General features: G+C 37.6%; 2 protein-coding genes across 2 annotated transcripts; both read left to right on the top strand.

Moving 5' to 3' along the window:
• Positions 1 to 10723: 10723 nt before the first annotated feature.
• On the top strand, positions 10724 to 14137 carry rbm7 (RNA binding motif protein 7). Its single transcript, XM_060878301.1, has 5 exons — positions 10724 to 10898; positions 11846 to 12008; positions 12093 to 12177; positions 12265 to 12367; positions 13143 to 14137. Exons 1-5 carry the CDS (start codon positions 10806 to 10808, stop codon positions 13455 to 13457), a joined length of 759 nt encoding a protein of 252 aa, XP_060734284.1. The 5' UTR covers positions 10724 to 10805; the 3' UTR covers positions 13458 to 14137.
• A 5907-nt stretch (positions 14138 to 20044) lies between these two features.
• Positions 20045 to 38272, top strand: barx2 (BARX homeobox 2). The gene is made up of 4 exons (XM_060878303.1): positions 20045 to 20471; positions 29468 to 29780; positions 35910 to 35994; positions 37283 to 38272. Exons 1-4 carry the CDS (start codon positions 20285 to 20287, stop codon positions 37556 to 37558), a joined length of 861 nt encoding a protein of 286 aa, XP_060734286.1. The 5' UTR covers positions 20045 to 20284; the 3' UTR covers positions 37559 to 38272.
• The last annotated feature ends 33817 nt before the right edge of the window (positions 38273 to 72089 follow it).

Raw genomic sequence — 72089 nt, 5'->3', positions numbered from 1 at the left:
CAGAACTGCTGGAGATTTAAGATTAGATGACACTTATCTGTCTAAATCTCGAATGAATTAATCCTGAATGCCTGAAGGTAAACCTGACGTCCTCGATCGAGAGAGCAAATCACGATGCATAGAGCGTTCGTGAAAGACACGAAAGAGACAGAGAAAGCTGAAGAGTTTTTTTTTTTTTTGTTGACTTTCTTTGCAGAGGTTTTGCTTGATGAAATTCTGCTCCTGTGTGAAATGTTATAGGCTGTGTATCTGATTCATGATAAGTCAACCGTCCTACTGTGATTAGAATGATTTAATTTCAGTGCAGTCATTAATCCCCTGCTGAGATCGACTGCAGACTGCAGTATGAGTGTGTGAGAGTGTGTGTGGGAGGTTATTCGGAGGAAGTGATGCGATGCTGAGATGCTAATGGTCACCATGTCGCCCCGTGTGTGTCTGTGTGTGTGTGTGTGTGTGTGTGTGTGTGTGTGTGTTCTCACAGTATATACTGCAATATATTTCAAGCATGATGCAAGTTACTGTTAGCGTCACTCTTAACTCTTCACCAGGGTTATAACTGGACTTCTGGTCAGAATGGGATTTCATCATACGGTTCAGCTAACAAGGCTATGAATCAACATGGCAAAAATGTATCTTTCCTAACACCCAGTTCATCCCACACCCAGATTTAGTATATTGTATATAGATGAGATTTCAGAAACAGTCTCCTGCTTCCAGAGTTGTAAGACTTCACATAAGTCACTTTATTTAATGATGCACAAAAGTCACAATTCATTTGTTGCATTGAATTTGCATGTATATTTAATTTATTCATACTTACATCAAACGTCATGAGAGGTTCCTGTTTTCATTAACATTATAGCAGCTAGATGCAATCTTTCTCTCTTTCTTTGTTTTGGACCAACCACCAAACCATCCTGAACATTTTCTTGTTCATGTTAATCGAGACTAAATAAACGTCTCCTAAAAGAAAACTTCACCTCACAAATATTTTATCCATTCAGGTGGCGCGTAGGGGATACACATCATTACCGTATATATGGCATCATTATAAAAACGTCAAGCATTCAACAATATCATTGTGGAAAAGTAATTATCAATACAGCAAATTCATTCATTCATTCATTCATCTTATATCGCTTACCCGAACTACCTCGGGTCACGGGGAGCCTGTGCCTATCTCAGGCGTCATCGGGCATCAAGGCAGGATACACCCTGGACAGAGTGCCAACCCATCGCAGGGAACACACACACACTCTCATTCACTCACGCAATCACACACTAGGGACAATTTTTTTCCAGAGATGCCAATCAACCTACCATGCATGTCTTTGGACCGGGGGAGGAAACCGGAGTACCCGGAGGAAACCGCCGAGGCACGGGGAGAACATGCAAACTCCACACACACAAGGTGGAGGCGGGACTCGAACCCCGACCCTGGAGGTGTGAGGCGAACGTGCTAACCACTAAGCCACCGTGCAGCAAATTTATAGCATTAAATCATAAGAATATATTCAAAGTAAATGGGATGGAGTCTCATGCACAGTAAATTCTAACATTGATATCTGTAAATAGATGGGTGTTTTTTTATGTTAAAATGCTGATCTAGTAAAAGAGAATGTATATCTAGTTTGAGCATTTGTCCTAGATTCCTACCCTTTGACCATTCTGTCCGTGGAATGGAATTCGACTTATAGGAAAACTCTTAATCTCACGTTTATGGGTTTATGGGTTTAAGCCCCATGTTGGAGGCAGTGGTGGCTCAAGTGGTTAAGGCTCGGGATTGTTGATTGGAGGATTGGGGTTCAAGATGCCACTGATGGGCCATTGAGACCCAAGACCCTCACTGCTCCAGGGGCACTATATCATGGCTGACCCTGCACTCCACTCCAACTTCCAACATTGGGATATGCAAAGAAATAATTTCACTGTTCTGTAATGTATATGTGACATATAAAGGAATCTTCTTCTTCTTCATATAAGCTTCATATTAACCACCGCTGTGAAGTGGGACATGCCAAAGACTTTGAATGTTGAACATGGAAACCCCAAATCAATTGCAAATTCCAATTTAAAAAAAAGTTAAACACATAGTGCTTCGTCCATTAAGGATTTAATGATATCAAGGTCGCAACCTGTTACATGGATATGTAGCTATTACTGTATAGTACACTTCCATACCTTAAAATAGAATGTACATGTATACAATTGGTCATGCATGCTTTGAGTTCTGATACATAAATTATTAAATGTATTATCTGATGGATAAAATTGATAGCTGGTTTCATAACATATACACAACTATAAGCTATAAATGAATAAAAAGCATCCTGCCCCTGCCATGTGTCTGTGTGTGAAGTTTGCATGAGATGATGAGATGTACCTTAATCCTTTATTAATCCTTCTTAGGAGCAATTCAAGTACATTGTCTTGGTCAAGATGTTCTTCGTCTAGCATATTCTTCTTCTTCTTTTTCTTCTGTTTCTTCTTCTTCTTCTTCTTCTTCTTCTTCTTATTATTATTATTATTATTATTATTATTATTATTATTATGAAATCCTACTCACACAATAAATACAACTACACGTTACTGTCTATTATAGCAGTACTAAGTAATTACATACAGGTAAAGGAAAGAAGTAAAAAATACAAAATTTTGTATCCACAGTGTCCCCTGTCTTGTTCCATGAGTCTTCTGATGTAGACTCCAAGTTCCCTATGATCCTGTGTAGAAAAAGCAGTGGATGGAACGTGAAAGACGAGAGTATTTACTGTAAAGGAGCAGAGAGAGGAGCCAATAAAAGAACATGCCTGTATTTTGAATGAAACATGTTTGATACCCATGATCTTTTCTCATAGTTTTATGGAGAAATATTTAACCGTGATATTGTACTCGTAGATCTTCTTCTACTTTCAGATTTTCCCGTTAGCCACAGCGAATCATCTGTATCCACCCAACTCTATCCTCAGCATCCTCTACTCTTCCTCTTTCCTTTTGACCTCTTAACTGAGCTCCAACTCCAACATACTACTACCAATATAACCACTACCGGCATGTTTAGGTTTGGCACGTTAGGTTTTACACCGGATGTCCTTCCTGACGCAACCCTCTCTATTTATCCCGGCTTGGGACCATAACAGGAATCACTCATTTGCGACTCCTGTGGCTAGATTCTTTTTGCAACTGTAGAAAAATACCATAAAGATGTGTGTTTTCCAAAGATTTTTTTTAATCTAAAAAAACAGATATTGTAGATTTGTACTTAAAACCGGCTGCTGCTGTCCAGAACGCTTATTCACAGTATGCTCACTACAGGCAGAGAGAGTATTTATGTATAATTTCACTATCTGATGTGACTCAGAAGATTACAGGCTCCATGTTGAGTCTAGTTCCTCTGTTTCTGTCATCGCAGGGAGTTTTTCCTCAATATTGCTCCAAATTTACATCGACCTTGCTGTAAATGTCATACAGTATGTTCATCCCCATTTATGTAAATAGAGACAATAAAACACTTCATCATGCTTGTTGAGTTTCCTGATGGCAGGTGAGAGTATAAATAAGAGGTAGAGGAAATGTCACAGTCGCTAAACTAATAATTTATGTTTCACAAGTATAAAAAATTCAAGAAATTAGCACCTCTGTGTCACAGATCCAGGATCCCCGGTTCAATCCTGAGATCACATGATAATTACGCTTCCTGTTTCATGAAGGTTTTTCTCCTACTTCCTAAAAGCATGATAGTAGCTATGTTTGATGGACTGGCATCTCATGCAAGGCTCCAGCTCTGAAGTTCATAGAAATTCATATTGGGGAAAAATGTATTGTTTAAGAAAATAACATAACGGTTAAAAATATGTTTCTCACAAAAACTGAGCGCAAAGCTTTGACCTGGACTTTATAGTGATACTGTAACATATAACTGTAGCTTCATACAGGATGTGAGCTAAGGGTCTCACTTCATTATTCTTGAATGTGTATTTAGTTATTCATGTTATGTTCATCCATGATTATAGACATGAACAAGTGTTCATGAACACTTATTCATTCCCACCTATTTCGCCAGAGGCTGTGGGCTGAACATCGTCTCAAATCCACTTATCATCTTCCTCTCCTCAATTAATAAAATACCGTCTTGCCCGAGAAGCTCTTTCAAGCAGGAGACAAGTCTTACATGTTAATCATTCTAAGTGTAATGTTTGGGTCCTAATGTATGTGTACACACTTCAAGCTACAGCTCAATATGCTTAAGTGTATTGTTAACAATTACACTCCGTCTGGATCGGATATTCTTAGACAATCTTGACATCCATTCAGAGTTGGCTCAGCCAGGCAGGAATTTCTGTACTAGAGAAGACATTTGCTAATTGAAAGCTTAACTGAGTTCCTAGAAGTCTACAATACACTGAAAATCATGTGATAAAAAAAAAATCTTTTGTTTTCCTGTAACAGCTTGACATGACAGGTTTTATTTCTCTTATATCTCTTATACAAATTTGCCAACAGAAGCTTTTTATTAATTTATAGTTTATAGTTGTAGATATAGGGGGGCACGGTGGCTTAGTGGTTAGCACGTTCGCCTCACACCTCCAGGGTTGTGGGTTCGATTCCCGCCTCCACCTTTTGTGTGTGTGGAGTTTGCATGTTCTCCCCGTGCCTCGGGGGTTTCCTCCGGGTACTCCGGTTTCCTCCCCCGGTCCAAAGACATGCATGGTAGGTTGATTGGCATCTCTGGAAAATTGTCCGTAGTGTGTGAATGAGAGTGTGTGTGTGTGCCCTGCGATGGGTTGGCACTCCGTCCAGGGTGTATCCTGCCTTGATTCTCGATGACGCCTGAGATAGGCACAGGCTCCCCGTGACTTGAGGTAGTTCGGATAAGTGGTAGAAGATGAGTGAGTGAGTGAGTGAGTTGTAGATATGTTACAGAGGACCTGGAGGAAATCCCCAAAGCACTTTGAGAACATGCACAACAACTATCAAGTCACCATCTCTGTAATGTAAAACCATTTATAATATTCTAGATTCAAGATTTTGAAAACTTTTGTTTAAAAAAAAATCAAAAATTAAAAACATTTCTGAACCCCTCTGTATATAAATGTTTTCCTCCTTTACTTTTATGTAACACTGTGTAACACTGTTAGAACTGCACATACACTTGTTAAACACAATAAAACACATAATAAACACCTGATAAACACAATAAAAAATACAATACTATAAAAATAATAAACACAGTACCATTTTTTTTTCATGGCAAGCCAACACACACAAAACACACACAAAACACACACACATACACACACAGTCACACACACAATCACACACACAACCACCTATCTAGCAACACACAAAACACACAACAAAATTCCCCATTTTTGGGGGGAAGTCGTGGCCTAATGGTTAGAGAGTTTGACTCCTAACCCTAAGGTTGTGGGTTCGAGTCTCAGGCCAGTAATAATACCACGACTGAGGTGCCCTTGAGAAAGGCAAGGCTGTCGATTTACATTCTTTGTTTTTGTAATACTATTCTTTGTCTATTTCATTTTCTACCGCTTATCCGAACTACCTCGGGTCACGGGGAGCCTGTGCCTGTCTCAGGCGTCATCGGGCATCAAGGCAGGATACACCCTGGACGGAGTGCCAACCCATCGCAGGGCACACACACTCTCATTCACTCACACAATCACACACTACGGACAATTTTCCAGAGATGCCAATCAACCTACCATGCATGTCTTTGGACCGGGGGAGGAAACCGGAGTACCCGGAGGAAACCCCCGAGGCACGGGGAGAACATGCAAACTCCACACACTGTCATGATTCAGCCCGGACTTTTGGCCATGTGCTGTTGTTGTTGTCACGTGTCTGCCCCGCCTTCGTCTGCTCCTCCCTGTTTCTTCACCTGTTCCTAATGTTGTCATTGTCTTAATTGTATTTAAGTTAGCCGCGTTGCTGAATGCAGCGCGGATCACTAGTTGCGTGTAGCCCTCGTCATGTCTAGTCCCTGTTAAATGTCGTCAGTTGTATTGTTTCTTTTATCGTCATTTTTGTATATGTCTTCTTTATTTATTAAACCCCCTTCATTTGAAGCTATCCTGCGTACGGGTCTGTCTCCTTCCATCCCGGTTGTGACACACACACAAGGCGGAGGCGGGAATCGAACCCCCAACCCTGGAGGTGTGAGGCGAATGTGCTAACCACTAAGCCACCGTGCCCCCCTTTGTCTATTTATTTTCTATTTTTCTTCTATCTTTTAGGAAATGCGGCATCGCCCCGCCCTTTTTCCGGTGAAGGACGCCGCTCCAGTTCCGGTTCCGTCCGAGGAGGGCGTCGCTTCACTTCTTCCGCGGGGGGTGCTGCAGGCCCAGGGCGATGGACCTTCCCACCCTCCCACACTTGGTATTCTGGACATCAGGACATGAGTCTGGCTGCGGTGTGTCGGGGTTGTGTTCGGCCCTTCAGCTCGGCTGTGACGTCATTCGGCCCTTCAGCTCGGCTGGGGATATCGCTCGGCCCTTCAGCTGGGCCATGGAAGTCGCGTGGCCCTTCTGCTCGGCTGAGGACGTCGCTCGGCCCCTTTGCTCGGCTGAGGACGTCGCTTGGCCCTCGCTGCTGTGCCACTGTGAGCCTTGCTCCCCCACCGGCCTCGCCGTGTGCCTTGCTCCCCCCACCGGCCTCGCCGTGTGCCTTACTCCCCCCATCTGCCTTCGCCGTGTTCCTCGTTCCCCCATCTGCCTTCGCCGGGTTCCTCATTCCCCCATTTCAAGTTAAAAAAAAATTATTTTAATTCATGTTGTATGTGGTTGTGCATGTGTCAAATAAAATCTGAATAAAAATTCTATTTTGAATAAGTAAAATTTGAATAAAATGAGGGGGGCACGGTGGCTTAGTGGTTAGCACGTTCGCCTCACACCTCCAGGGTTGGGGGTTCGATTCCCGCCTCCACCTTGTGTGTGTGGAGTTTGCATGTTCTCCCCGTGCCTCGGGGGTTTCCTCCAGGTACTCCGGTTTCTTCCTCCGGTCAAGACATGCATGGAAGGTTGATTGGCATCTCTGGAAAATTGTCCATAGTGTGTGATTGCGTGAGTGAATGGAGTGTGTGTGTGCCCTGTGATGGGTTGGCACTCCGTCCAGGGTGTATCCTGCCTTGATGCCCGATGACGCCTGAGATAGGCACAGGCTCCCTGTGACCCGAGGTAGTTCGGATAAGCGGTAGAAGATGAATGAATGAATGAATGAAATGAAAATTCTATCCATTGGTAAAATACATCAGTGACCAAAGACAGCCAAAAAGCAGTCAAGTGAAGGACAGCTTTCTGCTCGTCTTTTTTTCTCTGTCTACATCTGACCTTTGTAGAATAAACACAGTGCAGAAGTTCAGAATAACATGGACTCGAAGTTATTATAAATTCTTTCCTGAGTTGAAATCTCATAAGGATCAACACTGCCATCTTCTGCTTAGTATTTACAACTACAATCAACAATTCGGTAGAAAGACTAAGGACTATAAAAAGACTGAACCATTATGTGTTGGATCTTTCTTTCTTTCTTTCTTTCTTTCTTTTTTCTATTTTTTTGTATATTTCACACATTAGCACCTCCTCCTCTGCCTCAATTTCCCATCAAATTAATCTTGTTAAGAGAATAATCTTCTCTTCTTTATATTGACTTTATTTATATTCACCTATATTACTGCCCCTTAGGATTAATTAATCCTTAGGAATTATGAAATTATACCAATTTTGATGAAAGTGTCTGCTATTTGCTATAACAAACGCATTTTTTATTTTTACTTTTTCACAAAATTAACTAGGAATATGTATAAAACAAATATGAACCACTTAACACTACACACATCTTTACAAGGCAGTTTTACTGTAAAGCACATTCATGCCAGAGATCTTATAATTACTCTTCAGATAAAAAAAAAAACCCAACCAGAATATTTTCTTTTTCTGGCAGACCAAACTCAAGCCAGGTTTCAGCCAAACAGATAGAATTTGCATCTCATTCATTCATTCATTCACTCACTCATTTTCTACTGCTTATCCGAACTACCTCAGGTCACGGGGAGCCTGTGCCTATCTCAGGCGTCATCGGGCATCAAGGCAGGATACACCCTGGATGGAGTGCCAACCCATCACAGGGCACACACACACACTCTCATTCACTCACGCAATCACACACTACAGACAATTTTCCAGAGATTTGCATCTCATATCATGTAATTAAAAAATAACAGGGACAAATTAAAACAAATTTGTATTTATACACAAATATGTCCGTCTCCATAACATCTGTTTATAATAAAAGAGCAATTAAACTTCCCATATAAACACTTCAGTTTGTATGACTTTTATCAACTGCACAAACACTTTCACGCTCTTCATCAGAATCAGAATCAGGTTTATGGGCCAAGTGCGTTGACACACACAAGGAATTTGGTTCCAGCTGTTTGTGACTCTTAAAAGTACAGACATAAATAACACAATACTATACAAGACAAGACAATACAGACTATACAAGACAATACAGATGTGATACAACAGACAGTATGAGTATTAAATATGAATACAGAATATATGACTGATCAGTTATGTACATAAAGTGTGAGAGTACATGGTAGTGCAAATAACAGTATTGTGCAATATTATGCTTTTTTTTTTTTACAATATACAGCAGCAGTAGTGTGTAAAATATACCAGATGTTGTGATGACTGAGTTCTGACAATGCAGTACTGTCAGTCATCACATCACTCGTATATGTTTATAGCACATTTCCTGCTTTTCTGGTTATTTTATTACACCCTGGAGATTCACTACACACCTACAAATGTACATAAATATCTATTTTACACAGGATATAACTCATAAAAAGACTTGTATAACTGTAGACGTAATAATTAGTCAAACATGAAAAACAAGTCAGAGAATTTAGGATGGAATATAAACAATGTAGACGGAAATGCAAGAAGCATTGTATCCATACAGAAACACATCGTAGCTTTAAACAGGAGTCCATAGATGTTATCAGAGGTCCATCCAATCCTTCTAATCCAGATGTTGCTTGTTTTTTATTTGATAAGAAGCATTATGTACTTTATGATATTTGCTGTAGCGCCACATGGTTTGTTAAGTGAACAGAGAAAGCAAAAAAATCGAAATAGATTTCATCTGAAAAGGATGGACATGGAAATTAAATTTTGTTGCAAACATGTCATGAAGTTTTCAGTTTTTTTGGCATTTATGACAGTGAAAAGTAAAGCTATCATTTATAGATATCAAGTTTTCCACCACAGGATGGTCTTCACTACACTGGAGGTTACTCTTTGAAGCTTCTTCCTAACATGACCAGCTGTAAGAGGAATTAACTTGTTTTACAGACATTTTACAACATTAAATATAACTATATACGCTCTGTCATTCTTAAATGAAATAAACACTGGTGTTGTTGGACAACCTTGGAATTTCCATTTTTTATATATTTTGTCTTTGTAAAGACAGAGAAACAGATGCTTCTCCTGATATCCTGACCTCTTCTCCTCTGGTTAATCCATCCTGATGCTTGACTTCTGGTTTAAATTTCATCACTAGGAAATCTCTCACTGCTGAGACTCCATCAGAGATTGTAATGGATAGCTTGGATCCTCTCAAAGTTTCTTCCTGATATCCTCAGGGAGTTTTTCTTTACCACCGTCACCTCTGGCTAGCTCATTAGGGATCATTTTAATAATGCCCACATATCTGTCCGACACCGTCATATACTGAATCTGGCAGAGAAAGGATTAGAGGGAAATGAAACTGCCTCTTTGGTAAAACAAACATGCTTGTGCTCATTTTGAATGCAAGACACGCACAGGTGCCATTTTATGAATTTCAGACGGATTCCATACTTCAAGCGGCCGGTTGGAAATACCTCATTGCACACTGGATCCAGAACAATTCGAAATGGCTTTAATACATCACTCGTGTTTATGGCCGAGTACGTACAGTCTCGGTCGTGTAATAATGACACCTGGTCGGGACTGCTGAGATCCCATGTTCATTAGCTCTGAATGAGTCACAGAAATACCATCTAGTGGAAAGAATTCCCATGAATCATGTAGCATAATGTCCTGTTTCCACAAATGCTGACAGACAAGTGGAACCTAAGACACAACCACTAAAGTCAAAAGTCTAAAATAACCAAATCCCTAAACCTAATCCTAAAAAATTCAAACACACTGTAACTGTGATTTGAATTTATTTATTTATTTATTTATTTATTTATTTATTTATTTATTTATAATTAAAAGACAATTTTAACACAATAATACTAAAATAGTTATCAAAATGTTAAACCACATAGTAATAAACATTAAAACTATCAATAAATGTTGAAGTGAGATTAGCTAAAAAGTGTAATTTAATTTAAACATTTTTTATTTATTTGTTTGTTTGTTTGTTTATTTATTTTATATTTCCTGGGTTTGTGTGATGTTAGGTATCATGAATTCATCTACAACTGAAAAGTAATTAGTAATTTTATGAGTGAACGCGTGGATTAATTAATGAACGTCTTTTTAGGATAGCGGGCAATATAATAAAATGTTTATCCTCACTAATTTGTACCAATAAACAGAGGCTTCATGATGCCAGAATGAAAACGAATCAATAATGTCGCAAACCGGCAGCTTAGCACAGCAGCAACCGTCGACATACGGCAGGCCTCTGTTTTGTACAGCAATAGTCTCTGGCTATAAACATTGCTAACGCAGGTTGCTCGAGCGCTTGTTAATAAATTAGAGCTGTAACCTCGCAATAAAAAAATGGGTATAGCGGATGAAGCAGAAAGGACACTGTTCGTGGGCAACTTAGACTCTCAAGTCACAGAAGAGCTTTTATTTGAACTGTTTTTACAGGCAAGTTGACGGTTATTTCCTTATTAGCGTGTTAGCATGTTAGCATGTTGCTTTGCTTAGCAACCAACAATAAACACGAACGCCGATAATTATGGTTTTATTAAATAGGGAATATTTGATTTATGAACACTTTCTGCTTGAGTTTGTTGTGTGTATTATGGACAATACTTGGGTTGTAACCTTTACTTGCTTAAACTTACTGTTTTATGTAGCTAGCTGCTAAGAGCTAGTATCATCGGTTGTTTATATCTAGCTAATATTAGCTAATCTAGACAACTAGATATTTAGATCTATATAGAGGCCTAAGTTTTGTTTTCATTGCTGTCATTTCGACATTATTGCAGGATTTTTTTTTTTTTTACACTAATTAATTATTGTTCCCATCTTTAGTGGCAGGTTAATAGCAACATCCCTGGATTAGCTGGTACTCTTTCCTAGTGCTAGTCAGACATTGGTTGATTGAGGAATCAACTATAATATATTTATTATTATATTCATATTATATTCACCTAGGTTGCTTTACGACCCAGAAACGGTCAATTTAAACAAGTAATGATTCAATACTGAATGATTTAACACGTTACTTATTCGATGCGATTCATCTCAGATACAGTTCGATTCAGATTCGAACCAATATGATTCGGTTCAGTTAAATCGATCATCTATCGAAGTATGTTAGTTTTGCAACTACAAGAAACGAAAAATAAAATAACTGTTTTTATTTTGTCTTCATTTATTCTTTCCTCAACTCTTATTCTCTCTCAAATGAAAGGAACAGTGATTTTTGCATGAATCTTCAACACCATCATCAGTTTTTAACAATTTCTATATCGAATTAGCCCTGTACGTTTGTTTATGACTGTTGGATTGCTCTTCCAATTCATATAGTTTGTTCCTTTACATCCCGATATTCAGTTTGTCTTTGTATTGTATGTTTTCTGTTGCAGGCTGGGCCTTTGATCAAAGTAAAAATCCCCAAAGACAACGAGGGGAATTCGAAACAGTTTGCCTTTGTGAACTTTAAGCATGAAGTTTCTGTCCCTTATAGCATGCAGCTGCTAAGCGGCATCCGACTTTATGGAAGGCAGCTTAACCTAAAGTTCAGATCAGGTAGGAAACATCTCATTGTTTGGTTTAAATATCTGTATTTAAATAATTTTGTTTTAATATTATTGAGTTCTGGGTATGTGACAGGCAGCAGTCACAATAATCAAGAAAAAAGCCCTGCGAACTCTCAGAACCCCAGTCCAGCTAACACACCTACTCCCCATGGTGCAAGGTATTATTTACAAATCACATCTGGATAAAATAAGCAACACTCTGCAGTGTTTTCCACATGGACTGATGATTGTCTGATGTGCAACAGGTACGACAGGACTCCAGATCATATGGGCTCTCCGTCATACTCTCCTCCTCAGAGCCTGCAGAGGTCTTTCTCTTCACCAGAGAGTCTTCAAAAGCAAGCAGTGGTGAGTGCTGTTATTTTTGCACCTAAACACTACTACTTAGAATGTCACTAAAGAGCATGTATAGGCTTGATGAAGCTGTCAAGAATAGACTGATCACTTATTCGTAATGGTAAAATGCTGATCCCATAGGTTTCACTGAGTATTTTAAGGATTAACTATGAAAGCCACCCGGGAAAAAAAAAATCGGTAGATCGTAGATAGTATGAAGTGATTATGACTTAAGCTGTGCACAATTCTGTACACTATTCAAGTCTGGATTAATTTTTTTCCACACAATCTGGCAGTTGGTGTTCATTTCACACTTGGCAGTTGTTCTCATAACGACTAAAACACGACAGGGCATGCCGTTAAAGGAAATTAATAATGTTTTGTTTGATTTAATACTATACTTTTTAAAAAATTAATTAAAAGATGCCACATCAACTTAGTTCCTGTTTTCACTTACATAGCAGTTAGGAACAGTTTCCCCTTCACCGGCCTTGATTTATTTCTTTCTTGAATTTGATAAGCTTAAAAAATATCAGCTTATTATATTTCTAAGATACTGAAAAGTAGTCTGTAGTGAAGACTTTTCTGCGCCAGGAAATGTTGACAAATCACTGACACTGGAGAACGGAAAGTCGTGTGTTCGAAACCCAGGCCCCCCTGAGAAAGGCCCTTAGGGTCACTTGCTTAGATGTATGAACTGAGGTAAAAAACAAAACAAAGCAAATCGTTCTGGATAAGGCCGTCTGCTGAATGCCATAAATGTAGATGTTCTTTCCTTTTTGTACAGATGAACAACATGTGGCAGATGCAGAGTCAGCAAATGCTGCAGTTGGCCAGTTCCTTTCAGCTCGGCATTCAGCAGCAGCTCAGAGGTGGCCCCAGCATCCCATGGCAAAAAGATGGCCCTGTCCATTGGAACCAGCGACCCACCCACCAGCAAGATGGCGGCACCGGCAGCCACTACGGACGTGAGCAGCGGCACCGGAGGGATGGCCACAGAAGCGACTTCTACCAGCACGACGACCGTGGAGGAGGCCGAAATCGAGATTATCCACCTGACCGACACAGAGAGTCCAGAGACAGACACTGGAGGAGATACTGATGACCTGGTGAGAAGGTCTATATTCAAAATGCTGTCAAGCAAACCAGCAATTTTCTTATGTTTTTTTTATTACTTTTTTTAACCCAGTGTTGTTGTTTTTTTGTAATGTATTATACAATAGTTACAAAGAGTTAAGCAAAAGAGATGAACATTTTACGTTTTAACATGAATGTACAAGAAAATGAGTTCTAATCATTTGTGCAAGTAGCATATAAAACAGATTTTAAACAGATAAAACAGGTTCTTTTTTTAATTAACTTCAGATTTCAGTCTCAGGGTGCAGCTCCCAGTCTGTCCGATGTCTCTAATTGTTATTTTACTACAATAATTCAGTGGTTTTGTATGTTCATTTTTACACCAATTATTGATGATTTTAATTCAGGTCATTTCTTGAGGCTTCTAATGACTGGCGGCAGAGACGTGACTTCAAGTGTGCCGAATACTTTAGTAATTTAAGGCCATGACGTACTTTACCAGCAGGGGATGTACTTTAGAGCAGCTATATTGAGAAATAGACAGTGTAATTTCTCAGGAGTTTTTTAACAATCACATATTGAATTCTCTGGTGTTTTTTAATTTTATTTTTTATCTCTTTGGAAATGTTTCTGTTGGAAAAAAAAACCATGTATATTATGTGCTATAAATTTCTGCAATGTAAATACAGCTTCATTTTGAAGGTATGATGAACTGTGGTGGTGTCTCGTCATTCAAGCTTCATTCATTTGCTACAAACATAATGATGTTTAAAAAAAAATACTAAATAATGCAAATGTGGTTTTAACTGGACAGATTCTGATACTTTATCTCTTTAGCTGCTTTTAAATACATTTCCACAATTTTTAATCAAAACATACTTTTTTTTTTAAATAGAGGATTTTCTGCTTTTTTAGCCAAAACAATAAGGAAAGGTCTGATTAGATATTTTATTATTATTATTACTTAAATATCTCAATTGATGAGCGATTCCTTTTTTTCCTCGACGCCTGTTAGGATATTTTTTTAGTAACACTTGCACATGTGTACTACAGTTTTACTCGTGTTGGAATTTCAACAGTTGGTCTAATTAACGTAGACAGGATGTACTTGATTAGACAAACAGACAAGTTGAAACTTGTCCAGATACCCAATCAATAATTGAGTCATATAAAGAACAAATTAATTCTGGGTAATAAATTTTAGGACCAACACAATGCAAAGGAACATCTTGATGTTTGTAATGATGGGGTTTCTGTGACTTTGTATAGCTTGATTAAGTCTAGTAATGTGTGTTAATTTAATTAGGAAAGGCAACAGGGTGGGAAGTGTTTATTTTGGAAGCTGGATACATCTATTCATATTCATCAACGGATGGGTAGATTTAGATTAATAGATAGATTTAGATGGATAGATATTAAATTACATTTTTGAGCAATTGAGGGTTAAGGGCCCTTCTCAGGGGCCCAACAGTGGCAGCTTGCTGACCTGGGCTCGAACTAGCAACCTTCCAATTGGTATCCCAACAACTTAACCACTAGGCTACCACATGGATGGACGGTCGGCCGGATGGGCATCTTTAAATATTGATCTGTTTGCTTAATCTCACTGAACATTGTGATAATGTGCTCCTGGCCTCTATGGTAGCACTCAAAATCCTATCGTATCTGAGCAGAGGCCTTAATCTACCCTTCCGAAAGCGCTTATAACGTGTTAACAGCGGCTCCCGTTGTGCGATCACGTCGTTTATCCCAGCAAAGCCCCGTGCACCAAAAGCGGAGGCATGTTTGCAGCCAGCACATTGAGCTTCTTTGTATCTCCTCTCATCTGACGAGGATCAGGTTGCACCCCGATGCCTGGAAGCACTGTTTAATGAGGAGCGGTTATCCGGTATCCGCTGTTCAGGCACTGTACTAGGAAGTATCTGGACGTTGTCTGACAATTTAATTGATTGAGCTGCTTGGCGTCACAGGATTATACACCCTGTCAAACCAGAAATAAACTCCAAAACACCCAAGCATGGCCTGATAGGATTCAAATGTCTAAACCTACCCAGAAGCGATTTCCTTTCAACAGAGTTAAAGTTTTATTGGCATTGTGTTTGACACAAAGAAATTGCTGGGTGACCTCCCAAAGCAAGAGCATTAATAAAAATGACAAACATTCCCAATGCATCCATCAAGGACCCTAAAGAGCTCTTCAGGTTGCTCATTAAAGTTTATCTATGTAGAAACCTACAAGTAGTTATCTTTTTAGAAAATATTTGCAGTACAACCTGTTTAGCAAGCTAGTACCCTACAGGAAACCCTGGCTCCTCAACTCTGGTCGAGTAAAACATAGCAACACACTCTGTTTTTTTCTGTTTGTATTAGAAAGAAAAGAAAAAGTTCTTTACTAATCTACTCTACATATAGTACATATCTACATAATCTGCAGACTTGAGATTTGAATAGCTTTCATTCCTAACAAATCTAAAGAGTTACTAATCGTGACAAGATCTTATTAGTAAAATATTAACATTCTTTGTGTGTTGGTATAGTAATGCATTGTCATGCATCAAAACACAAATGAGAAATGAAAAAGTAACCAAAAAACATTTGCATTGTATTCGTTTGTATTGTCGGAACGATCATACTCATGATATTTAAACGACGTGTTGCTCTGTTTATTTGTTTCCTTGGTGAAAGTGTAATAATTGTATTACACTACTTATTAATACAGTCTATTTAAGAGCTGGTTCTGTAAATTTTAGTTGAGTAAAGAATTACAAGATTTGTAACTTCATTATGGATTTAAGCTGTTCCACATTCACATAAGGAAGTAAAGAAAGTTCATCTACCATGTCTGAATTCATGAAATATTAACATATTGATATTAATATATTGCCTTCCAACATCAACATGGCATTCAACTAGCATACTGCTTTAGCTAACTAATAGAAAACCAGCTGTAAACATAGACATGACGCAGTGAAATGGGTTAGTGAATTGTATTCCACAAAAACCACATTGGATTTCAACACGCTGTCTACAGACCAGATGAACACAAATGTTGCGTAAGGACTAATTGGAGTCTAAGAACTGCATGTGCCGTACCTTGAAGTTTGGTCTATTATGCTTTAAGGACTCGCCAACAGCTACAGTTCTACACCCCGATGTCTGCTCTTTTGTATTAAGAACACAAAGACACAATCTGGACCAAACCCAGAGACAAAACTTCATTTGTGACTAATACAACTGTCGTTTTTTGGTCTACACAGAAGACTGTTAAATACGGTATAAAACACTCAGGGTTGTGTTGTTGAATTCAATGATAGGATGTTATGATGTTGCCCAACAACATTTATCCCACTTTATATAATTTTTTTTATCCCGCTTTATATAAATTTTATCCCACTTTATATATTTTTATCCCTCTTAAAAAGCTTAGCTTAAAAATGTCTGACTAGCTACCAAAACGCTGGTCAGAGCGGTAGACCATCTTGATTAGTTGGTAAGTTCCTTATTCATGCACTAAATTGGAATTTGTAAAATATTTTTCACTAATTAACAGATAAACATCATAATTTTCATCTATTTATTTATAGTCGCGGTCAATGCTGTGGAACGCTGTCTGAAATGTTATAAACTAAGCTATAAACAGATTTCCTTCACTTTTTAAACACAGTCAAGTTACTGAGAAACTGGAAATTATAAATATGCATTTTGTTCTGAAGACTTTCCAGTGACACAAACTATACTGACTCACACTGGAGACTCCTTCCATATATGTTAAATAAACATTTGCTTAAAAACAACTTCACTCATCTTTCAAACACTTTTTATAACATGAAGTTTTACTTCTTTGCACACTAAACCACGCCTCTTTCCCTGCATCAACTGGAGTTATGGGTCTGAAACGTGTCATGTCGGATTTTTAACGGATTGTAGTTACATAGCAATATATAATCACGTGGAAGTGTAATATACTCTTCGCACACTATTGAGGGAAGAGGACCGTGATTCAGGACGCATCCTGTCTCCTTCCCCTTTGATCGCGCCCTCGTGTCCAAATGCGTAAGTCATTTCTTTCCCCGTTCCCCATCACGGGACTTTGTGTTTCCTGCATGTCATCCCTGCTTCTTTAAACGCTCGTAATCTGGGATCTTGTGCCGAGTTCTATTTACTCTGCTGCGTGGGAAAACGCTGATGATGTTGATGTCCATTGCGCGGGGGAAATGGAAGAGAGAGCCGACACGTCAAAAACACATATCTGATGTGATGTCCTGAGCACGGCTTCGGTTACAGGACACTTAACAGGTCAAATTTAAGCACATGTCTGCGTCGAGTAGGATTTCAGCACTGATCGGAAAAGAAACACGCAGAAATCAAACACGAGACATTTGGCACAAATTACGCAGAGATCGCGCAAGTGCTTCACTGTAATGGACATATGGATAGGACTTAAATAAAAAAAAGTTTTATGGAAGATTGAAAAAAAAACATTTATGTGTTTTATTAATAAATGCAAATGCAACCGAACATAGTACTGTAAAGCATAATAACTTCAGTATTAGACCATTATTTTTAATAAAGATTTTATTTCAACACCATGGTGCATGTTCTGGACCTTCAGTATGTATATTTAATCAGGAAAAGTGTCTAGAGTTTTAGGTCCTGACGAACCAAATGTTTTTTTTCAAGAATTCTAGGTACAGTACAGTAATTTTATTTCTGAATCTGTAAGTCTATTTATATTGAAACTCATTTTAATTAAACTAGCGTTATGAATTCACTATCCGATTTCTCTAGTCAAATTCCTATTATATCTCTATATAATATTTGTGTGTGTGTGTGTGTGTGTGTGTGTGTGTGTGTGTGTGTGTAAGGTTTATATAGGAAAGTAATCGTCTCAGGTTTCTGTCACTTCACATCCTGAACAGTTTTATAGAAAACTCCTGCATTCTGTTTAACCTGTGTTATTTTTATATAAAGTTAACATTTGTGCAAAAATAATTAAACGATTAATAATGTTTTAGTGATTATTAAGTCAGTTTGCAGGTTATTAAAAGAAGAATCCATCTGATTTCCATTCAGTAATTTTCCTTTCCCCCTTTGTATTTGTATTGTTATTTTCCAAATTAAAATGATTATTATTCTATTTAATTTATACTAATATATTATTAATCTATTATTGAAAAAATACACATTTTCCAAAATAACTGTACAACAATAACAACAACAACAACAACAACAACAACAACAACAACAACAATAATAATAATTCATTCATTCATTTTCTACCGCTTATCCGAACTACCTCGGGTCACGGGGAGCCTGTGCCTATCTCAGGCGTCATCGGACATCAAGGCAGGATACACCCTGGACGGAGTGCCAACCCATCACAGGGCACACACACACACTCTCGTTCACTCACGCAATCACACACTACGGACAATTTTCCAGAGATGCCAATCAACCTACCATGCATGTCTTTGGACCGGGGGAGGAAACCGGAGTACCCGGAGGAAACCCCCGAGGCACGGGGAGAACATGCAAACTCCACACACACAAGGTGGAGGCGGGAATCGAACCCCCAACCCTGGAGGTGTGAGGCGAACGTGCTAACCACTAAGCCACCGTGCCCCCAATAATAATAATAATAATAATAATAATAATAATAATAATAATAATAAGAAGAAGAAGATGATGATGATGATGATGATGATGATGATGATCATGATGAAAAAGAACAACAAATTATTGAAACAAACATTTCCGCATTCCTTTTGCTGAGAAATAACATATGCTTTTTTTTTTTTTCTGTAAATGACTGTACTATTTAAGGGGTTTAATATATTCAGGTTTTTTTTCCTTCACTTTTACGTTCGCATTCATTTTAATGGTTAAGTTAGTGTTTATTTTAAATACCCTGTATTACTATATTAGTTCCATCGGTTACATTTCGGTTACAAATAATAATAATAATAATAATAATAATAATAATAATAATAATAATAATAATAATAATTAGACAGACGAAGAAGATGAAGAAGAAGAGCAAAAACAACTAAGATGATGATTTCTCATTTCATAATGCTTTACCCGAAGTTATTATTATTATTATTATTATTATTATTATTATTATTATTATTATTATTATTATTATCAGTAGTAGTAGTATTTTAAATATTTAATTATTTATTTATTTCTATTTCAAAAAAGATGATGAAGGTCCTACAGAAGGATTCGACTATGCTTCGTATTTTATTTAAAGTTGTAATTTACTGTATGGTGATATGTTTTACATATACAGTCTCTAGTGATTATTATTATTATTATTATTATTATTATTATTATTATTATTACAAAAATAGAGTTTATTTAACTCATTATCATCGTAGTAAAATGAACGATGTAATCGATCGCTTTTTACAGAGTGAGAGAAAGTAAGAGAGAGAGACACAGAGAGAGAGAGATGATGGACAGGGAGTGTGTGTGTAGCCTGGCAGTAGTTGGGGAGCTGGTTTATATATCGCTAGGCTAATGAGCTCTGTAGGCAGGCTCTAGGAAAGGAGAGTGGAACACACACACATACACACACACACACACACACACACACACACACACACTCAGTCACTCAGTCACTCACACACTCACTGATAGACACAGAAGTGAGTAAAGCGGTGTGCAGCGTGTCATTGCAGCAAGCTTTAGGAGCAGCATACGGCACTGTGGAGCGACTTTACAGGAACAAAGCTACACAATGCTTGTGTGAAGAGCTGCATGTGTGCGTCTGCCTGTGTGTGTATGTGTTATTCTTTACTGCTTCTGTGTAAGTGTGCAAATCGTTAAAGCTGAGTGAAGCGGAGCGCCATGCAGTGCCAAGCCGAGTTCCGGCTCGCCCAACCCGCGCAGCTCAAAGCGTCCCGGCGGCGTTACAAGACCTTCATGATCGACGAGATTCTGGCCAAGGAGACATGCGATTACTTAGAGAAGCTCTCTCTATACTCCGTGTGTCCTTCCCTGGTGGTCCGACCCAAAGCCCTACACTCCTGCTCCGGTAAGACGCTCATTTTTACGCACTAAAACTGCAGTTTCCACTCACTCACTTTCTCACTAACTGCGGATGCTTCCCTTTGTTTCTCCCCTTGTTTCTCCCCTTGTTTCTCAAGTACACTTAAATCAGTAGTGTTTAGAAAAGTTGCTTGCGGAAGATACTTATGCTTATTGCGCATAAACCAATAAAGTAAACTTAAAGCAAACTAAGAACTACACCAAGAATCAATTAATTACTGCAATTGATTGAACAAATTGCTCGCAATTAATACAAACGAAAGCAATAAAACATTAGAATGTGTAGAGCAAATATCTTTCCCCTTTTCCACCCTAAGCCGAAATAATAATAATAAGAAGAAGAAGAAGAAGAAGAAGAAGAAGAAGAAGAAGAAGAAGAAGAAGAATTGATACTTGATAACTGATTGTTATTCACCAACTTTTAAGAGACATAACAAATAATAATAACTCCTGTGTGTGTGTGTGTGTGTGTGTGTGTGTGTGTGTGTGTGTGTGTGTGAGTGATGAACCGAACACAGTCATATTTCATGCATGAGAAGAAACAGCTGAAACAGAAACTTGAGGCACAATCTTTGCTTTCTTATTTTTACTTTCTTCATTTATAGCATTTTTGCCAAGCGTCCAAATGCTGTAAAAACATTAAAAGCAACAGTTGGATTCTGTACAATTACCCTGATCATATTCTACACATTTATGCCGAATATTAAACATAAACCATAAACCTTTTGCCCTTCAATCCTTTGCGCTCTGCATGTCCTGGTAATAAAGCGTCGGGGAGATTTAAGTGTTAAAAAATGCTACCGGTTTTCGTTTTCTTGTTAGGTTTGGATTATTTTTGAAAGACGATTTGTTTCATTAAAAATTCCCCACGTATATTATGTGTAAATATTTTTGGTATTAATGCTTACAGTTATTTTAATCCACTCTCAAGATCGTTATGGTGCGTAAATTCGCAATCAAACCCGAAAATCTGTGAAGAATTGGTGGTAAATATATTTACACACTAGGCCTTAAAAAGTGTCTTTTTCTGAAATTAGTCTATTTCATTTTTTTATATATATTTTTCAAATTATTGCCAGATTAGATTATTCTTATGTATTTCCTGTCAGTCATAATTATGCACAATTATTTTTTATTTCTATCTATCTATCTATCTATCTATCTATCTATCTATCTATCTATCTATCTATCTATCTATCTATGTTACTGAGTTTAATTTATTTATTTATTCATGTTATCCTTTATAGCCTCTGTGCAATCTACACATTATCCTAAGTTTGCTTAAAGGATTAATGGCACTTCAAACATAAGCAAGCGGTAATGACCCCATACTTAGAGCCTACATAAGGTTTAAAAGTCCTATTTAATGCTCACATAATTCTGCACAACACTCTCTAAAGATTTAATAAGTCTCTGATTCATTTCCTTAAATATGGAAATGAACAGTTTCACAAACATTTTGTCAGTTTAAACAATTCAACAGAGATGGATTTTAATGCTTTTTCCCCCCATTGTCTGATTCCTAAATGAACTCGAGATGATGCCAAATATAAAGCAGTCGCTTACACAACACTGAGTATTAAATATTATAGGGTTAGGTGCGTTCAGAATTACATCACCAGGTTAACGACTTACACATCACCAGAGGGCTCTTTGAATAAATGTTTATTTGTGGATCACAGGATACATTTATGGATAATAGTATAAAAGCATAACAGTATTATTATCATCATCATCAGTTTTAGGCCAAAGAATTACATAACGATAGAGGTAAAGTAAAATTTAAAACAATTATGGCCTTACAGTGAAAAAACTAAACACAGCAGGATGAAGCTCAGACCGCTGCACTTTCACAAAAATCTTTTATTTTCCAAAAATCTAAATGTAATGACAGGCCTATATAGTAAACAACGTGTCTCTTCAAATGCATCTAAGCTTTACATAACATAAAAATTCAAATGATCAGAGAATCTGAACTCTTTTTGTGCCTTGCAATGTTTTCATCTTTCCATGAATCATAACTTCTGCCTGTCATAATTAGCGCATAATGGTTTACTTTAAATTACCTAATTACTTTTGCCCAAGGCTTGAGCCTTTGTGTCACACTTAGAATAGATATGTGGGCCACACAGGATGTACAGGTTGTGGGCAGGAAGATTATGGGTAAATATATTCGGCACTAATTGCAAGCAAATAACTCATGCACAAACATGCATAGCCGTAAACATCATGCAGAATGAGTAGGATTACTAAGAAAAAACAGAGACAGAACATATGCATCGTTTATGCCTGAAATTTAAATTCAGGTCTAATTACAAACTGGGAAAATACAATCATTATTTCAGATCAAGGCTGCTATTTGTCCGCTTTAGGACACATTCCAATAGTTTTTAACCTCCACAACTACAATAAATTCTGTTCATTGTTTTTAATAATTATGGTAATTATGATAATTACTTTTTAAGCATATAGAATCCTAACAGTACCCATTGTTCTTACATTTTGCAAACGTGCTCTTGTTTTTTCACGTTGTATTGACACGAACCCATCAGTGAATAATGAATAATACGCTTTGGAAACTCACATCTGGAAAACCAACAACAACAAAACAAACCAAAAATTTTATGCGTGAATATAAATGAATCAGAGGATAAATATGCTTAAATCATTCCCAGTGTAGTTTTGTTGATGTTGTTGTAATAAACTTGTCATTGAAAACCACTTCACAGCGACACCTCAATAAACCTTAATGGGTGCGTTGCATTGCAAGAAGTGTTGAAATTATAAATCATAAAAATATTCCTAGCAACTGATTTCTTCTTTCTCTGCTGGTTGGATTTTTCCATGGACAAGCACACCTAGTCCCAAACAACACATCTTGTTCTATAATATAGTAAAGGGTAAGTGTGCAGATTTTTGGCAGCTTTGTGCTAAAGGGATTGAGTATCCAGTCCAAATATCAGATCAGGGTACTGACTATATCTTATTAAGCAGCCCTGCTGTGAGATATTCTATATGATACCTCATCAGCGGCTTGTAATTCTGAATTTAGAAAGTGACTGTCACTGTGGCTAGTGCCAACTCGCAGGAGGTCGTAGGAGATTGTGGGTCATCTCTGGGTTGTTCTACCTTGTTGTTGTGACACTATCATACCAGAAGGGGCCGTTATAACACTCACCAAGCTAACAGACAAAACAGTAGGAAGCAGAGTACAGTAAATAAGATGTGTGTTGCATGAGATATTAAAGCTCTGTGCTTCAAAGTCAGCTTGAGTTACTAATTCCTTTATGAATACTTTACTCTAAGTCATTTGTCAATCCAGTGGCAGAACCTGACTTCTCAAATGTTCCATGACACACCAGTTTGTGCTTGTACTTTCTTGTATTTTATACTTTGGAGATTAAAACATCCAGATATAAATCACTCTTATAACATGCTGCTGTTCAGTTCTCCAAGCTCAGAAAGAGTTGTTTTATTTTTGATATTATATGGTTTATATCGACAGGAGCGACAGGGTTTGTTTGGCTGCACGTTAACAGATTAAAAACAAACTTGTAAATGTAAAAGTTTTCTCTAAGGAGATGATTATTTTAGTGGGTTATGGAAGGAGTCTCCAGTGTCAGCGCGCCGTAACAGTGAGATGTAATGCTGTATGTTACGTTTAAGTTTTCCATGAAGTGTTCGGAGAAGTGTTCGGGATGGAGGGATCTGCATTTCTCATGTAGTGGAAATACAGTAGGCTGTGTGAGAGAGAAGAAAAAAGTGAGGTAACTGATAACATGAATTAGCTTGATTTTTTTGCAGGTTTAACAACATTGACTGTATTAAAAGATAACTTTATACAATATTTTGTAAAATTATTATTATTTTTTAATTTTGTAAAATTTATACATCTATTTAAAAATAATTAATAAAAAAAGATTAAATATATAAATGTTGGCATTATTAGTATTAGGGAAGTAAAACACTAAAAATAAATAAATAAATAAATAAATAAATAATCAAATAAATAAAATAAAATAAACACCTGATCTAATAGCTTACTACCAAATATTTTATTCTTTACATTTTAGTTTCAAGGCTTTATAGACATTATCTCCATACCGACAGAAAAGAAACAAGTCACACACAACAGGTTTATTTTACAAACTCTTTGATAAAGAAGATAAGATTCCATAAGTATTTTAACCTCTACACCCAATGATGAGCAATCGTAAGGGCAGGTTAAACAATTTCATTTATCACTTACTTCTCATTGGAAACTTTTTGATAAGCTTTTACAAATTGCACTCATTTTTCATTCACCCAAGGTGGTGAAAAATGGGCAATGTATCGCAGCTTCCAACAGAAAGAGAGAGCGAGAAAGAGAGAGAGAGAGAGAGAGAGAGAGAGAGAGAGAGAGAGAGACGACAAGATGATTTTGTGTAATCCTTGTGTTTTAGCACTCAACTCAAACTCAATCCCATTACAAGAAATTCTGGATTCAATCCATTTCTGAGAAGTGATAAGAAAGCACAAGCAAAATGATTATCTCCTTAATCTAACCTTTGTAACATACTATACATAGTATAGTACATACTATACTTAGGAACCACTCTGTTCTTCGGTTGTTGTTTTGGTAGTTGCACTTCATTTGAATCCACCTTACACGCTAGTCTTTAACAAAAACCCCAATAACATATATATCTTTTCCCATCAAAACTTTCAACACATTTTTCTACATTTCAAGTGCCTTGAGGCCTGAAAGAAAATCCACAGGCTCAGGTTTCAAGTCAAAATATTTAAATAACACTTACAAGAAGTATAATACTGACTAGTACTTTGCTAAAAATATTTTCAGGTGAGACAGGAAAAAAAAAACTGGAACGTTTTAAACGTTTGGCCTAAAAGATCTGTCAGAGCTTTATGTATTCATAAACCCTATAACAGCAGATGATCAGCGGACGACACCTTCAGTGGAAAAAGAAACGATGGAACATTAATGGCTTACTGTATCACTACACAAACACAGGTGCAATTTAAACCGTGCTTGTTGTATCAGCAGACGTATAAGCACAAATGGGTGAAGTCAGGGAGCATTAGGATGAAGTAACATATTTCCATCATCCGCGTTCATTGTTTACATTTGATAGCTGATGAGTGAGAGTTCCACTTGAGCACCCAAAACATTGTGCACAGCATTACTGGGAGGTCAAATAGCAAGTGAAATCATCTTTGTGGAATCCAATCACTTGATGTGCAACAGTTAATTTCAACAGGGCTGACAACACGCAACCGACGAATGGTGTAATGTTTGCTACCGGGTTCAACTTTCCCACTTTGTTTGTTTTTGGATGATTGACAGGAAGAGATTTCCCAATAGACTCATTTTAAATCTAAGTACAAAATAGGGGGGCACGGTGGCTTGGTGGCTTAGTGGTTAGCACGTTCGCCTCACACCTCCAGGGTTGGGGGTTCGATTCCTGCCTCCGCCTTGTGTGTGTGGAGTTTGCATGTTCTCCCCGTGCCTCGGGGGTTTCCTCCGGGTACTCCGGTTTCCTCCCCCGGTCCAAAGACATGCATGGTAGGTTGATTGGCATCTCTGGAAAATTGTCCGTAGTGTGTGATTGCGTGAGTGAATGAGAGTGTGTGTGTGCCCTGCGATGGGTTGGCACTCTGTCCAGGGTGTATCCTTGATGTCCGATGACGCCTGAGGCTCCCCGTGACCCGAGGTAGTTCGGATAATCGGTAGAAAATGAATGAATGAAAGTACAAAATACGCACTAATGTTCATCATAACAGGGTTTAAGTGTCAAATATTAAAATGCATTTATTTATTTTAACTAATAAATAGGTCATAAATATGTTATTTTTTAATTGGTCTGAAGATTTGAAGTATCACATCACATCATGTTTTATTTTAAGCTTAACAAGCTTGATCTTAATGAGTAGCGATGACAATGGGCTACAGAGTCGAATCCAATCAGCAACTCAACTATTCACCCGTGTTCAGTCTCAGCTGCAAGTCACTTTCTGTGAACGCATCAGCCAAATGTGTAAAACAATTATTTCATTCCATCTTGCATACCGCTTATCCTACACTTGGTCAAGTTCAGCCTGGAGTCTTTTGGACTCAAGAGAAAACTGGAGTATCCAGATGAAGCCCCTGAAAGCACATGAGTACATGCAAACTCCACACACACTGGGTGGAGACAAGAATCAAACCCCCAACTCTAGTGGTGTAAGACTGACCATTAACCACAGTGGCATCCATAAACGATTCCCAGTTATTATTTAGAGTTGATTTGCCAAATTGGAATGGTCAGAAGGTCTGGATGTATTTTCTTTACCAGCACGTTGTACGTCAGACAGTAGATACGTATATACAGTATGTTTATATTTTAAGTATGTAATACACAGGTCTTGTATGGAAGATGCTTGTTTTTTTAGTGTGGGAAAGCCTTCAGGACAGAGGAGTTTATTCTCTCTGGTTCATCTGTAAATTGACAAGCTGTGTCAAGAGAAAGAGCAGGTGATGAACAAGCAAACAACTATTTTTTTGTTGGTATAAGAAGAAAGTAAGTGAACTAACCTGTCTTATTGTCTTTCTACATTAGCATTAGCTCTAATTACAAACTGGTAAAAAGCGTGAAGTGTTTACTATTCAATGAAACAGTGTAGTTCTTGGGAAACTGGGTTGGCACTTTAATCATGACACCTTATTCTTTACTTAAGATGTGACCACCTTAATACTACAAATACACAAGTTGCTGTAATCCTTTTCTCGTCTCAGCACTCTTATTAACAGTCTGTTCATGTTGAACATCCTTTCAACGTTTGATTTTATTGTACACAATTACCGATAAAAGGTAACGATTCATAATCCCTCTATCCGGTTTCAATAGAAAAAGTTGGTTTTTGTTTTGAGTCTGGTTTCTTCTTTCTTTTTTCCTCACCACAGTCACCTCTGGCTAAATCAGCATCCGGATTTCTTCAAAGCTGCATTGTGAAAAATGTTAATAGAGACATACATATTAACTTGAATTGGATATGAATGAGACAACGGAAATAAACCTCTGTGGCATTGAGATCCGTCATCAGCGATTAACTGTCATGTGTTAATTATGATATCCCAACATATATTACGTTCTGGGATCAAGTTAAACAATTCATGGGTACAAGAACCCAACATCATTGTTTGTCGCCATCCATCTATCCATCCATCCATCCATACATCCATCTATACATCCATCTATACATCCATCCATCTATTGTTTGTAGTGTTTATCCTCCACAGGGTTGTGAGGAACCTGGAGTCTATCCCAGGATACTCAAGGCACAAGGCAGGAGTCAGGGAACACCTGGGACAGGCTGACAACCCATCACAGGACACAATCTCACACACACTCACACAAATTAGAGATGATATTTAGCCTACAAGCATTTCTTTAGACTCCAAGAGTAGAACCAAAAGAAAACCCCTGAAGCACAGGAAGAACATGCAAAATCCACACACAGAGCACAGGTGGGAATCGAACCCCCGACCCCAGAGGTTTGAGACTAACATGCTAACCATGAAGCCCATTTGCAGCTATGAGATATTTAATTTGTGGCCTTAAAATATTAACATGTGGAGTCAATATATTTGAGGACACACCTTATGAAGAGAAAAAAAGAACCATCATGTCACATTAAAAGCTCTGCTATCTGACTCAGACATATTGAATAGTCTTTAACGAAGATGATTGTTAAACAATAGGTGTGTGTGTGTGTGTGTGTGTGTTAAAAGGTACTAAGAGGTTTCAAGCCTGAACTTGTGCCTGAAGTTGAATATTAGCAATGAACCTAAGACAAAGTCATTCTCATTCTGACACACAACACTGTCTATGTTTTGTTCAGGTTCGAACTCAAAACACCCCCCCCCCCCCCCCAAAAAAAAAAAAAAACAAACAAACAAAAAAAAAAAACATTTTGTCTTTAGAACTAGCTCGGATCAACCTGAAAATCCTATCTAAAATGTCTCCGTTTTTTGCCTTATTTCTACACGTTTAGTCTCTTTGTCTTTCTAGTTCTCTTTTTATTTTAAAATACGTCCCTTTTCTTTAAAAAGCGTTATCTCTGGAGTCCTACTCTGCATTTTATGAAGTCTGGCGTCGTTGTGCCGTCTGACAGACGGAGACTGAGAGAAAGAGAAAAGCAGAGAGTTGCAGAGATTTAGGAGAATCATTATCATCCAGTGGTTCAGGGGTGTCGTGTAAAACACCACTTACATCATCTGAGCAGCTCTGCAGTTCAGTGACCTGCATCAGCCAGGTCGGGCTTTTTAACGCTTCCCAACACCATTAAGGCGAGAAGGGACAGGCTATTAGTGAGGATTTAGTTCACTTGGACCATTATGGCTGCTTAAACTGGCCACGCAGCAGCTAAGAATGTGACAACGACAGTATTAAAGCAGTAAAACGGATCCTCGTGGCAATTTAGAGCCGTTTTACAGAATCTGGATTAAACATTTTGCTGAACTGATGTGTCACGCCTGTGGGGAGTCAGGAGGCATTTTACTTTTGGTCTTGGCTTAAATTCTACAATTGAAATCAGCCATTAACATCCAGAATAAAGTCATTCCTTCTTCTAGAATTCATTCTACCAGTGATAAGCCATATATCTCAACTTCTGTGTACAAGGTTCTGCAATTAAACAGGTTTTTCAACCTTAAAATAGTCTTCTATTGCAAGATACTGTAACTAATTTTAAGTATTTGTTTTAATATTATTTCTTACTTTGAAATAAGTCTAAAAAATAGGTTTAATAATCTTGGTTGTATTTTTTTTTCTTTTTTTTGCACCACATGATCCATTTCGTACATTGACATTGACCTCAAATTGATCTTTGTAGCATTTTTTCCCCTCCACATATATTACCTTCTGTATCAACTTTGATATTTAATATGATAACATTGCTATTATATATAATATATAATATATATATACATGTGCATTCCTACAGGCTCGTCATCACTCAGCACATACCCCTTGCTGTCTGTCATCACCCGTCAGCCCCACAGCAGCCTGCCACACATTCCCCAGCCCTCGCCCCCAGGCCGGGTCACCCACCTGCCCATCATGTCACCCCAGCATGCGCTGCCAGGAGAGCCGGTGCCTAGCGAGACGCCCGTCAGCATCAGCAGCGAATCAGAGACAGAGCACAGCGCTACCCGGCTAAAGAAGCCACGTCGCAGTCGCACCATCTTCACCGAGCTGCAGCTCATGGGTCTGGAGAAGAAGTTTCAGAAGCAGAAGTACCTCTCCACTCCTGACAGGTCAGCACCTGCTATTCACTCGACATTTATATGAAAAGTTACAAAGATTAAAGTTAAATAAAGTTAGAGCGTAACACTAATACAGATTGAGCAACACTTGCTTTATTTATTAATATTTATTATAATGACATTTATATGTACAGTATATACTCTATATCGTCGCTGTCGGGCGGAATCCTCGTATCTCCAAAACCGTTATTTTTCAGGAAATTAAAAAAACGCCGTACCTTATCTGCAGTGCACAGGGTTTAGTCCGCGTTGCAGTGGATCGTCTTGCGCTAAATTCCTGTCCTCAGACGAGCACCAGAACTAGCGAGGGTCAAGATTTTTTTTTCTTTGAGCCCAGTGTTTTGAAGACATTTACCTCAGAAGACGTGTTGATTCGTTGCGACTCTTATTAAGGAGAAATATGCAGCAAAGCTCTCCCGCAGAGTGAGGAAGAGGTGGACAGTTGAAGTGTCCAATGGAGTTAAGAGATTTGCACTCAAGCTATTTTCAAGACTTTAGATTGGTTAATAACTTGTAAAAATAACAGACCCACGTGGGGACTGACCAATAGCATCGATATGTGAAAAAATATGAAATTGACCAAATTTGGACATACGAGGTTTCCGCCCGACAGCGACGATATGCTTTAATGGATGGAGATAAGTTCATACACTGATTTCTCAGCATTCGTACATCTGATCAAGCTGAAATTTGGTGTATAGCATCCTTGTGTCTAATGATGACTGGGTTATATACTGTATTAAAACAAACAAACAAACAAACAAACAAAAAACGCCAATGGCCAATCAGCTTTCACAGTTTTTTAAAATGCAAATGAATAAGTAAAAGTAATACAAAGTAAATAAATAAATAAATAAATAAATGGATTTACATATTTTCTGCATTTAGTCGGTTGATTTAATTTGGTGGTCTTTTAGCTGTGAACCAGAGATCCAGTGATAAAGTAGTTGTAATTCAGGAGTAAGAATTAAGCATAAAAACATTGGGACACTCCACTGTAACATGAATAAATTGATTATTCTACATTTAGACAAGTTGTTTTATTATTAGTAAGTTAGTGAATTGAAATTAAACTTTCACGTTCAAACACTGGGTCCATCACCATTTCCTGCTCCTTGTGTACTTTATATTTCCTTCACCGCTTTGATTTATTTATCAACCATTAACTTTAGTCCATTATTATTCCAGAAACAAGAATGTACACGCAAGTATGAAACAGATTTTCATGAACAACAGACAAAAAAAAAATGAAAGCAGATGTGGGAATGCGAATGGCATTGATTATCACTGTGACATTTTGATTTATTCTTTTGGGAACATGTCAAACACGGTTAACCTGCATGAGGCAGAACATTTGGTACCTAATGTTCTAGTCAAGAGAATAGTAAGATTTTAACCTTGGGCTTTTGAATAGCTGACCAGAAATCCTCTAAAAGAAACACTACCCCCATTCAAGAGAACAGGGAAACATGCCAATAACAGCAAACAGAAACGAATTACACTGATTCCATGCCGATCATTTAATATACACACAGGTGTATATAAAACACTTTGGAGCTTTGTACAATGAGATGATGTAATCCGTGTGTCTTAGGTTGCCTCTCGTGGGTCGTTCCTTCTCAGCCTTCACACATTTTCCATTTTATTTCAGACTTCATGTTTGGCCTTACTGAACATACTTCCATTATGGCATAGAACGCATTTAAATGTGGAGATAAAAAAACCTACCGTCGATCCATGCAGGAGCGTAAGGTTAAAATTTGACATACAGAGAGACAGATGGACAAGGTTTCATACTTTTTTAGGTCTTTTTAAGGACAGATTTAGTCACCTGAAAAATACAAAACAGATTCGAACGGAAAATGTGAACTGAAATCAGTCCAAGATGCATCACTTCATACACTGGTTTTTCTGTTGGTTCCTCTTAGGTAGCCTTTAAAGATTTGATATAGAACCCTTCATCGGTAGGTTTCCTCGTTCAGCAAGGACCATGTTCATTTACTGTAAGTAAGTATTCAAATTGTACACGGGTCCATTTTCTGTAAGGTGTATATACATAAACTGTCAATCCTGTAAAAACAGGAAAGAGATACAGTATACAGTAATGGGCACAGAAATTCACATATCCATTTTCGAAAAAAAAAAAATGCACTGATTAAAGAAAATCTAAATCAAATTCATAAAGAGTCTCTACATAGTTTCCTCTGGGTTCCAGGGTTTCTTCCAACTACTCCAAAGCATGTCAGTATTATGGATTGCTAACTCTAAACTGGTCTGTTCTAACCTCATGCCCAGTTTATCCCAGTATACAAGATCTGGGTCCATTATAAATCAGGTAAAGCTGCCACATATTTTCTTTACACACGGCTAAGACTTCTGCGCTGTGCTACGTGTTTAATGAGAAATGCAGTAGACTCATGGGTAAATAGATCAACACCTCTAGACTGTACGTTCTGAATTTAAGGCCACACTTTTATTACACTACTCTCTCTCTACACACACACACACACACACACACACACACACACACACACACACACACATTTGATACCTGCCATATTAGTCTTAGAAGTTAACTCATCAAAGTCCCAGCTGAATGAAGAACATAAAATCTGGGAAATCCCCATCCTCAGGGTGTGAAGGAAGGATGTGTTCACCTTATTACTGGTCAATTTGTTCATTCTCTCTCTCTCTCTCTCTCTCTCTCTCTCTCTCTCTCTCTCTACAGTAGAATTTCTCTCTGCCTCTTATTTATATCTGTGTCTTTGTCATTTTTTCTCTCCTTTTCTCTTTCATTCTTCTTCTCAATCTGTGTTTTCCGATTATTTCTTATTTACGTATATTATTTCTTATCCTCTCTCTCTCTCTCTCTCTCTCTCTCTCTCTCTCTCTCTCTCTCTCTGTGGAGTTCATTTTTCTCTCTCTCTTTCTCTGTCTGCTTCGTTCTCCCTTTTTCTCTCCATTTCTCTTTCATTCTTCTCATTCTGTCTTTTTTGATAATCTCTTATTCCCTACCCCCCCCTCTCTGTCTCTCTCTCTCTCTGTCTCTCTCTCTCTCCCTTTCTCTCTCTCTCTCTCTCTCTCTCTCTCTCTCTGTCTCTCTCTGTCTCTCTCTCTCTCTCTCTCTCTCTCTCTCTCTCTCTCTCTCTCTCTCTCTCTCTCTCTCCCTCCCTCTCTCTCTCTCTCTCTCTCTCTCTCTCTCTCTTTCGTGGTTTTTGGCTCTTGAGCCCAGCAGCCACAGCCGAAAGTGAGCAAATGGCCACATAATCAAAACCTCATAAAAAATAGCAGTAAACATGCCAACATACAAATTTGTCCAATTTATATAATTCAGTCATAATCATTTTTATAAGGTACAGATTATTATAATCATCAAGAATTGAGTTTAAAATAAGCCTAAAGTGTCACGTAGGTGTATGTTTCCTGTCTACAAACCAATACTCAAAAGTAATCAATTTCAGCTTTATTTGTATATTGACAGGGTCATAAAGTACAGGAGTCCATGTTCGGGATTATGTTGAGAAAACTGTACCGCAACAGTGGCAAGGGAACAAAACAGACTTTATGGTAGTCAAAACTGCACAGAGACACTGTGTTTAGAGTAGGATTAAACAGCTTAAACAAATCATGTAAGCCAGTGAGCAATAAAATCTGACAAAGTTATGTCTTTGATGACTTTGATTCGTATATAATTTGAAAACATATTTTATATATATATAAAAATAAAAATATAAATAAATAAATATATACATATATAAATCAAGAATTCTGTGGTATATATATATATATATATATATATATATATACCACAGAATTCTTGATTTCTATATATCTTATATATAGAATTTTAGAATTTTAGAAATCTGTGGTATATATATATATATATATATATGTATATATATATATATACATATATATATATATATATATATATATACCACAGAATTCTAAAATCTTATTGGTCTAACTGTTCAATTGCCTCTGACAATAACTAATTTTATTGTCATTTTTTTATAACAATAACTAATTTTAATGCTCTCGTTCTAATACTACAGGATCCTCATTGCATGTCTTACATGTCTGAAACCAAGAATAGAATGAAACAGTGTACAAAAGAGAGAAAGATAGTCGTTTTCTGTGAGTGCACTTCACCGATTTGCTCAATTCCAACAGATCCGTATGTCTGACATCAAAGTGCCACAGAGGGTTTGACTGGCTGACTGGGAGAGGCAGTGCGGTAGAGCTAGTTAATCCTTTCTGGCTGTTGGCGATCTACTTTGAAGGAAGACATGGCAGGAATCTCTGTGCAATCGTTTGATAGCACGGCTGTTTGATACAGTGCTCTCTGTTCAGTCCAAGTACAGCCATGGCTATCACATTACCGCCAAACCAATCGCTGAATTAGTCATGGAAAGCTTGCCGGAGTGGCCAAAGGAAGCCCGGCTGCCTTGAAGAGAGCAATGATCTCGTATGATAGGATTACCTTTTTTTCCTGTATAGATAAATGGTGACAGATTTGAGTGGAAGGTCTGCAATTACAGTGAGTCTGGGAAGACTATTCCAGACAGAACAACGTGTCTTGCTTTGATATGTCGCTGCAGTGTTACTGATTATGCTGTGATTAGATGGACATCTGGACCGGCAGAGACATGGCCACCCACTGGGTTTCATGTGTAGGATAACAGATGACTTTAGGATGTCTATCAGTGATCCTCCTCTTTTGAAGTCACGTTAATAGAAGGACGATTATTTTAGTGGAAATTCCTAACAGGACAAAGGACAAAGGCAAATTTATTTCATTTTAAGCGCACACAATTTAGACAAAATTTCAAATCACTTCAATTCAGACGTCCAACCGTCTATGCAAAAAAGTGGCAACTACTATATTTTAGCTCAAATGTATGACAAGCTAATTTGGTAGGTTAATACAAACTGTGGACAATATGTGAGTAATCTGTCCCATCTCTTATCATGACAAAGCATTGTCTATTATGCAAAACGTCTAGGCTTATCACACATAAAGTAATATTTAAGTCTGGGATCTGGGTAGCAGCTTTATTTTTCTCCTACATCACGTTTAAATGCGTTAGCATCTATGTTATAGTTTTTGCTGCACTGTGTTAAATTCAATTGAACTCATCTTCTTCTACCGCTTATCCGAACTACCTCGGGTCACGGGGAGCCTGTGCCTATCTCAGGCGTCATTGGGCATCAAGGCAGGATACACCCTGGACGGAGTGCCAACCCATCGCAGGGCACACACACACTCTCATTCACTCACGCAATCACACACTAGGGACAATTTTCCAGAGATGCCAATCAACCTACCATGCATGTCTTTGGACCAGGGGAGGAAACCGGAGTACCCGGAGGAAACCCCCGAGGCACGGGGAGAACATGCAAACTCCACACACACAAGGCGGAGGCGGGAATCGAACCCCGACCCTGGAGGTGTGAGGCGAACGTGCTAACCACTAAGCCACTGTGCCCCCAAAATTGAACTCAATTTAGTCAAATATTCCGTTCATATTCCTGATTTTAGAAATGTTGCGTAGCATCTGTTCAAGCTAATTAACATGACGATTAAAAAAATTTCCTTCCGATAGTCAAGTCAGAGAATGTCTTTGATGCTAATAAGGTTAGAGGCAGAGGGTAAAGGTAACTCCGTGGGCAGAGGACAAGCAAACAGTGTGGTCAAGTAAATAGTCATGGGGTAAATAGGCATGGGGTTAAAATAAAAAAATAAAAATAGACAAAAGTTTTGTGATGTACAATATTATTGACAAGACTCTGCGAATAATCATGACACAAACACGACACAGGTGAACGCAATCAGTAAGAGACGGATAACAGGACACGAGACATGATGATGCTTGTTGCTATGAGGCATGTAATGAGAAGAGGGAATCTGCACCACTCAGAGCTTTCCATAAAGCAGCAGGTGTCAGGATTTGGAAAAGAGAGGCAGACGTATTAAGATCCTCTAAACTGGTGAAAAAGATACGAACCAATCTGAGTTTTTTTAATCAAATATATAATAAATTTAATAAATGATATTCATCATTACTCTCAGATTCTATTGTTGATATTTTGTGCTTGTGTGTGTGTTTGGGACTTTAGATTGGACCTGGCTCAGTCTCTCGGTCTCACCCAGCTCCAGGTCAAGACTTGGTACCAGAACAGACGCATGAAATGGAAGAAAATGGTAAGTCCATAATATAACAGCCTTCATCTTTTTTTTGTCTTTCTGCCTAGTGGCTACTCATTTCTACTCAGAAATGAACACTTCTTCGATGAAGGGGGTCAAGCTGCTCGATCGGGCATGTGACATTAAAAAACATGGTACTTTTACACTTTTAATAAGTTCTGAGTCATTTGGATCTTAAAGGGAATTAGAGCAGCTAATCGGACTTAATATAACATTGACATATCTTTTATGTATATGACATAATGGTATTCAATTTACAGCCTGTCCCATGCTGATATTTCTTAACAACAACAACAGCAACAACAATAGATAAAGAGATAAATATAAAGAGAAAGCATTGAACAACCAGATGCAAATGCACGTGTTTTACTTCCCACTTCTTTTTCCCTTAGCTCAATTGACATTTCCTTCAAGCAAATTTTGTTTGTTTGCTCTGACCATTGGTTTAGCACAGTTTTCATGTGAATTCACTAATGCAAAAAAAAATAAATAAATTACAAATACTGTGACTAAACTGTAAATGTTGCCACCTCTGCTTATGCACTTGTGTTAGGATCAGGTAAATATTATACGTATATCATCTACAGTACAAGCTACTCTATTTAATTAGTGTGGAAAGGATTTCATTCATTCATTCATTCATTCATTCATTCATTCATTTTCTACCGCTTATCCGATCTACCTCGGGTCACGGGGAGCCTGTGCCTATCTCAGGCGTCATTGGGCATCAAGGCAGGATACACCCTGGACGGAGTGCCAACCTATCGCAGGGCACACACACACACTCTCATTCACTCACGCAATGGAAAGGATTTGCTATCTAGTAAATAGCACCGGATTCACCTTTAAATGTCTGCTTGCTGAAGGAGTCACAGAGGCTGTCTGACTTATATATATATCATCTTTACTGTATCATTTGGATGTCTGTATTTCATAAGTAAAATGGACCACCAAGCTGCAGAGGAAATCCGAACCCTACCATTAAAAATCTCTTAGACGGTTTTTAACCTGTACACCATATATAATGTGGAGAAAGAGCTTCAGCCTAGAGGCAGTGTGCTTAAGTGTGTGTACGCATCTGTGTGTTAAGAGACATGAAAGATGATTTAGGATACAGTGCGGATGACTGCTTCAGCGCGGTCAACATCTCATTTAGGCACGAAAGCTCTCTCTTAGTATTTAATGACCACACATCTTACCTTAATCACTGTAATAACTGCATTGACCTTTTACCTTGGCTTTTATTCGTCACAGTGTCATTAAAGAGCATCTCATGTGTCTCCAGGTGCTAAAAGGAGGACATCAGGCACCTACGAAGCCTAAAGGCCGACCCAAAAAGAACTCCATCCCCACCACGGAAGAGATCGAGGCAGAGGAACGACGGCTCGCGCAACTGGCTGAAGATGATGAGAGGCTGAGTGGGGAATTCGAAACACAGGGAGAAGTGTTTCAGGCACAACCACAAGACCTGAGCACAAGCAGGCAGATTGAGATTCTCCATTCCCTGAATCTGGAGGCATCAGATGGAGTACAGCTTCCCCAGTTAACACCACAGAGCTAAATTAGCGTCTACGTCGTGCCAAAGACTGACAGCACCAAAAAGTACTTAGTGGTTCATATCGCTAAAGCGCCAAAGACATGAAAAGACGTTGTGTCTCGTTTAAGGAGCAGTGCTTCACTCTGTAATGTTGCTTTACATACTACATTGGCTCCTTTTTCAGTATTTTATGATCCTCACATGCAGCCAAATGCACTTCAGCAAAATTCTCCTAAAGCTGGTTCCCCGTGTACCAAACGGACAAACAGTAAGTGTTTATGTTTTATTTTTCCTGAGCGAATTGCTCTCCTACACCATAATGGCTGCCTGCTTTATTGCCTCTGTTGAATTGGTGTCGTCTGTGTACAGCTGTGTCTCTGTTCTCTGCCAAAGATCATATATCTGAAATACTGAAATGCCCTTAGAGGTATTAGTGCCTTTTTATTGTCACATTCAAATGCTTTTTTTTTTTTTTCATTTAATGCCAAATATGAATGAACACATGTACACTTGTACAGGTGGTCATTATGTATATGCTTTGTAAAGGAAGGTTAGTAAAGGGTGGGAGGGGTCACAAATAAATTAATAGAATAAAATATGTTATTATTATTATTATTATTATTATTATTATTATTATTATTATTATTATTATTATTATTATTATTATTATTTCCCCCAAAGAAGATTTTGGGAAGCTGAAATCTGTTCAGCTGTGAAAAGATTTTTTTTTTTTTTTTTTTTTTTTTTTTTTTACAAATGACACCTTTGTTAAAAATGTTCTCAACAGCATTTCCTTTATTATTATTATTATTATTAATATTATTATTATTATTATTATTAAGCTAAGAATTGAATGTAATTTCCCAACATGTACATACATGGTAAGCTTCCGAAACACATTTGAATTTCTTTTTTAAAAAATTTAAATATTTGTTTTGTTTTCTTCTGGTTTTCCTTTCCTTTGAGTTATAATAATAATAATAATAATAATAATAATAATAATAATAATAATAATAATAATAATAATAATAAGAATAAGAATAACAATTATTATTATTATTATTATTATTATTATTATTATTATTATTATTATTATTATTATTATCTTATATTAATTTGCTATAATAATTAACTAAAATCATTGTCCCCCTTTTTTATATGATAGAATTTCAGAACTTTTGTATACATGTCAACTATATTTGAATAATAGATGTTTTGTATTTATTTTGTTTGTATGCTTTGTTTAAGCTGTATAAAACCCTGCAAAGTGCAAAGTGATCTATTCCTATAAAATATCTGGGATGATCTTATGGACAGTGTAAAGTATTGCATTTATTTTTTTTTTCTCTGTGTTAATGTGTTGTGGAGCTAAAATGGGCCAGCCTTTTGAGGCAGCCTGGCTTTTACGCCTTAAATAAATTGTCTTTACTTGTCATGGACATGGACAAATTCATAAATCAGCATGACAGCCGGTAAAACGAGGAAACTGACAAGAGTGAGTGTGCGCAAGAGGCAGCGTGGCCCGAGGCTGAGGCGAACACACCTCCACCCTGCTGACTGACAATCGACTAAAGTGAGATCTGAAGCAGCACATGTCTAGCTCCTGGCTCAGTTCTGCCTTATGTTTAAAAATATATATATTGTTAAGCTCATGCTGTTGTTGTTAAGTTTTTTTTTTGTTGTTTTTTTTTACAGTGTGCCTGAAAATTCTGCATTACTATGACATGAAATATAGATTGATAGAAAATCTGCAAGTGTTTGTGCATAAGCAACTGATTTTACTTCTCATTTTTTGGGAAAGTCAAGTTTGTTTTTTTCCCCCCACCTCAACCAAACTGTAATTTCTACCTTGATTATGTATTTTTGTGTATTTAATAACATTTAATAAAGATAATGGTCATTTACACGAGGGTCAAAGGTCACACAGTGGTATGTCATATTTTTACATAAAAAAAAATGATTTAAACTCTGCTTAGTATTAATCGTTCTTTATTACTAACTAATTCCTTGTAAGCAATTTTATACAATCTAAAATAATGCTTCATCAAATTGAATTAAGTTGTAAATCAAGTGTTATAAATGTTTCACTATGTGGATATTATGGATTTCATAATATTGTGAATAAAACCTGTGAATGATTAATCTGCAACTCGGTTATTTTTTAATGATTATAAATGGATAATAAATAAAAAAGAGACGAGATAAACCGAGACAAAAAATAAATAAATAAAAAATCAATACATATAATGTAACCCTTTCATGCAATTTTTCAAAATTTATTTTATTACCTTATGGGTGTTTAATACTTCATAGCATATTATTAAAGTTTATAATTTCTAGCAAGTTTTTTTTTTTTGCAAGAATGCTTACAAGGAATTGTTACCAACTTTCATTCATTCATTCATTCATTCATTCATCTTCTACCGCTTATCTGAACTACCTCAGGTCACGGGGAGCCTGTGCCTATCTCAGGTGTCATCAGGCATCAAGGCAGGATACACCCTGGACAGAGTGCCAACCAATTGCAGGGCACACACACACACTCTCATTCACTCACGCACTCACACACTATGGACAATTTTCCAGAGATGCCAATCAACCTACCATGCATGTCTTTGGACCGGGGGAGGAAACCGGAGTACCCGGAGGAAACCCCCGAGGCACGGGGAGAACATGCAAACTCCACACACACAAGGTGGAGGCAGGAATCGAACCCCAACCCTGGAGGTGTGAGGCAAACGTGCTAACCACTAAGCTACCGTGCCCCCCGTTACCAACTTATTATGAAATAATTATAAGCATATTTGATAGTATAATGATTTCTGAATATAAAGCAGTTTTCAAATTATTACAAATGAAGCTTTGTAAAAAAAATTTTTTTGTTTATTTTTTTAAATTAATTAATTAATTTTTTTGCATTAGGCAAAAATTTCCTGGATGCAGTTTCCAGTGGCTTGCGCTTTGGCCATACATTACAAGCATCTTATGTTCAGTGACATCATTAAGTTTTTTGCGATCATTCCCGGGTCACTGAATTAATTTTTTTCCCAACACAGCAGCTGAATAAGGTTATTTCATTCATAAAACACTTAATTCATCTTTTTCTGCATTAAAGCAAGTTAGCACAAACCCAAGGATTATTAATAATGCTTTGTGCTCTCCTGCACAAATAATTCAACGTTTCTTTTGATTCACAAACGCAGAACAACCTGTTCAATTACAAATAAACAGAAGAGAAGATAGGGTGTGTTGTAACATGTTTTAATCTCACACAACACTTCCTCCCTTTTGCCCTATTTTAAACCTGAATGATTCTGTAGCGAGCCGATCCAACAGGTTTGGAGTGTGTAACGTATTTGTGTGGGCTGATGGCATTCATGGATAATTGTTAGAATAAATATTATGAGCTAACAGTGCACTTCTACACCCTTCACACACACACACACACACACACACACACACACACACACACACACACACACACACACACACACACAGGCAGCAGCAACCAATATGGTCCCACTTTCAACTGTGTGTGTCTGTGTTTTTTGATATGCGTCTTGTATTTAGATCATATTGTTCTTTCTGTGCATTGCAATCTGCACAAATGTACAGTATGTGCATGCCATTGAGTATGTATGTTTCTTTTGTGTGTGTGTGTGTGCATGCATTGTATTAATGTGCAGGTATGTTTGCATACGTGTGTAAGGTAAAGATGGGGGTGAAAGCAGGCCTGAAGCAAGGTAAGACAGGTAAGTTCACTTAAAGTTACAAAGACAGGAAGTTGGGTCAGCGGTTACAAATCAACAATGTCATGAAATGGCACTCATGAAAAAAATAGCTCATCGTTAGGCTCATCGTTTTTAAGAAATTTGAAGCAAGAGTCAGCGGGTCACTGCAGAGATTTTTTTTTAAATCATTTACAGGAGCTTAAAAGTAGAATTAAATGAGATTTTGCATGGTTTGCATTATTTACAGAAACCTAGAGAATAAAGGAAAAGAGGATTAGGAGATTGCACAAAGAATTACCGAAACACAAAGCACACACACACTAGCAGTACACTCGACGATTTTGACCAACTTTGCTGAGAAAAAACTGCAAACTGTGAAGGACTTTTCTAAAAAATTTATGTTATTGCCATTCAATTTAGTGTCATTACAACCAAAGACAATAAATTCTGAGGATAAATTTCTGGCAGTGTGAGAATTTATAATTATATGTCAGAATGTGAGCACTGCTATGACATTCATCTACAAACCACCAACAGGACGATGGCATGTGATGACGCAAAACTCACATAACAGCTACGCAAATGGCATTAGCAATGATAAAATGTAGACAAAAATGCTAGTGGACAAGTTCAAGCTCATGGAGTAACATGCTTCAGTACAATAACATTGACAACTTGTGCAGAAATAGTGACTTCCTTTAGTCTATAGTTAGAGAATCTTCATCGAGCCTTTGTTTTCTCGCAGTCTGTTATAGAATTGGGTCAAGATAATTATAATAATAATTAATGAATTCATAAGTAAGGGATTAACATAAGATCTGAAGTGTAAAAACAAATCATTGCATTCATTTTCAAACTCATCAACGTTTCATTTCCATTGTCTGACTGTCTGTAATTTAATGTTTTTGTTTCACTTCATTTTGTTGCATCTTCTGTTTTGACAGATTCATTTGGAGGTTGGGAAAAAAAAAAAAAAACATTATATTGTACTGACACATCATCCTTAAGAAACAAGGATTATGGTTGTTTATAATCAACCAGTTTACAATCCCCAAATTCCACCAAAGCCATTCCATATTCCCACAGGAACATGAATAAAATAGTGTTTGTTTCCGCACAGACACCCGTTCCTTGCCGGACCAGTTATTTGTGGACTTTGTATTTGTATTACCCTAAATATATTCATCCATTTTCCTAACTGCAGCTAAATAAATAATTTATGAATCAAAGATGCTTTAAATCATTGTAATACTTTAATACTCTATTTTAAGCAGCAATAACGTACAGTATGTAGAAAGGTTTGTGGTATTCACACTCACACACCCGATCAAAAGCTTGTTCATCTTCATTTAAGACCTTTTAGATCGATGTAAACTAAACTGATCTGCCAAGATTCTTCAAAGGCTTTCTCTTGTAGGCAACATGTAATTATGCTGCTTAATTGGTTTATTTTCATCTAACTAGTAAGATAACATTAGATCTCTTCTGCGACTAACTAATAAATTAGAAAATGTTGTCTGGCTTCTCACTAAGCTTGCTAATATACTAGATGGGGTAGCATAGTAGCAAATTGGTGTATAGCTCACATTAGATGCTCATTACATCATCAACTCAACACATGATGTATAGAATTCTACATAATTCTGCACCAAATGCTTCACAACTATTCCCCACAATCCAACAACAACCCTCTTTACAGCAAGTTCCTGAACAGACTTCGTCACAGAACAGAGACCCAGGCACTACAGTGTGTACACACGTATGTACAGTATATAAGCAAGACAGAATTTAGCCTTTGCATACCTGCTACAAGGGAAAGAGGGCAAATCGGCATGGTGACAACTGCCAGACCTAATAAGCCACTTGCAGCTGAGCCTCTATCTGTTTTGGCTGTGAGTCCTAGCTCTAGTCCTAATTGTAGATTAAGCTGAGAATAATTGTTATCCTCATGATAATGAAGGAGCTCAATGCACTGAATACGGAAAAAAAATAAAAATAAAAAATACATAGGATCTGTGAAATAGTGGCATGGGTCCCATTGGATTTCATAGAAAGAGGAAAACTTGTTTGTACAAATTGCCAGACTGTATTTCACCTCTACATTAAATACACCTTTTTATTGGTTCAAAATTTACCTCCAACAAACTAATAAAAATGCTTGCACATGGTCATGTGACTCCAGAATCTATACCAGAAACACTAGGCATGAGGCAGAAACACACCCTGGATTAGATGCCGATCTATTACACGGCATCAATCAGGCACTAATTTACACCTTGGGGCAGTTTATCTTATATGATTAACAAAAAGACAAGGCACGTACTTACAAATCGACATTCAGTAATTAGCCACATGTTTCTAGTTTCAGTGAAGAGATCAATATTATTTAGCTAGCTAGCGGGTTTAATTAAATTTTGTTCAAAACAAAAGGACAGGAATAAATTCACAATCGTACGAATGCAAAATGTTGTGTTTGCTTTGGTTTCTTCAGCACCTTTACATATGAAAATTATCTTCTCAATCAGCCAGTGGATGTTTCCGAATAAATAAATTTAGATCAACTAACAGGTTTATACTTGTCTGAATTGGACTGGTTTTTATATTTGTTAGCGTTAGCACGAAGACAGCTAGGGTTCAGAACATGACTAAAGATTGATGGCATTTGGTTTTATTAATTTGGAAGCTGCTTTCATCCAAAGTACTTAACATAGGTGGAACGCTCCAAACCAAACATTCACTTCTAGGACAAAAAGATTCCACCGAGGACCCTAAATATTCTTCGGTTTGTTTATGTTGGGGGGAAAACCTTTAAAGTTCCCTACAATAAAGGTATTCCCTTTCAGAAATGGTTCCATGTAGAACCTCTTTAAAAAGCTACACCTATTAATCTTTCAAGAACCCTCGAGGGTCCCTTTTTTAAGAGAGCATATCCTAGCAGTTAATGGTTGCTAAAAGCATCCAGCGTTGGTTCTCAGCCAGTCTTGAGATTTTAATTCAGGCCACTAGCGCAAAACCATGAACCTTAACCATTAAGCTACCAATCCCCCCTGAAGGTTTCATATGACTGACACATATATAACTTCTATCCTCTACTGTAGTACAGAGAAAAAGAAGGGTCTCTTAATTATGTTTTGGTGCAGCAGGCTTCAGCAAGCCCATGGCATTCTGGGTAATTGTTGTGCAAGGTAAGGATGGGTTATGGAAATAGCCTGCAGGTAGAACAGCCCCAATTGTAGAGGCTGTAATTTTCTTTCCATGCCCCTCAAGTTCAGCTTAGGGTCAAATGCGGAGCTAAAACGTCAACCTTCCTTTCAGTCCGCCAACCCACAGCCCTGTTGCCAAAAAAACCTGAACTTGCACACCTTCACCTGTCAGCTTAACTTTACAATCTAGCGGCTACACATCAGTGCTGAAAGAAAAACTCGCTCAAACATCCGCATGTCTGCCTCTTTCTCTGTTTGATAGGGGAAGTGCTGAAACCGCAGTACATCCAGAACGGAGGATCCTCCCCTAAACCACACTAACAATGACCCTCTTGTCTTCCATCGCAGAGAATGAAAACCTGTCATTAACGTAAATATAAGCGTAAAGTAGACTCGCTGCAGTAGCTGTACTAAATGCAGCAAAGCACTAGGTATGATTAAACAATAAAGCAAAGCAATAGTTAAATTGAAAAATAAATAAATAAATAAATAAATAAACAAGTTGTGTTTTTCCCCAAATGACCAAAATTACAATGTAAAATAAAACGTATGATGTTTTACACTTTTTTTTCCTCCTACACAGCTATTGGATTCTTAAAACTTAAAACTTTAACATTTTTGTTCTGTTTTCATACTTATGTAAAGCTGCTGTGAGACAAATACTCATTATATATTATGCTAATATTATATTCGGAATATAATATTATATATATATATATATATATAGAGGTACGGTGGCTTAGTGGTTAGCACGTTCGCCTCACACCTCCAGGGTCGGGGTTTGATTTCCGCCTCCACCTTGTGTGTGTGGAGTTTGCATGTTCTCCCCGTGCCTTGGGGGTTTCCTCCGGGTACTCCGGTTTCCTCCACCGGTCCAAAGACATGCATGGTAGGTTGATTGGCATCTCTGGAAAATTGTCCGTAGTGTGTGATTGCATGAGTGAATGAGTGTGTGTGTGCCCTGCGATGGGTTGGCACTTCGTCCAGGGTGTATCCTGCCTTGATGCCCGATGACGCCTGAGATAGGCACAGGCTCCCCGTGACCCAAGATAGTTCGGATAAGCGGTAGATGATGAATGAATTAATATATATATATATATATATATATATATATATATATATATATATATATATATATATATATATATATATATATATAATGCTAATGTACCCCAATGTTTTCATATATATATTTTTACAATATACAATCTAAAATCTCTGACATGCAGAAAACCATTTCTGGCTATTTCATGACATTAAGCAATTATCACTGTCAATGGTTTTACCCCATCACACACATACACAAAAAAAGAAATTGCAATGATTTCCAGAAAGTAAGATTTCCACCGAATGAAATAGAGCTTGACATCATATGTGTGGGAGGTGCAATCAAGCTGATTACCTTTGAATCCCTTCCTATCATTAAGCAATCAGCGGCATGGACTGTAATCGATCTCCTTCCACCAACACCTCATTAATAGCAGCGTAATGCTGTTCTGCTCATGCAGCTGCTGTCTTTTACTTCAGAGCTTTAGCTAATGTATTTAAAGTAGCAATTAGCCCACCAGCGGCCACCCCTGATACACAGGTCAGCATGCTGCCAGGCGTCTGCCTCCCACACACACACAGGGTCATAGGCTTCCTTAGGTCATAAATCAGTTTTACTTCTTGCTTAAGGGATTTCCAAGAAGCACCAAGAAAATATATAACATGCGTCAAGGAGAGAAGAAGATTAACCTGTACGTTAATTGCTAAATAATTTACAATGAATTAAATAATGTACAATGATGGTTTACTCTATTTCTTTTCATCTTTTCTTTTGTGCATATTCATTTTTTTTACCAACACTTTAAAATACATTACTCTAAAGTATCGTTTTATTGCAATGAAAAACTTTCATAGACAGGACTGATGACTGACCCCAGACCCTTTTCCCATGTCCTGAAAGCAAATCTTATTATCTCACCACTGCATTTTCACATGAATCTCTTTCATAGCTTTAAACTTGAAATTCTGTGAAGTCCAGTGATTATATTGCATCCATTAAGACTGTAAAGGGTGTTGCCAAAAAAAGCGTATAAAAACCCTTCAGCATTTAAGGATAAAAGTATGATATGTTCAAAACATTAATACTATTATGCTACATAATGAGATGTGCTATTATAGGAACATGTTCAACAAGATGTGTTCAGGTGTGACACGACCCATCTCCAAGAATATACTGAAGTGTTTTATATTCCTTTTATACAAGAAAATTTTCCAGATCTTACTTATTTACTTTTAATCCTTCTGTAGTTACATTTCGTGGTGGAATGTTCCTGTTATCATTGAAAAACTATATAACAGCTACAAATGCACTCCAGTAACTCACAAGCCTCTCTATTTTTTCTTCTCATTTGAAGTTCTTCTTACTGAGAAACAACAAAAAGCAAAGCCCTCCATCTTCCATTTTATGTAAATGTATTAACTTACATTACAAATCATTAATACTTTTTCTTCATCTTAAAAAAAAAAAGGATCTCATTAATTTGGACTGTCTGCTATGCAAATCCTCATTGATGACATCGACAACTCTGGTCAATTATTCATTCATTCATCTTCTACCGCTTATCCGAACTACCTCAGGTCACGGGGAGCCTGTGCCTATCTCAGGCGTCATCGGGCATCAAGGCAGGATACACCCTGGACGGAGTGCCAACCCATCGCAGGGCACACACACACACTCTCATTCACTCACGCAATCACACACTACGGACAATTTTCCAGAGATGCCAATCAACCTACCATTCATGTCTTTGGACCAGGGGGAGGAAACCGGAGTACCCAGAGGAAACCCCCGAGGCACGGGGAGAACATGCAAACTCCACACACACAAGGTGGAGGCGGGAATCGAACCCAGACTCTGGAGGTGTGAGGTGAACGTGCTAACCACTAAGCCACCGTGCCCCCACTGGTAAATTAATACATTCTAAAATATTTTAATTGGTCCCAGATTAAGAACAGCATCAGTCGAAACCTCCAGTTCCCTGTTGGGAGGAAAATCTTAGAATAGAAGCCTTTATTTTGTCTCATATACAGTACAATAGAGCACAGTGAATTTCTTTCTTCACATATCGAAACTTTGGAGGTTGGGGTCAGAGAACAGGGTCAGACATGATAGAGCACTGCTGGAGCAGAGAGGGTGAAGGACCTTGCCTGATCCTCCAGTCAACAACCCAGAGACTTAACCACTTGACCCACCACTGCCCTTAAACTACCCTTTTAGATGTAAGTGCTAGTTTAAGTCCCAGTGTATTCACCTGCACTGTGGTATAATGTAAAGTAATGGTAACATCTATGTATTCATTGTGGCAACTTGATACCATTTATAAGGTAGCTGACATACTGACTACAGTGGTATAAATCTAGAAAAGAATTACATCACTTTTTGTAGTCGAAAACCATAATCAATTTCCAGGCTGTCTTGTTGTGTCATAAGTATATCGAATGTTGTATATATGAGAATGAAGAGAGAATGAACAAATTGACCAGTAATAAGGTGAACACATCCTTCCTTCACACCCTGAGGATGGGGATTTCCCCGATTTTATGTTTTTCATTCAGCTGGGAATTTGATGAGTTAACTTCTAAGACTATATGGCAGGTATCAAATGTGTGTGTGTGTGTGTGTGTGTGTGAGTGTGTTCATAATATTTTATATGGTGCAAGTGGTTGCCCATATTGTTTTCCCATAGACCAATTTCGGATTGAGATATTTATCTACAGTAAACATTCATACAGTCAGTTCTTTACAACGGATCTACAATGGCTTCCATATGTAATCCAGTGTGGGGTGAGAGATACTGTATTCGCCTCAGTTCTGGTTGGGTTATGCGAATAATCCATCAGGTGTCAGTGGAGAACAGGGATAGGAGGAGAAAAGGAGGAGAAGCCAGAATTGTTACAGTTGCTGTCACACAACTGTCGATGGTATAAGTCATTAAGTCGTATACTTTCGCCAAGCCTGCACAGCTGCATCCAGACCTCAACGTCTCTTTCAGAGTTTCACAGATAGAGGCAGAGAAAAAGAAAGAGAGAAAGAGAGAGGTTATGTATCCATGTTCTGCTCTGCTCCAGGTTTTTGGGGCCCATTTGGAGCCCAGCTGCAGTGCCCATTAGTTCAGGGCTTTAATTCTTTATTTTTGCCTCAAATCCCCAAATCTCCATCTAGTACAGATCCAAAAGTATAAACCCTTTTATCCTGATTCTTTGTTCAGTCAAATAGGCTGTGCATGGACACACACACACACACACACACACACACACACACACACACACAAACTGTTATCATTTTGAAGACACATTGCATGCCCTTATAGCCCTCCAGCATTACCAGGTCTTGTGCCACTCCTATAATTATTAAATATCTCTTAATCCATTGCATTAAAGCAAAATAAACATGCTCACTTCATTTCATTCTGGGAATCAACGTTTCACGCCAAGATAGTGCCCTTTTAAGAGTACACGCTCAACCATGCACTGTGTAATGTAGGATCAACCATCTTTGGAAATTGCTGCAGAATTACGTATTTGTTGACAAACTGCTTCAATAGAAAATGTTCCTTGTGCAGGCAATGTGCTCCCGTCATGTGTGAGCAAATCCAGCCTGAAGGCCTTGTGTTCAGTTCTGCACAGTTGAGTCATCCTTGCCCCTCTTTTTGAGTAAACTTTACATCACCAATAAACAGACTTAATCTCTGCATTTTCAGTGCTTGAAGCTTTATAAAATATTTGCGATTCACAATGGGACTTAATCTATACTGACTGCCACTGTTCCGTTCCATTGGTTGGGAATATGAAGAAAACCTGTATTATAAATCGCTTCTACAAACAGCCCATGCCTTCGCCAAACCTGCTCTTGGTATGACTTGCACTTTGACACTAATCCTCCACTTAAACATTCCCATGTCAGTGGACTGGTTCATGGAGTGTTCACCGTTTCGTCCTAAAGCAAGAGGAGAGAATTAGTCATGTTAGAGGATGCCAAATTGTCAAATTCATAATTTCTGACAAATTTAACAAATGGGTCTGTGTTTAATTTCTTAAGCTCTATGTCATGGTTATTAAATATTTAACTTTTGGTAACTGTTGTATTTTAAAGATAGAAACAAAGAAGTGCATTGAATTAGACTCTTGTGGCCACAGGAACCTAAACAAGGAGATAACTGGTTTTATGACTCTTAAAATCTTGCAATGATGCACAAAAACTGTCAGCACTTGTGTTGCAATATGGATACTGTTAAGTATGTCACTTTGTGTGTGAATTTGGAGTCTGGAGGAGTGAATGACAAGAAATTGTTGAGCAGCTTAGTTCTGTGAACACCGAGCACCAAGACACAAGACGCTATGTCCAGGTTTGAATCCGCATACATTTCTCTTTGTTTTGGCCTTCCGTCCACACTGAGACTGCGTTTTTGTCAATGAAAACGAAGATTTTTGAAAACATGCTCTAACATGCTCAAGCCGTTTTTCCGTTGCAGTCTAACTTGCGAAAATGGAGGCTTTCGGAAACATCGACGCAATTGTAGTCATGTGACGCATTCATGTGACCATTTCAGACAATAATTATATCGTAGCAGAAGCTCCACCTCACTGTCTGTCCATTTAAAAAACCCTTTTTCAGTCCTTACCCTCGACATTGCAGCCACGTCTCAAAGAGCCGGAAAGTAAATAAACGCCAGGCAGAGGTTACGTTTATCGATGTGTCTTATGTTTTACACATGTTTAGTACAGGGACGTAAGGGTTTGCAGATGTTTCAGTGTGGATGAGAAACTTTTTGAAAATGATTAAAAATGGTAGTGAGGACGCGGAGTGTTTTCAGACGAAAACGCAGTTTTAGAATGAATCTGGATTAATGCAAGCATTCAGTGATATAGCTCTGGACACTCTTAAAAATCCTCAGGATTTTCCTACAATTAAAGGACTGTATTCCCCCACGCTTTTGATGAAAGATCAAGTTTAGACACCATAATATATTAAATACATATTAAAACTTAGTGGAAAGAATTTATTGCTATAGCACATGGCTGCAAACATAATAAACAAACAAACATTATTTTTTTTTATTCTAATTTTGTTACCATAATTAGTACTGGTGTCAGTGAGCACCTGAATAACTTTTGACAGCATGCTAAATGTGTCTTACATTAGCCATGCCTTAAAAAAAATCACCTCAGCAGGAAAAATTCCATCATTCTTCCCATCTCCATTCATCCATTTCCTATGTGTTTTTGCATGAGTTATTTTTCCACTTCTAGGTGCAACAGAATCATCAAAAGAAATCTAGAAATGTTTGACTGACATTTGATAAATATATTTTTTTCTTTCTGTTTTTCCATTTTCCCTTTTTTTTTTTTTTTATAGCTTTTACTATCTCCTTTAGAACATAACGATGACAGAGACAAATGTCAAAACTGTTTTCATAAGCACCTGGTTCATTCCAGTGGATACTCCTAACAGAGGTCAGCGTAAGATCACTGGATGGCCAGTGGGCAGGATCACTCAGCTTGACTGACAGACACCAGTTGGACTAGTACAGGGCTTGAGGAAAGGTAACGCTGGAAGGAAAGTTTCTCAAGGAATAAAGCAAGAAATTGACTTTAACTTTGTTTTTCCTAGAAATAGTTGGAGGACTGTATACCCAAAAACCTCTCTCTCTCTCTCTCTCTCTCTCTCTCTCTCTCTCTCTCTCTCTCTCTCTCTCTCTCTCTCTCTCTCTCTCACACACACACACACACACACACCCTAGGTGAGCCAGAGTTCAGTTTGATTCATACAAACCCCTCCATTACACATACATGCACAGTTTTACATACACACACTTCTGAAGATTTACAAAGACCTTGAAATTAATGGACTTTAAAATAACATGACCGTGAATGACATTTGGATTAGTAACCACAGAAATCTATATAAAAATACACTTTTAAAGAAAAACACAACCCGGTTTTTACTATGTCATCGTCTGCACATGATTGTCCTCCTGATCAACACAATTAAATGGATCATATATTTTTAGGATTCCCACGGCTCCAGCTATGGGCACTGTGGCTCCATCAAAGGAAGAAAAATAAGAGGTTAAAATCACATTCGTGAGTTTAGTGGTAGGAATGACTACATGTTTAAATGATTAAAAGGCTGTTTTTTCAAGTTTGAAGTGAACTGAACAAGGAAGGAGGACACACACACACACACAAGTCACATCTGTCCATTTATTCTCGATAATATTCTCTGTAAGAAAGATACAGAAAGAATTAACATTAGATTAGATTCCTGACTATCTAAGTTCCACATTAGTTAAATTACTGATTAGTTATGCTAATAACTAGATCCATTTTTTGACTAGCTAAGCTCTGATTAACTGGAACTAGACAAGTTAATGATAGCCTGGGTACAGGCTGACTACATGATTTATTTGCTAAGTTCCTGACTAGCCAAATTCCTGACTACTTACATTTGTAACAAGATAGATTCCTAACAAGGTAACTTGCTAAATTACTGATTAGCTAAATTCATGACTAGCTACGGTTTCCACCAGCTATGTTACTGACTGGCTAAGTTTGTGTATAGCTTCATTCACGATTTATTGACTAGCTAGATTTTTAACAAGCTAAGTTGGTGATTGGTAACTTTGCTGATTAGCTTAGTAACTAAGTAGCCTTTTGCAAAAGCCCTTTTATTGTCACTGGTCACAGATACCAGCAAAATTAGCCCAGCATTGCTAAGTTCCTGACTAGCTAAGTTTATGACAACTACATTTCTGACAAGCCAAATGTCTGATTAGCAAAAGTAGTTTCTAGACAAATTCCTGAACTGCTAAGATACAGACTAGCGAATTTACTGACTAGATACCTTATAGACAGCCCACGTTACTGACTAGCAAATCAACTGACTAGCTAATGCACAAAGAGAGACAAGACATTTTTATTGGTTTATTGTGTGTGTGTGTGTGTGTGTGTGTGTGTGTGTGTGTGTGTGTGTGTGTGTTACAACACGCACATGTATTGTACTTTTGGCCTGCAATGGACTTGTGTCCAATCTAGTGCACAGTAAACAGAGGGACACCATGGTAGGTGGATTTTTAACTGTTTGATTGGAAAAACAATTCACATTTTAGGCTTCATCTGGTATGTTTATATATATTTATTCAGAAGAGGCTCTTGAACCAAAGCAGCTAATATTAGAACTCCGATTATTAGTGGTTATAAAATGACATATACATCCACATCAACTCATTATATGTGTCAAATACATAAAGAGGGAGAGAGAGATCTTGGTTGACTACTCAGGTGAGTCAAATTTATCTGAATACCTGTCAAACATCACAATCTTTCAGTCTCACAAGGAACACAGCCAGCGCCTTAAGGCCTCGTCCTGCCCCAGGCCTCGTGTTGCTGCTGGTTGCTATAAACATTCGGGTAATTTACACTGAGTATGCAATACTGTAATATTTTCTTCGTGATGTTATCTGCTCATGCTTTGGCAGTCTGCCATGCATTCACAGAGCTCATGTGGCCATGTCCTTGAAAAGGTGAGCGCATTAAAGCCGCAGGAAGGAGAACAGGCTTCCAGCCAACCAACAACCACCAGGATTTTTAAAACCACTTACTGTAACTGTGATGAAACTAAGACATAGAAAATCTACAAGGATATGTGCAGGTGTGTGCTTGAGTGTGTTGACTGGTCCATTTGTGATTAGGTATTGTATACAGAAGCCCTGATGCTTTACGGATATCTAGCTACTTAGCTGTAATTACTTAAGTGATGAGTACACTGAAAAAAATCATTAATACGAAAGTTAAAATGATTTGTATCACAATGTGTTTAATGTGTGTGTATGCGTTAAAATCTGAATATATATATATACGTATATATATATATATATATACTGTATATATGTAATATATGTATGTATGTACATTGTTCATCAGCACTTTTGGAAGAAAAAAAGAGACAAAGGATTTCTCATTGTTTATTAGGCAACAGAACAAGCTTCCCTAATGTAAAACACTCAGGTCAAAGCTTTTATTTTTAGTCTTTTATTAGCTCTGAGAGCCTGACAAATTTCAGGCAGAGCAGAATAAATGCTCCGGTCTTCATCTCCCAAATGCTTTAGTACATGGACATGTTTATTTTTCCTACTGAGTGGGTGGTAATGATTTGATTTCCCATAATAATCTCAGACAAGACACTTCCTGATTGAGTACAGATGAAAAGAGTAGCCATGACATTGAATTATGACTAATTCCTCCTGACCGTTTTAATGGCACTTACACACAGAAATAAATCATGGCGTACACAGCAGGAGTTTCTAGTAAATAAACTCAGATTATGGGAAAATTGTGAAAAAGGGCAGCGTTTGGTACTAACAGCTTTAGCCAAAAAGCATGTTAGGCTTATGCAAACTGTCAGATTTGTATTTATTAAACTGTCTGCTTTGAATTTATCAGTATTACATGCTGTATATTTGACATATAAGGAAAAATAATACCATGCATTGCCTGTTTTAAGTCATTTAGTTGGTTAGAGTATCTAAAGTATTCGCATAAGAAATTACAAAATAATAGGTAAGAGAGACCTATTTATAAATTTATATATTTTTGTACTATATCAGATTTCCACTGGGTCAATTATATACACTCACCGGCCTCTTTATTAGGTACACCTGTCCAACTGCTTGTTAACGCAAATTTCTAATCATCCAATCACATGGCAGCAACTCAATGCATTTAGGCGTGTAGACATGGTCAAGACGATCTGCTGCAGTTCAAACCGAGTGTCAGAATGGGGAAGAAAGGTGATTTAAGTGGCTTTGAACATGGCATGGTTGTTGGTGCCAGACGGGCTGGTCTGAGTATTTCAGATCTACTGGGATTTTCACGCACAACCATCTCTAGGCTTTACAGAGAATGGTCCGAAAAAGAGAAAATATCCAGTGAGCAGCAGTTCTGTGGGCGCAAATACCTTGTTGATGCCAGAGGTCAGAGGAGAATGGTCAGACTGGTTCGAGCTGATAGAAAGGCAACAGTAACTCAAATAACCACTCGTTACAACCGAGGTATGCAGAAGAGCATCTCTGAACGCACAACACGTCGAACCTTGAGGCGGATGGGCTACAGCAGCAGAAGACCACACCGGTACTAGTAAGGTGTACCTAATAAAGTGGCCAGTGAGTGTATATATATACTTGGTTAGTATTTGCTGGCATTGCCTGTAAACTTCATGAACGATTATCGTTTGATTGAGGTAGCTTTAAGCATGTCACAGTACTTTGCTGGAATTTTTTGCTCATTTCTCCTGATGGAACAGGTGTAGTTCAGTGAGGTTTACAGCCCTCCTCACAAAAAAACACACCTTCTCAGATTAGTCCTTAAATCTTCTGTGGGATTCAGATCAGGGATTTGTGATGGCCAGTGCAATACTTTCACTTTGTCATTTTTAAGCCTGGTACAACTGGAAGTTTTACCTTTCTTTTTGATTGATGTCTTGAGGAGTTGCTTCTGAATTTCTAGATAATCTTCCTTCCTCGTGTTGTTACCTATTTTCTGAAGTGTGACAGTCCCATCTCCAGAAAAGAAAAAAAAACCTCATCATGATGCTTCAAACCCATTAAATTTCAATCTCTGGATTTCAAAGAATGTATTTCATTCTGGTCAGAAATCAGGCCCATGAGCTAAGTATTTAGATAATCATGGAACAAGATGAGGTCAAGGATCTAAGTGTATACTTATTTATTACAATACAACCCATGGCTGTATGTTGTCCTAGGAAAATCCTCTAAATTTCATTTTCTTCTCTGATTAACCTACAAAACTTTTGTGCTCACTTATGACACGACCTGACCCCTCAGAGCCGCTGGGATTTCATGGGACTCTCCACACCGTAGAGATTTGACAGTGAGCTGCAGAGCTGAGAATGACACGAGTGAAATAAGACATGCTGTGTTTGCCTAGTTTTGTTAACCTCATGCCCTCTACAACTGTTCCTGACCCGGCTTAACCCTTCTCAGGCTGATCTTTGACCTTAAGTAATTGCCTCTGATTTCAGGGATACCGCTCTTACATCATATATCAAATTAAATCTTCTAAATATTAGAACCATATAATTTAGATTTTTTTTTTCTATGTCTTTCATGTTTCATTTTCACCATCCAAATTTATTTCAAGCAGTTTTAAAAAAAAAATGTTTAGAGCGAATGTGCGAGTTCACAGATGCAGTAAACGTGGAAAATATTCTAATTATAATTCACATATGTTCTTATCTAAAAGGATATACATTATGCAATAAAAAAAAGTCTGATTTGAAGATTTTAGTTTTTTTTATCGCTGGTAATATAAAGCGTCTAGCAGGAACTCATTAAATGGTAGTGTTTAGTTTTTAGTGTTGGCATTTCTGTATAGCCTAAATAAAATAAAATAAGATTAAATACAGAGCATGAACAGAATATATGAGTCCTGTAATGACTAGTCCTTGGATTATGAGTTGAAAGATTTGAGAGGGAAAATTAGTTTAACAATAGTGATCACATTCCTTAAGGAAGTAAGTGAGTTACTGTGAGCATAACGACTAAGTGCTCACTGCGAGCATTGAAGGCAGGATAACGCTTGATTAAAGCCAGATAATACACGTTGGCAGATTTCTGTCAAAACACATGACACAAAAAGCTCCATGTGTTATTCGTCACTCGTAGTGTCCATGCAAATCAAAACACAATGCCTCCCTATAACGCTGTTATAGTGGCTGAATGACCTGCAGAGGGTGTAGAAACCCCCAAGAGAATTTAGTTAAGTGTGTACATTTACATACAAGTGAAGGAACTTTTACACAATTTTAAACAAATTAATTTATTTAGAAACATTAACAATTCAATTTAATTTGTAAAATGTGTTTTTCCTTTTTCGTTTTTTCTCTCTTTCTCCCCACACATCCCTCTACATCTCAGTCCCAGTGGAAGAGGTGTGGCCTTTGTACCTGTCAATCCTAGTAAGGAGGTGTGGCTTCTGTATCTGTCAGAACGCAGGGTCTGCATACATGTTAATTTCAACGAAGAAGGTGTGGTCTCGACCTAATAGGAGGAGGTGTGGTCTCTCTATCTGTTAATTTCAGTGAATGAGGTGTGGTCTCTCTACCTGCTAATATCAGTAAAGAAGGTGTGGTCTCTCTACTTGTTCATTTCAGTGAAGTAGGTGTGGTTTCTCTACCCCTTAATATCAATAAAGAAGGTGTGGTCTCTCTACCTGTTAATCTCTGTGAAGTAGGTGTGGTCTCTCTATCTGTTAATTTCAGTGAAGTAGGTGTGGTTTCTCTATCCCTTAATATCAATAAAGAAGGTGTGGTCTCTCTACCTGTTAATCTCAGTGAAGAAGGCATGGTCTCTCTACCTAATAATCTTAGTGAATGAGGTGTGGTCTCTTTACCTTTTAATTTCATCAAAGTTGGTGTGGTCTCTTTACCTGTTAATGTCTATGAAGAAGGTGTGGTCTCTCTATCTGTTAATTTCAGTGCAGTAGGTGTGGTCTCTCTATCTGTTAATTTCAGTGAAGGAAGTGTGGTTTATCTACACATTAATGACAATAAAGAAGGTGTGGTCTCTCTACCTGTTAATCTCGGTGAAGTAGGTGTGGTTTCTCTACCCCTTAATATCAATAAAGAAGGTGTGGTCTCTCTACCTGTTAATCTCGGTGAAGTAGGTGTGGTCTCTCTATCTGTTAATTTCAGTGAAGTAGGTGTGGTTTCTCTATCCCTTAATATCAATAAAGAAGGTGTGGTCTCTCTACCTGTTAATCTCAGTGAAGAAGGCATGGTCTCTCTACCTAATAATCTTAGTGAATGAGGTGTGGTCTCTTTACCTGTTAATGTCTATGAAGAAGGTGTGGTCTCTCTATCTGTTAATTTCAGTGCAGTAGGTGTGGTCTCTCTATCTGTTAATTTCAGTGCAGTAGGTGTGGTCTCTCTATCTGTTAATTTCAGTGAAGGAAGTGTGGTTTATCTACACATTAATGACAATAAAGAAGGTGTGGTCTCTCTACCTGTTAATCCCAGGGATGGAAAATGTCTTTTCTAACATGAGACATTGTTGATTTATAATCTCACCTCAGATGGACAAACCGACACCCTGGGTACTAAATTATAACTAAAAATAATTTTCCACCTTAGAACAGACAAATACATTCTTTCTTACAAATCCAGTTTATACAGGTTTCAGGTCAGTGATGCTCAGTTAACATTTTTTTTTTTTTTACAGTCTGCTTGTCATTCAGCCAAACGCTTAAAATCCTCTAGGCTAATAATGTAACAAGTCTAAGCTAAATCACTAATTACATATATTTAAAACTAAACAAAGTTCACTTAAAATAATATCATCTCACATGAACTGATGGTCTTTAATTTCAGGAAAATGCTCATTACGAATAATTTACAGGAAGCAATTTTACAATTATCAGCTTAAATTGCACAGAGGAAATTTTTCTGTCAGTTATTAGAAGAATCTCAAGACTGTTTTCTTTTACACTTAAAAAAAAAAGCACGTACCCTGTAGTAAAATAACAGAAATAAAAACGCTTTAATTATTCACTCTCTTATTGTTCAGCGGTTACTGGAAGTCTGTGTTCCGTATTGATCATTTTATTGTGGTAATAAATCACAGCTCAGAATAGAGAGAGGATTTTCTGCCTCGGTGCTTCACTGAGTGCATCTAGTTTGATCCTGTGGTTGGGGAAATGTCTGTGTGGAGGATCTTCCACTACAGAACCTTCTACAGGTTCTCCTAGTGCCGTTTGGGTTTTCTCCAGGTTCTCCAGTTTCCTCCCAACCCATGAAAACATGCCGGTAGATAAACTTAGATGTGCTGTGATGGAATGACATTTTATTAAGTATAAATTTTCTCTTCACATCAACTGTTTTCTAGATAGGATCTAGATAGGATCTACTGTAGATACCATCACATCCCACAGCAGAATAAAACACTCACATAAGATGAAAGAGTGAATTTTTCACTGACAGGTTTCATCCTATCTCATACTTCGTAAATATTTTTCTCCTCCATGTAACTACATTCTCATATCATCACTTTTTTTCATACGTGAACGTTTCACACGTGCATGTTTTATTTAATCTTTTGTTGTTTTTTTTTTATTTGCGAAATTTTATTTTTACATAATTTTTTCCAGATGTGGTTTTATTTAACACATATTATTCACATAAACTCACAGATGTACTTGAGGTCACGTGTATAATTTTAGGGGCATAATAGGGTAAAATACAGATGTGAAATGAATGAAACCCAATAAACAACACACACACACACACACACACACACACACACACACACACACACACAGATTGTGCTTCATTCTAAATCTAACCAAAGATTAAGGCATGCATGAGTCAAATATTTTCCGAGCCACAGTAGCTTTGAGAAGAAGCAGAATTTTTTTAGTTCTCTTCGTCTCAGCGGTCATCTAAATAACAAAAAGAGGACAGAAGAAAGGCAATCTGTGTGTGTTTCAAGTGTGGCCAGTTTTTCCCCGTTAACTCCCACACAGACGTGGAGGTTTCCACTAGCTCATCTGAAGAACTCAATCCTCCTGAATTACAGGGAGCTTTAATGAGATTATGCACAGGGCCTGTGGCCGCTGAGAACCCTGGGCCCGACGCAGCGACGCTGGGCCCGCACCTGTTACTTCACAGCTGCGAGAGAGAGAGAGAGAGAGAGAGAGAGAGAGAGAGAGAGAGAGAGACAGAGAGAAAGAAAAAATAAAAAGAAACACTCTCCGGGGACGTACTTGCACGTTCAGACCCACACAGAGCAATTTACACAAGTTATTCTTTTTATTCTGAAATAAACATTTGCCTTTACAATGCAATTAATCTGAAATTTTGTTCCATGCTCAGTAAAGCAGAGCATCATTATGGTTTATCACCTGCCTTTTACACTGTACACTTTATCACCATAAACCTGAAGACTCGCTTTGTGGATGAATTATATTGCTCCAACAGACATAAGCCACTTGCTGTAATTGATTTAGTTGTAATTACCTCGGATGTAATAAAAGAAAAAAAAAAATCCAGGTCTGGTTTTCTAAATGAATTTCTGCACAGCACAAAAGATATTGGTACTGATTTATATTCCATTCAAATATTTACTGCATTAATTAAACCATGATTTCATGTTTTTTTTGTTTTTTTTTAATTAGCATTTATCAGGCTGTATAAGAAAAAATCCTTCTGTAAAAACTCTGTAAAAGATCTGCGACAGATTTCTTTAATCGCAAACGAGGCACTTTTTTCTAGAGTGGTTTCTTTTTATATCATATTTTTCTAGCATTATGATCAAATGATGGGAATTTACTATCATCTGTCATCTCCTTCCAGGGTATCAAAAGAAGCTCACATTTAGCATTAGCATCTAACCATTTAGCAGGATTATTTTTCATGAAGCAAACCAGATTGGGATGTGATTGAGGGACTGTTGACACTGATCTCAGGTTTAGCCTGTTTTGCTGAATAGTGAGCATGCGATTTATGGCTAGTCAACACTTTATGGCCTTTCACATAAAGGTAAATTGTCATGCAGTCTCCTTGTGGCAGTTATTACTGGTCAACTGAGAACTTAAGTCTTTTGGTGCCACCTGAACTGCACCTTTTATCCACTGTGACACAAGCACTTCAACTCAGAAATGGCTGTTAGTTAGCTGATTAGGTGAATCAAGTGGGCTGAGAGTAGGAAAAACTCTCTAATGTGTAGGTAAGGAGAAATATCTGTAGTACAAAATATGTAAACTACATGCTACTCTTATTACAGACTAAAAAGACTATCCTAAACTATCCAAAAAAGACTATTGTCACAAAACAGCTTTACATGAATCGTAATGTAGGTTTAGATTCCAAATGAGCACATTAGTGATGAGAAGAACCTTAAGAGGAACCAGAATCAAAAGGTAACCCATCCCCATCCTATTCTGATAGTTCTGTACTGTGCAGTATGTAGGCATACGGTTTTAAATGTAGCGAGAATGCTGTGCATGAGGATAATGTGAATAGGATTACAGCAGCAGTTCATAGGTACAAATAGGTGAGCTTATCAGCTGCTCCAGGGTGGGACTTGGGCATAGGTACCTTCATTCATTCATTCATCTTCTACCACTTATCCGAACTACCCCGGGTCACGGGGAGCCTGTGCCTATCTCAGGCGTTATCGGGCATCAAGGCAGGATACACCCTGGATGGAGTGCCAACCCATCGCAGGGCACACACACACTCTCTCATTCACTCACACAATCACACACTAGGGACAATTTTCCAGAGAGGCCAATCAACCTACCATGCATGTCTTTGGACCGGGGGAGGAAACCAGAGTACACGGAGGAAACCCCAGAGGGTATTTAATGCCACATAATTTTTCATTGTCCAAATCCTTGCATCTCAATGTAATTATCACATTTCTAATCTTTTTTTTCTTATGTGCCTTTATGCTCTCTGGCATGCTTTCATTAATTCTTGGACTCTTTGTTTCTTTGTTTCTCTGGATGCTTCATTAAGTCTTGGATTCTTTGTTTTGTGGTATTGTCTGTACCTTTCTGTCTCAGAGCTTGTGTTTGTCTACTGCAGCCTGTATGAATAAATGGCAAAAGTTGCACTACCATAAATCAACACTATCTAATACAACGTCTTTGTTTCTGATTTTAGCAAAGTATGTTAAACCCAGTCAGCAGCCTCAGGCTTGACGCCAAAGTTAACCACCCTATTAAAAGCCATTTCTATCGAGCTGTGGCTTTAGCCTGATTTTGAGAAGGATTATGGCTCACCTATGTTGTGCACCATAAACACACTTAATCCTCTGTAGAAACATGATGAATTTCAGTTACACACCTATTGCTCCTAATGTGAACTTCAGCCTAACTCTAAAAGTGCCGCACCTAATTTAATGCAGGCCAAAGTGTCCTGTGTTGTATGGCTGTGATAGTCGACGTGTATGTAACAATCACAACAGTATTTTAAAACCTTATTATTTCCCATGCCCTTGTCTGGCCAGGCATGCACCGCCTTGTGATACGGTCTGAATATGACACGACGTTGGCACTGCTGTAATTATTATAGACTGTAGTTTTTAGCCCATTAGTTATAGCTGCGCTATTCAAAGGTGCAAATTATTAGTCGGTTCTGTCCTCGTGATGAAGGGACGGTCCAAGAGGCAACAAAAACAATGACTTCAGCTTCAGAGATGTCATGTCTGGCTGTCTCTATTTTTTTCTTTGCATGGCTATAAATTCTGAGAAATAATAGAGCTATTAACGTTACTTGTCAGATTGTTAAGCAGGACAGGTAATAAGTGAGAAGGAAAGAGTGAAAGAAAATTCAGAGTTAACAGAAAAACAAGCCACCGTTGCTAGGTGAGAGATAAACAAACAGAGTGATGGGCTGAGAGAAGTGTGTGAATCAGCCTGAGGCGACAAGTGACTCGTCCACGGGGCCTAAAGAGCCAGTTTTGCAGGAAACAGAGCCAAGTATCATCCACTGGCTCATTCCACAATGCTAATTGTTTTTGCTTTTTACCTTGTTCTGCTAACCATACAGGAGGTAGAGTTACAACTGGTATAAAGGGCTTAGCTAGGCTAAGCTCCCTTGTCCTTCGAGTCTAAAAAGACAATCAGTATAAGATTTTGTGGATTTTTGTCATTCACATCATTTATTTATTAAGAAATGTGGATTTTTATATATATATCTTTTATTTTATTTATTTGTTTTTGGAAGTGGTCTTTCCAGCCCAGACTGCAAATTCATGCAGCCTTTATTCATCAGTCACATTTATGTCAGACGATGACAAGGTACGATTAGATCTCCACTCGGACTGATTTTCATCACTGACTCATCTCTGAGACATCATTAACAGTAATTGAGAAGGTGTGCATGTGTGCACAAGGTGCAAAGTGTGTGGAATAAATTGACCCGTATTTTTATTAATTTTTACCATGCCAGTCTTACGCTACCACAAGATGCAGTTGACTACTCAAGCTTACTGTAATGGTTTCATTCTCCAGCTGTTTAGAGATTTTATCTTTACATCTGCTAGCACTACGAGTCACCTGTGGTTACCGGTATGGGATGTTATAGTAGTAAAGCATTTCGTTTATATGCTATAAAAGCACTTAAGGCTTTAAATACAGTCTAGACTCAAATTGGTTTGAATGCCAAATGAATGCCTTCATTTCAAATCTTCCAGATCTATCACAATAAGACAGAACGCTGTCATTTAACCTGCCATGTTTTATTGCTGAGGACTAATTAGGCCTAGAACCTGCAATTGGCTGGGTTGCACCATGTACGATGGGATAATTTCTCTGCTTCATAAACAAAACAAAAAAATATTTGATATGCTATTAAAAATTGATGCACTGTGTGTTGTTTCATTTGTTTCATTTCCTTTAGATTTTTTTTCCTCTACAGGTCACACATGCTGACACGTGAAGCCGATACTCGCAGTCCAGTTTCGATTCAATTCCCCTAACCCGGGTGGATCAAAACATTCCTAAAATGCACAGAGAGACACACACATACAGTACACACACACCCTCAAACATGCTTACAGATGACAAATGAACTGTAAGCACACACACTTCGCTTAAAACAGGCATGCATTCAGAGCATCTTGGTCTAACCCGAGAGAAATAACAAGTTAAGCATGCGGTAGAATGTGTGCTTAAGTTCAGCAATTATCAGTGTTAACTTACACATTCCCTCCTCTCACTGGTCCATACTACACACACTCAACACATAGACTAATCCAGGGGTATTCAATTATAATTAATGACAGCTACATAACATTTGTATACACGTTAATCATTAACTGTTAACCATTAATGATTACTTCATGGCTCCGAACTGATAAGCTACACCAATTTAGAAGAACACATACTTCTCTTTCTCGGTCCAATCATTGAACATTGTTTACATCATCACCATCTATTTTTAGAGATGGGAATACAAATAAAATTTCCTATTTTTTTCCCAGATCAATAAAATGTATTGAACCGGCTGCAGTAGAGGATCTGCTACAGAAGCCATAATTTCCAAAGTTTTCATCGGCTCTGCAAAATTATTTACATTTTTAGTTAAATCTACTGATTTACTTTGCTGATATGTTAGTTGGCAAACTCTGGCCCTGTCAAGCATTTAACATTTAACCCCAAAAAATTTTGCGCAACAGCATATTTAGATTCATTCTTGGAGAAAGAGACTGAGATCGGCAATCAGGATATTTCAAAGGATTGTTAAAGAAACCCAACGCGCATGTTTTTCATCAGGTCATTCTTTCACACCATTTGAGAAGCGAAAGACTCAGAAGGGTTACAATGAAAATGGCACTTGGGGAAAGATGACAGGTAGGGTTACACACAAGACTCTCAGACCTCATGCTTGTAATACATTCGGCGTGATGGAATTTTTTTTTTTGCACGTCTACAGTGTTGCTGTCCTAACAGGTTTTGAAAAAAAAGAAAACTTTGTCTTTGTAGAGGGAGCATGTTCGATATTCACAAATACATTATCTACAAATATAGCAGTACGTAATAGCACAAATATAAGTGTGCGTGCGTGCGTGCGTGTGTGTGTGTGTGTGTGTGTGTGTGTGTGTGTGTGTGTGTGAAAGACATAGTGTCCGCAGCTGCCGGCGATGTCACTCGGCACCCTGCGAGTGTCGGCGTGAGCTAATGGCCCTCGAATTACTTCATCACACGGCTAAGTGCTGCTCCAATTTTAAAGGAGCTGAAATGATGGCGAAGGTTCTAATAAACCCATTTAATGCGGCACCCCTCCCCAGAGAACCATGTGTGTGAGCATATGTGTAGTTTTCAGGGCCAAGTGCATAGTCCAGGTGTGTGAATGAACTGTTCTCATGATGCTAATCACTGTAAGACGTGGAGCACCCAGTGTTTTGCAGGTGCACCATGATGGAAAAGCACGCTAGGAGGTTCGAGTTACTTCATGCCAAACACACAGAACTGTAGACTAATTACAGAAGCACTTCATAAGCCTAGAATTAGCAGTGGGCTTACAGGGTAGCCTAATTAATGGGTTGGATTAGGGAATATAAATGTGTGGGGGAAAAAAAAATAAAATAAATATAATAACGTTATAACAACAACAATTGTATCAGGAGTATGCATTAATAAAACTAATGATTCTAAAATCAATAATAAAAAACCAGTGATATAATTCCTACAAAAATAAAAGAAAATGAATGTAATTTGTTATTTAAACACTAAATACATAGATGATTTATGCTAACTCGAGGTCAGGTTCGAATTATCTCAGTTACTTAAAGAAAACCGGTCAAATATAACTCATGAGTTGGAAGGGTAATTAATTTGGTACCACTTTACTAGAGACATTCATTATGTAAAGAAAAAAAGAGAAAATAAGAACCAGTGATGGGGTGATGCATGGTTTCTTCTAATAAACCTAGCAATAGCATAGCAATCTACCCTTTAATTCATTTGTAGTAGCATTTAAAGATACGGGACATCTACAACTACGATTATTATCGCCGTTATCACTTGTCATCATCAAGTTCTCAATTTAGGTCTTGAAGATATTAAGACAAAAAGAAGGTCCTCTAGTTTAAAATTCAATCTTGTGTTATGCCAAATGCTGGAAATGTAGATTTCAGCAGTATTGTGACAAAATATTAGTGAATGACGATGTTGTGAATTAGCAACATTCACAGTTGCTTTTTCACAGATATATTATTTGATGTTTAATCTCTTTACCTTGTCCCTAGGGTTTCTACATTTGCAGTATGATGTCTTATCTGTTTATACGACTTTGTTTGTTATGGCAGATCGAGAGCATGATTACAGTGTACGTTCATTCAATTTATCAGTAATCAACCTGCACATTTCCAATAACAGTAATTATTAAATGAAAAGCAGGCAATGGGAAAGACATCAGCGTAATAACTGAGGGTAAAGTCTTTCATCAGCTCGATGAAACCAGCTTAAAAAGCTCAAAGTCTGATACTCTGTGTGGTGTTGTATTAGCCGTCACATTAGCATGTTTTGGTGCTGCAGGTGGTGCTGTTAAATTTCCATGACTAGTGGAAGACATAACTCTGCACAGTACTGTATGTGCTAATAGCTAAAAACCACTTTGTAAATAAATATTATTTTAACAAGGTAATTGCAGTATTCACTACATATATTTCAATTTATTAGCACGGGTTTATGTCTATAATTTAGCCAGGGAGTTTTCTCACCACTGCCACTTTGGCCTTCATCATTAATGAACTAAATCTACATCTGGATTTTAATTTCTAATGCTCATAGCATTAAGCAAATAAAATTGAACTGAATTCAATAATTCTTACTGTTTATCTTAGCCCAGAATACAAGACGACCTACAAATCTTTCTGTCCGATTTTGTATGCATTATTTAGACATTATGCTTAGAGAAACTAAAAAAAAATAAAATAAAATAAATAAATAAATAAATTAGCTATTCAAAACACAATGACAGGATTATAGTTGAACTACATTCTGTAACACGCCTGCTGCACCTGAAAAATGTGAAGATCCAGTTAATGTTAGAGCAAAGAATACACTAATCTACAGTATGCGGTGATGTAATTTGTTACTCCGACTCTTCACTACCTTATGTTACCTTTAGGGAACATTCTGTACTTATTTGGTGTCAGCTCAATCAGCATAGCATTCATCCTGATGTCCCTTAACAAAACAGCACACCATGGTAACATGGTAATCTGCCTAATACCGCAAAAACCGCTTCTGTTGCTCGCACAAAGGCTTTTTGTCTGAGTATATAACCGAAATCAATATGGCAGGAATGGATACATTGCAGCAATGCCATGGCAGAGATTATACATGGTAATAAAGCCAAACGACACGGGGCCCAGTAGATTTAAGGGCCATGTAGGAGTTAATAATCCTCCATTAAAATCACTAACACACCGAACATGGAAGGCTTTTGTTCCATTGGCCGTTGTGTCGCCCACCCAGCTTGTCTGGTGAGCCACTTTTTGACAGGCTACACAATCAGAACCAGACTTCCATGTCCACTTCTAAACTAATGAAATTTATGCTGTTCATATATTTCCGAGGTATTTCATAAAGACTGAAATTATTCTGGAACTTTCCCCCCAACCAAAATACATCTGGACTTCCTGTTGTGGTTTGGCTACCTTGATGCTGAGGTGTACAATGCCAATCAGAAGGAAACCGTGTGAATGGCATATGGCACAGAAGCGTAGCTTAACAGTTGCTTATTTAGAGCATGTAGGGTCACTTAAGACTTAATATACTGTCTTTTAACACAAATTATGGTTTTATGTTGAGTACATGTTTGTGTTTGCATGGTATTTTGGAACATTATCGTCTAGGAGGTAAATCAGAGCAATTTAATGGAAACGTTGGTAGAAATTTTAACATGCAAGACTGCGGAATAAAAATCAACAAGGAAAGCTGTTTCAAGAAAATGATCAATGGCAAGGTGTTAGAGCTCAGTGTGAAATACAACAGCACATTAAACAGCATGTTGGACTTATTTTCATCCGTTTATTGTTACATTTGTAGACATTTGGCCTATTTTTTCTCTAAAAAAAAACAAAACCAAAAAGTTACCAATATCTAATATTGGCAAATAAACATCTCCTTGCAGAAGACTTCACCTTATAAATGACGACACACGTTTTTTAATCCAGCCTGTGTAACCTGCTACTATGGAAACGACAATAGAACCTTATAGCCGAAACTATTTTCAGCGCTGTTGTTTCAATGCCACATTGCATTAAAACCAGTTTTGTGGGAATGACCTGTATATAATACTTGGCTGAAATCTTTGAAGAGAATTGCACTAGGTGACAGTTGCACTTTATTTTCCGATTGGACTGATATCAATATGTACAGTACAGAGTAAATAAAATCATTTCTTATTTATTTTTTTTTTTTATGTGCTCAAGTATTACTCCAGCACACCATGTTCAGAATGCAATTTAACCCTTGTATGGTGTTCGTATTTTTTTTACTCAGCCAGTGTTTGTGGGTCTGGTGACCCTCTGCATTTTTTTGGGTTTTAATTCAACACAATAAAAAATATATATAACTTTTTAATAAAAAAAAGTTAAAATACTCTACAGATGTTTACTTCATCCCAATAACAAGCAATATAAACAGCATATATGGTTAATATTTGCCCTTTACCTTTATTACATCACATTTTTTAATTCAAGTGCTATTCGTTTTTTGTTGTTTTTTAATAAAATGTAATAAAAAAAAAAAATCAAATTTAATCAAGTTATGAGTGGAAAAAAATCAACAAATTTACAAGGAAGAATTTTTTTTTAAAACTACTGATGTCTATGAATATGGGTCCCACAGACCCGAACAACATACAAGGGTTAAAAATGCATGTGGAGATTTCAATCCCATTTGCATTCCAATATATTCGTAACTTCTGTCGCAATTAATTCCAAAGAATTTTGGTTGAATTTACAACAGTGTAAGCAATTACTTTAAAATGTGTTAACTGGTGTGGGGAGTGGCCATGAATCATGCCTGTATTTGTTGCATGGCATAAAAAAAGTGTATTGTTAAATCTAAAACCAGCACAAATGCTATGGGGGTGATGAGTCATTCGTTCTCTGAAATTCACAGATGGCATGATGCTACTAGCAGATAAGAATTATTGAGGCTAGAAGTAACATGGACCTGACTCTCCTACACTGCAAGCTCTTTCAACAATTAAAATTTTTATCCATCTATAATTACATTTAATGTGGCAGAACATACATAAAACAAGTTACGTCCTCTTGATGATATTCAGGAGGAAAACGTGGCTTGTTAACCAGTTGTTCATATTAAAATTCCTTCATTTTGAAGATGTTCCTGTGGTGGAAAACTTAACAGCAGCACATTTGCCCAAGACTCCTTCCATAAATGGCAAATATATCCATCTCTTTACAGAAACCTTTAATATATCCATGATCAGTTTGTATTTAATAAATACCGAAACATTTTTAATTGCATTTTAGGATTTGTCTTATATTACATGTAGCATCCACCATATTAGTTATCTAGAACAGTTATGATAATAGAGCTGTGTTTAGTTAGATGATGTACTTTACTGATTCAAACATAGCTTACTCTGGTCATCGACATACACTCAATTATACAATTTATTATATTTAATTGATTTTCTGTTTCAAAAAAGTAATAAACAGACCAAAAAGAAAAAACAACAACAACATAGAAATCTTTCAAAACATGCATGAAAGAATAACTTCATAACATTTTGCCCAAGCAATACTCGCTCCAAGGCAAAGCACTATAAATTAAAAATTGTCTTGTGGCTGCAAAAAAGTTGATCTGTTCTGGGTGCGGAACGCATTTGCTGCATTCCTCCTCCTGTCTGTCAGTCAGAGTGGGTGATTTAATGATAGTGAGAGCAGTGGCATGTAAATCAATCTACAACTTAGCACTGGTTAAAAAAAAATAAAATAAAAGACACGCTCTCACATGCATTGTTCAAGTGGGAGCATATACATGATGCTAAGACACCATGACATGTCAGAGATAAAGTATAAAGTGTCAGCAAGGCTCTCAAGTTGGTGAGTAATAAATTAGGCTAAAGTCGTTTAAGCCACAAATCCTCCAAATTCATGTTCCTTGTTCCACGGAACCCAAATGGTTTTTGGATGGACGTTGTAATTACTCTTGAATACAGAACTGAAGGAAAGAAATAATACTGCAGACTATAAAGTTGCCTGAAATTATGCACTAAGCAGGTCTACAAGTAAGAATAGCAAATAAACCAATGCGATAAAGCATATTTGGAGAGTATAGTGCAGAAATTTGTGCATATCAGGATAATAATAATGTAAACTGATAAAATTTCAAAACAGACTAAGTATTTCACAACCGGTTTCCAAAACAACAGCCCTTATTCAGCTCAAACAAAACATAACATTACATATTTCACCAAGAATTTGAAACACATGACAGCCTGTCACTGCGCATTAACAGTTTTCCATGATTTCCTACGAGGGGAAAACGAGTGTGTCAGTCCAGATAAGACAGACAGCAGAGCGTTCAGGATTGAACTTGCATCCTCTGTCTTTTTTAGAAATAAGGTTGAAAAGGTGAGCTGTGCTCCATAAAAGAATTTGCTGCATGCAAGAACACCTTTGCTTTGCTCAATGGCCGTGCATCATAGGCAGCTGTCACTCGCTGGTTTGTTGTTTTTCTCATCACCTGAATGCTTCATTTAACACCTTTCTGCCTCATAGCCCAATCAAGGGGTTACTAGGAAACGAAATGGAAATAATACAATTACGACATGATGAGTACAAAAGAAACATTATGACATGACTAGAAAAGCAAGCATTCAGCTCTTCGACCTGACAGGAGTGTAGCATTTGTGGCGAAATAACTTTTTTGAACTGCATTAAACCTCATCACTATTTACCAAACCTGCACTACTGTCAATGCATGACCAGCTAAACAATCTATACGATAAATACTAGGTGCGACAAAGAATCTTCACAGTTTATATTTCTATAAATGTTGGATGAATGGCTGATTATTTTTCCTGCACATCATTCATGTTGACCAGCTAAGAAACATCCTATGTTTATCTGATGCTGAGAAGATACTTCATGCATTCATGACCTCTAGTCTGGACTAGTATAATGCATTAATAGGTGGTTGTCCTGCATCTTTAATAAACAGGCTACAGTTAGTCCAATATGGTGCTGCCAGAGTTCTTACCAGGTCGAGAAAATATGATCATATAACCCCAATTTTATCATCTTTACACTGGCTACCTGTTAAGTTTAGAATTGATTACAAACTGCTGCTACTTACGTACCTTAAGCCTCTTAATGGTTTGGCTCCCAAATGTCTAACTAGTCTTGGTTACAATCATTCATGTTCTCTGAGATCACAAAACTCAGGACTTCTGGTAGTTCCTAGTCTACTAAAGGTTGTAGAGCGTTTTCGTATTTAGCTCCCAAACTTTGGAATAGTCTTCCTGACAGTGTTCAGGGCTCAGATACACTTTCCCAGTTTAAATGTAGATTAAAAACGTATCTCTTTAGTCAGGCGTACACACAATACATCCCATAATATTGTGCTCTAATACAACTGACAAAATGCGCATTATCATCTAGTGTTTGCTAATATTATGAACAGCAGCTACGCTAATTCCTCTCCATTGCTTCTCTCTTTCTACCCATCCCGAGGCATCCAAAAATTGTACCATCTCCGATTGTCTTCCGTGCCATGAAGTTTTTGGACGTCCACTGAGATGAGGCTGAGTCTGTGAGGATCCTGAGGCATCTAGAGATTTACCAGCTCCAGTTGCTATACTAAAGACTCTGCTATACTAAAGAGGAGATGCCAACTCCATGTGGTCTTTGAGGACAACAATCTCCTCCTCAATACAACATTTGTCAGACTGTATATTTATAATCAAAAACCCTCCAGTGTCACCCATGTGAGGATGAGGTTCCCCTTTGAGTCTAGTTCCTCTCAAGATTTCTTCTTTTACCATTCAAGGGTACAAATACAAATAAATTTGAATTGAATTGAACTAAATTTACATTTATAGCATTTGTCAGACAATTTTTAACCAGAGCAACTTACATTTTTTGTCTCATTTATACATCTGAGCAGATAAGGGTTAAGGGCCTTGCTCAGGGGCCCAGCAGTAGTACCTCGATATGCATGGGATTCAACTACACATCCTTTCCATCAGTAGACCATAACACCTTAACCAGTAAGCTTAAATATACTATAGTACTGGGCAGAAATGACACCTTAAATAGTTTTAATATAATAGCAATGATTTAGTAAATGTGTAAACCAGTAGCAGGTGTAAAAATCTAAACATAATCAATTACTTTAAAGTTTTTTAAAAAACAACTTTAGAGTCACAAGTCGTAAGCAGGCTAAATAAACATTGTCCAGTCAAAGTACAAATTATGCAAAGGGACAAACAAACAAACTGTTTATTTTGTCTAGTTTGAACAAAAAACTGGCTAACTTTATCTTTTAGCGAGCGTGTTGAATAGCTTTATGCCTTTAATAAGATGCCATGATATAAGGCTCAAAAATATTGTTTTATTATTTAATTTGAATAGTAATGTAATTTACACAAAGCTACGGTTTCTTGAAATTCCAATAAATTTAATGACCAGTTGTTGCTGGTATAAAATATAAAGTAACAGAATAATACTCTTAGTAAAATACAGTAAAATCTTTTCTAACTGCGCATCTGATTATTATTAATTAAAATTGTTTATTCATTCATCCATTCATTCATTCATTTCTACCGCTTATCTGAACTACCTCGGGTCACGGGGAGCCTGTGTCTATCTCAGGCGTCATCGGGCATCAAGGCAAGATACACCCTGGACGGAGTGCCAACCCATCACAGGGCACACACACACACTCATTCACTCACGCAATCACACACTACGGACAATTTTCCAGAGATGCCAATCAACCTACCATGCATGTCTTTGGACCGGGGGAGGAAACCGGAGTACCCGGAGGAAACCCCCGAGGCACGGG

Source organism: Tachysurus vachellii, chromosome 9 (genome assembly GCF_030014155.1).
Source record: "Tachysurus vachellii isolate PV-2020 chromosome 9, HZAU_Pvac_v1, whole genome shotgun sequence".
NCBI classification, from domain to species: domain Eukaryota; kingdom Metazoa; phylum Chordata; class Actinopteri; order Siluriformes; family Bagridae; genus Tachysurus; species Tachysurus vachellii.
Note: the sequence above shows the minus strand (reverse complement) of the source record. Positions and strands in the feature narration are given on the sequence as shown.

What these genes read in the sequence shown, in the direction of transcription:
- rbm7 (XM_060878301.1), top strand. Translation starts at nt 10,806, where the DNA reads ATGGGTATAGCGGATGAAGCAGAAAGGACACTGTTCGTGGGCAACTTA. An exon ending in TAACCTAAAGTTCAGATCAG is followed by an intron (nt 12,009 to 12,092) that starts GTAGGAAACATC and finishes GGTATGTGACAG; the next exon opens with GCAGCAGTCACAATAATCAA. An exon ending in CCTACTCCCCATGGTGCAAG is followed by an intron (nt 12,178 to 12,264) that starts GTATTATTTACA and finishes GATGTGCAACAG; the next exon opens with GTACGACAGGACTCCAGATC.
- barx2 (XM_060878303.1), top strand. Translation starts at nt 20,285, where the DNA reads ATGCAGTGCCAAGCCGAGTTCCGGCTCGCCCAACCCGCGCAGCTCAAA. An exon ending in TACCTCTCCACTCCTGACAG is followed by an intron (nt 29,781 to 35,909) that starts GTCAGCACCTGC and finishes TTGGGACTTTAG; the next exon opens with ATTGGACCTGGCTCAGTCTC. An exon ending in GCATGAAATGGAAGAAAATG is followed by an intron (nt 35,995 to 37,282) that starts GTAAGTCCATAA and finishes ATGTGTCTCCAG; the next exon opens with GTGCTAAAAGGAGGACATCA.